The sequence below is a fragment of the Pteronotus mesoamericanus genome, unplaced genomic scaffold (genome assembly GCF_021234165.1).
Source record: "Pteronotus mesoamericanus isolate MK-2021 breed Mesoamerican mustached bat unplaced genomic scaffold, CSHL_Meso_final contig_116, whole genome shotgun sequence".
In the NCBI taxonomy this organism is placed as follows: Eukaryota; Metazoa; Chordata; class Mammalia; order Chiroptera; family Mormoopidae; genus Pteronotus; species Pteronotus mesoamericanus.
In genome coordinates this window covers 29100849-29172937 of record NW_026555027.1, presented here as the reverse complement: position 1 = coordinate 29172937, position 72089 = coordinate 29100849, and the positions used below count along the sequence as shown (strand labels likewise).

General features: G+C 35.1%; 1 protein-coding gene across 1 annotated transcript; it reads left to right on the top strand.

The window, feature by feature from the left end:
* The first annotated feature begins 47530 nt into the window (after positions 1–47530).
* On the top strand, positions 47531–55318 carry SLITRK3 (SLIT and NTRK like family member 3). The gene is made up of 2 exons (XM_054576916.1): positions 47531–47659; positions 52275–55318. Exon 2 carries the CDS (start codon positions 52293–52295, stop codon positions 55233–55235), a length of 2943 nt encoding a protein of 980 aa, XP_054432891.1. The 5' UTR covers positions 47531–47659; positions 52275–52292; the 3' UTR covers positions 55236–55318.
* The last annotated feature ends 16771 nt before the right edge of the window (positions 55319–72089 follow it).

The window sequence follows — 72089 nt, the reverse complement described above, 5'->3', positions numbered from 1 at the left end:
AAGAACAGTGACTAAACTTTTACAAATTCCTAGGATACTACTACAGGTATTTAAGGTAAGGTGGAAAAAAGATTAAAAATAAAGGGAAGCATAAATATATTAAGAAAATAGAATCCAAACCAAAAACATTCAATACAAAAATAGTTTATATTAATAAAATGTAGATACTACCAAATATATGTTACAGTAATAATCATAAACTTTTGCCATGTATTATTAAATGTATTTTCAATATTTATAATTATAAGAAAAAAATCCATAAATCAAATTTTAATTATAAGTTGTACTGGAAACTAATACATGTATGACTCTCAGGAAAAAATTATAATTATATAAAAATTTAAGTGTTAAAACTAACAAACTTGATATGTGTGAACATGACATTTTGTACCTAATATAGAGAAATACACTTCTTTTTCAGATAGTCATGCTAGCTTTACCAAAAAATAAAAGGAACTTTTTTTTTAAGATAACTTTACAAAAAAAAAAGGGAGGGGGCTTTTTTTAAGATAATTTAAAACTATTCCACAAAGGAAAAAAAAGTGATAGTAAAAATATGGTCTCACCAAAATAAAAATGCAACTAAAATTAACAAAATTCTTCAATAAATTAGTTAATAGAAATTAACAAAAGAAGCACAACCATTAATTTACAAAATATTAGAATACTCTTAATGTTTTAAATAAAAAAACAAAACAAATTACAGAACATCTGGAAATCATAGACTTCAAGCACAATCTATCTTACAGAAATATCTCAATACCTCAATAGACAATAAAAATAACACACCTTAAAAATCTATGATTCCATTCAAAACAACACTTAACTGAAAAATTTTAATCTTAAATATTTATCATGCAAATAAAGGTTGAATAAGTGAAATAAAAAGTTTATCTCAATAAACTAGAGGAATAAACAAGAGCCTAAAGACTGTAAAAATATAATAAAAATAAAGCAACAGTAATCATCTAAGATAACAAGGACAAATTAAAGCAATAAAATCTAGGTGGACTTTAAAATATATCAATAAAAGAGAAAACTTTTTAGTGCTTCTCAAAAAAATAGTATAAAAAAACTACATTAGGGATAGGAAAAGTATATAAGTATCTTTAAATGTTAGAAAAGTCTATGTAAAACTTTAAGCTAATAACCTTGAAATTTTACATCATCATATGACTTCTTATAATATTCTGTCTACCAAACTTGATGAAAATGTAAGAATAGCTGAATAAAATTAAAAAGTTTAGATAAAACTGAAAAGTAGTCAAGGACCTCCTACCTTTAAATAAAACAAGTTCAGACCTATTCCTAATATTATATGTGATATTATATTGTTACATTATATTATCCACAAATGATAAATACATAAATATGATGTGAGAGTCTAGGATAATGACCAAGTTCAAAATGAACATTTCTTAACCAGCAAATTGATATCCTGGAAAAATGGGACTAACATACAATATGCTTCATTGCATATTGGTATTCATTTTTGAAGGACATCTTTAAATATGCATATTCTTTGCCCCCCCCTCAAAGAAAACCTACCTTACAGAAATACACTTATACCTTATTACATATACAAGGTATATTATTCACAGAATTTTTGGTACGAATGAAAAACTGAAAAATACTACATGTCCAATAATGAATGGTTAAATGAAATATGGTATGTTCATCTTAGGGAATACTTCATATTTTAAAAAGTAAGATCCCATCTATATAAAATCAAAACCATAAAATATATTTTAAATACAAATTTTTGTGGCATTAAATTTTGGTGCTAGGATTCATCTGTGTAGTATATAGAATCTTCTTTATCTTTAATTCAAATTAAGTTTGACCCTGAGCCCACAAAACAGACTCCTTAAAGTAAGAACAGGAGACGTACATCAAAAGAGGATTTACACGTATTATTTTATAATGCTTAATGTATTCATTCATTTATTTTTTAATAGTAAGCATCTATTTTCATTTTACTTTAGTCTTAAAATATTTTTTAAAGGTGTAAAGAAAAACAGTAAATGTAGTTTTCAATTTTTTTCATCTCTTATGTTTCTTTTTTCTTTTTCTTTTTCTAATTAATTAATTTATTTGTTTCAAATACATTTGTCTCTGTCTACCCCCCACCACTTTCCCTTACTCCCTCCTCCCTCGACTCTTCCCCTTTGGTTTTGTCCATGAGTCCTTGTTATATGTTCCTTGACTTTTTGCTAGCAATAATGTTATTATCCTGTTTTAGTGCCTATTAGCTGCTCTAGTTCAATTATTTTGGCACTGTGTTAGTAGATATACAAAATGAAATAAAGTTCAGTAATGGTTAGTAAAATGATGCAAACAGTTTAGGAGAAGTGATGAAATGAACAATATCACTAAGCTGCTGAAAATGTGCTGAGATTCACCAAGTCCTACACAAAAGAAAGCAAACAAACACGACTTCATTACACAGTTGACTAAGCTCTGCAACTGACAGGCAATCCTCATTGCCTTGTGACATCCAAACTCTCATTAGTAATTTCAGGCCAGCAGAGGAGACAATGAAATTGAAAGCATGCTGCCAAGGTGAAGTTTTAGGAGTTACGATTCTGAATTCATTAAAAATCATGTAAGATTAACAGATGACAATCAGATTTAAAACTCTCTTTACATAAGCAGTTAGGGGGCTCTAGTCCTGAATTCAAATAGCTAAAACATACTTTTTTAAATGAGACAAAAAAGCACAGAAGAAAGAAATTGTCAAATCCAATTTATATTTTTAGACCGTACTTTGTATAAAAAATAATAAATGAATAATAACTATATCTATAATTATCCTTTACTTCGCCTTAAATTTGACCTTAAGAATCATATTAACACTTCCTGGGTTTGAGATGTACAAACAAAAACTATACATTTACCAGCACATATAATATAATATGTTAGTAACATCTTTAATTACCTGAAATGTAATTCAAAATCCAAATCTGTGTATTATCATGAAGTAATAACCCCCTCAACAAGAAAGACAAATCATAGGTCATATTTCTAATCTTTTAGTAGGAAGAGAGAGCCTTGAAAAACCAAACAGTTGGCTCTGCAAAGGCTTCTGAAGTAACTTTTTTTTAATCACAGAGAACCACTGCCTATCAATAGTAAATTACAGTGAAAGGATTCATAGAGCTTAATCTACTAGATTAAGCTGAAAACCAGTTTGCAAGGCTCTCTTTGTCTAAATAGGAGTGGTGTAGTGATAGTTTAGAGGCATTACTAGGATTTCTAAAATCTGTTGTCAGCTTTTAAAATTGTAGTTAATATTTCTGTTTCTGTTACTAATTTCATCATGATCACATTTAGAGCTTTCTTTCTGAAAAATATTTTTTTTAATTTTTCACTATGTGATGCATAACATAAAGTTCTTTGACATTATCCTCCTTTATATAGCCTTAGGCAGACTTTTCATTGTCTGCTTTTAAAAATTCTAACTAAACCACAATTTTTTCTTGGACATTTTAAGGGGTTATTTGTACAGTATAAGAATTATAAAAGTTCTGTAATAAAGTAAAAATAAAGAAGTACATTCTGTAAATAAAGAAGAAATAGTAATTTTAATAACTAAGGAAAATTTAAATTATACTAGTGAAATTATACTATTAATATTCTCAATAAATAAGTGATCAAAAGCCATAAGATAAAATATATATCTTAGCCATTTAACTTTAAATTTAGAATATTTAACTTGTAAATTTATTTTTAAAACAATGTATTTTTAAAATATGTGCAATTTTACATATTACTTAGGTATACCAAGTAGCCAAACTCTAAAAATAAGAATCACTGGAAAATTTTTTTTAAGAAAATAGAGAAAATGAAAAGGCCTAGAAGTTGAACCTTATAATATTAAAATAAAGAGTGAAGTCCAGTGAGATTAAACAATTTGTCCCAAATTACACTGCTCAAACAGGGGAAGCCAGCTCTAGAACTCAAGAACTGCTGACCATCAGTCCATTTTTTTCTTCATTCTTTTGAGCTATCATTTTCAATTAAATGTTAACAGACCATTGAATATCTTATAAAGTAAGCTGTGTTTATCATTGTTAGTAATCTCATAAATATTCAGTAAAGAGAAACAAATTATAAGTTTATCAGATATTCTGGACTATCATAAACCATATCATATCACAGAAATGCATAAATAAGATAGACAGATACAGCATTACTTTAACCTTGAGTTTAAAGGTAAATTTCATATTACAGAAGTCTTACATTTCTTATTTTGATTGGCCATCATTAAATATTCATTTTTATTTACTCACTTGGTCTTCTTCAGATAGATGGCATTATTCACCAGTCTTAAAATACAACTATATCTTGAATCAACTTAAATTTACCCATTCTGTTAAAATAAATGCTTAACTCTGGAACTCCAAAGAAACTGTGACCCTAAACTAAAGATAAATATGCACTATGGCAGTTAGTCTGTTTTCTCACTTATGAAATGTACCATTTACCATGGATGAGTTAAGACCAAGAACCCTCAAACTCACTTACTCACTAAGGAACTATAATAAGGAACTATTCAGCAAATCGCATTTCTCTCATCCCATTTTATAGGTCATCTCTTTTCAAGCCCAGTTCCTACTAAACTTCTTAGTCACAAAGGTCTATCGCAGGTACCATCCTTTGAATCATTGATATAAGGTGATTTTTCTCTCCAGAGTCAAGGCAAAATAAACACTTTAGTGTAGTGAAAGTGCTGACTCAGAGCAATAAATGTTTTAGCACTGGGCTCTTCACTAACAATGAAAAGTGTGTCTCTGTACGTTGTATACAAATAAATAAATAAATAAATAAATAAATAAATAAATAAATCAGTGATTCTCAAGTAAATAGCTCCCTCCACTGGCCCAACCACTGTTGTATAGTCTGAAGTCTAAAGTCACTTGAGTTCCCCTGCTACTGAGTTTGCATACGAACCACAGAAGCTAGAGTGGCTTGAGAATTCAGAAACACTGTATTCAAAGGTGAGTCAGCCAGCAGCTAAGAGGTGGCAAGCCCTGTAAAGTAGTACTAAGATCTCAACAGAAATTTAGTGAGATGAAGAAATACATATTAACACCTATAACAACCAGAAAATTCAGGGAGAACAAGACTGGAGATTGGAAAACACACTCTACAAGGTAGCTTGTAGTTATGTTAGGATATGATGATAACAAAGGGAGGAACAGAGATCATTAAACTGCCACCAAGACAGTGGCTCTGGCTCGGGTTTTGTTTAGCAGATTGGGTATTAAAGTTTAAGTACTGAACTGAGTCGCTTAATCAGAGTAGAGATGGATCATTCCATTTTACTTCTTTACATGTTTCTCAAAAAAAATTCATTCTTTCATAAAACTGTTTTCAATTTGAGGGGTATTCGTTATCAATTTACCTGGGGGGCCTATGTTCCTGCTCATTTTAAAATCTTTGCTTTACAAATGAGTAAGTTCAAAAAGGTGCACTGGCTTACTAAAAATGGCCTCACCTAAGCCCTAGCCGGATCCTGTCTCTGGCACTCCTCGTAGGAGAACAGCGCTTCACGGAGTGTGGTCCCCGGACTATCAGCAGCAGCAGCATCACTTGGGACTTGATAAAAATGCAAACGTTAGGCCCCACTTTCCACCTATAAATTAGAAACCAGGATGAAAAACAGTCCTCTGCGTTTTAACAAGCCCTCTAGATGGCTACGACATATGTTAAAGTTTGAAAGATTTATTCTGAGAAGTGTCCTCAAAGTTTTAGAGTTAATTATTAACACGTATGACAATAAGAAATTTCAGCAATTGTTTATGAACTAAATTTTAGCATGTAAAATCTATGTTTGAGTTATGTTCAGATTGATTGTCTTCTGTTGATCAAAAGTGGACAAAATGTCATCACCCACGATGACTGTATCCCTTCCAATATCTTATTCTACCTTGGCCAAAAATAATTATTCACTGTTCAGGTTCACTCAAGTCACAATTAATTCCTGTGTGATTTTTTGTTGTTATTGTTTTCCCTCCTAGAAATCAGCTAAGTCCCAAATCAAACTGACTTTTCCCTATTACTGTAGGAATATTTCTACCGAAGCAACTTTAAGACTTCACTTGCTCAATTGTAATAACAGACTTTCATTATTAGATTTTATATATTTGAGGTACCAAAATTGTTTTATTAGTCTTTGTGTATTATCCTTCTGAGCAAGCAAAGTATTATCTAGTACAGAGGTAGCATTTAATACATATTTGTTAAATGAGTGATTATATTATGGAAGCTTATCTGGTCTTCATGGTATTAAGAGTTTTATAACTACATGCTTTATGAAGAATTCTAGTCAATATCATTTAGGTTATTCTTTGCTGCACTTAAAAAGCTGAAAAATTACTTATGTCTGGGTCCTTCTTATATCCTACCTAAAGGTTCTAACTTAATTGTTTTGGAATGAAGTCAGGGTATCAGGATTTTTAAAAATTCCCCAAGTGATTCTAATATGAATTCAAAGCTGAGAATCACTGACCTAGAATGATCTCCAAGTCAGTATCAAGAGTTGCATTGAAATAACAGAAATCAAGCTATATCACCAACTTTACAGTAAATGTACTGTGTAGACCTGGTTTAGGTCTACTGATATGGCTTACTAAGTTTATCTATCAACTCTATGCAATAAAAAAAAAAGATGTTTAGAAAATTAGAGATTTCAGTGTTTAAAAAAGAATAATAAAGGGCAGACATTTCTAAAACTGAGAATACACACTAATTGCTTCAAATGTCTTACGTAAATCCTTCTCCAAGTCCACAGCTGACAGATTGAAGAATGATTCTTATAGATAAAAATCCCACAAGCCTCCGCCTCAGTCAACGATAGCATTTTGGTATTCCATGCAAGATTTATTTGTTTGACGACAGTTTCTCAGAGCTACAATCTGGTTCTTTAATGAAAATGCTACTATTGGCATATCAATCCTAGTGCCAACAATTTGAAGAGATTTCTAATGTAATGTCAATACATTCTTACTTAGTACCCTTTTTGAAAAGCATCACACTAGTGCTCCCAATGATGTCCTATATTCTAAGGAAAACAGAAAATTGAAAAAGGAAAAGACAAAAACATGAAAGGGAGAGAGAGAAAGCTTTTTTTAAAAAAATTGGGAGATTTCATTTCAAATGTAAATTGTGGCTATTTATAAAACAAAAACTATAATGATTAGCAAAACTGGGTAGCAGCCCTTCCTGGCATGTGAGAAGAAAACCAGAAGCTATGTCTCCAGTGTTATTCTTTATAGGTCTCACATCCCTGAGTTTGCAACAGTTCCTACAAACTTGTCTTAACTCATTTATTAACTGCCTGGCTCTCCTTATCCTATGTTTAGGCGGACCTCAGGTTTCACTCATGAAGGTGTAAGTTCTAAGAAGGAGGACAGAGTAAAGCAAAGAAATGTCTCCCTATTACGTCAAGCTGATGACCTTCCCTTTGTTACAGCCAGTTCTACAAGGCGATCAGGGCAACCTTAGAAGAATTGTACACAGTCCAAGTATTTTAGAAAATGACAAAGGACAACATGACTGGGAGGGAAAACAGAAAAAGAAATATGTGGAGAAAGGAAATTTTAATTTAGAAAAAAAAGTCTGGGTACAGAGATGGTTTTTGAGCTGTAGCTGCCAACATGTCTTATAATTCAGAAGAACTAAATAAATCAGTTTATACATGTACATGAGCACCCACAGTAGAAATTATTTTCTCATAGTGTCATCTTTTCTCTTTGTTCTTGCTTAAGTTTCAGATAATTGACACTTTTCAGTGGCTTTGTTTTATGTATTTTGTCTTTACAATTGTTCTGATGTGGGTGACTACAACTTTTGAAAACTCTTTTTGATACAATCCCAAATATGTCAGATATAAGAATCTAACCATTCTGATTTTGTTTTGAACTGCCCCCAGCTTCACTGACTACGTTTTCATTGACTGACTTTCTTTGATTACTTCCTGTGACAGATATTTACCCCTCACCACTATTTCAGTTGAAATATTCTCTTCAGGTGTTTACATGTCGATGTGTACAAATATCGAATTTAAGCAAGAAAAGAAGAAACTTCTCAGTTTGACAAGAGAAAAAATATCTCTGAGAAATATTTTAATGGCATACCTTTCAAAAGTCTTTCTCTTTTCATTGCTTTCCTCAACACTGACGAAGAATCAAAGGCTGAAACATAATTATGTTCTAGAACTTTAGGATTTAACTTTGCACTCGGTCAGCTTTATTCGGAAGCTGAGACTGCATTTTCTTCATTGTATCACTTAAAACAATTGGATCATAGTGTGTGCTCCATGTAAGTTTAGTTAAGTACTTGAACCCAATGAAAAAGACAACAAAAGGTTTATAATTTACTTATGTAATAAATAATTATGAAGGATTTATTTCCATTGCAAACACTGTTTTAGGCCATGGGGATCAGAGATGAGCAAGATATAAAAAATCCTTACCCACATTTAGTTATCTCACATCATGATATATACTTTTAAGTAATATCAATTATGAAGTTATAAAGTAGATATTTATAAAGTACATATCTGGTTTACATAAGAGGACCCTAACGGGACAGTGTAACTGAACTGAGACAGGGCAAGTGAAGGGCGGATACATATACATGGAGAGGCAGGTGATGGTGTATTATAAGCGGAGGTAAAAAAGGGCAAAGTCTCAGAGACAAGAAAGCATTTGGTGTTTTCAACTGACAGAAAAGATGCCAGTGTGGCTGGAGTAATAGGAATTGAGAATGGAGAGAGAGATTTAAATTTCAAAACATCTCTGTTATTGCTCTACGGAGAAAGGATGGGGAGCAAGTGTGGAAACAGAAAAATATGTAATATGGAAATAGATGATAGCAGTGGTGAATTTGACCTAAGCTGAAATTTGCCCAAATCAATAGTCCTGAAGAGGATAAAATGGCATCCCCAAAACAGAAGAAATCCACTGGCCAGAGGCAGAAACAGGGAAAGTCACACACACGCACAAAAAGTCCCATCTTCCATGAGGAAGACAAAAGATGATGTCTTTTACACCAGTATTTCTCACACTTAATATGCATAGGAGTCTAATGCTGAATTTGTTAAAATGCCGATTCCAGTTCAGGAAGAACGAGATAATGCCCCAAACTCTGCATTTCTAACAAGCCCCTGGATGGCACTGTTGGTCTGCAGACACATGGTGAATAGCAAGGTCTTAAATGCTGACCTAACCAGGGTAAAAATACTGCATGTTAGGAAAAAGAGCAAAACATGAAGGCATTTTGAAAATAAAATCGAATGGTGCTATAACTGGTTTTAAGAATTCTTTACTGCAGTTTCGAGTAGTCAGGCACAAGGGCATGGATAAAATTTATTCCCGTTTATTTAGGCTACTGTTAGAGACTGATCAATTTTTTTCCCTACTATTGTTATGAGTCCTTAAGTCTGAAAGCTTTAAAAGAGAAAGGAGTATCAAAACTACATTGGATACCTACTGGTAGCTCAGTTCCTTTGGGTGGTCTTGTTTGCTGAAATCAACGTATAAAACATTACTGTTGGTATTTCTTTTGACCTCTTGGGTGGATCAAATATTCTATTCTCAAGCATCCTGTAGTGGGGCTTGTGGATTCATAAGATCACTTTCTCTTTAAAAAGTACTTATTTTCTCTTTAAAAAGTACTACCCTGGCTGGTGTGTCTCAGTGGACTGAGTGCCAGCTTGCAAACCAAAAGGTTGTTGGTTTGATTCCTGGTCAGAGCACATGCCTGGGTTGAGGGCCAGGCCCTCAGTTGGGGGTGTGCAAGAAGCAACTGATCAATGTTTCTCTCACACATCAGTGTTTATCTCCCTCTCTTCTTCCCTTCCCCTCTCTCTAAAATAAATAAATAAAATTTTTAAAAAATATTTATTTACCAATGTTGTTGTTGATGTTAAGACATTAACAGTTAAGAAAATATTCTGCAATAATTAAAGATAAACACATCTACTAAAATGTCTTTTCTTTTAAAACGGTTTTACTTTACATATTTTTGTAATGAATAAAGTGACAATGAACCTCAGAAAAATTAAAGATTGAAATTCTGACTTTACAATTTAATTTACTGATTTAGAACTATGTAAGGGATCTTAATATTGAACAATGGACAGTCAGGTCAAGGAATTAGTCACATTAAATTTTAATGTTTACTTTCTATTAATTGAAGATGATGGTCAATTGAAAGATTTCCATTTTCTCCGATGGTATTTTGAGTTTTATAGTATTCATTTCAAAGATCATTCTAAAGTAGATGTAATTTTTTTTATTAACATACTTTTATGCTACTGATATTATTTGGGCGTTTTAAACATTACAGACTTCTGGGTTCCTCTGGGTAAAAATGCCAAAACAATACATTGGAGACGCCCGGATTTTCTATGTTTTTCTAACACCTTTGGGAACGAACTCAGTTAAAAAATAACAACCCCCTATTTTCAGTATTACTGAGGCACACTATTACAGATTTAAATTCAGAACAAATCATAATGAATACTAATGATTAAGGGATTTGCAGCTCTAATAAAAGTACAACATGATTTCTTTTGTCTTTAGACAGTTAAATATGCAATATTAATGTCTTGCACTTCACACCTTTCACCTTCACATAGCCTTAAAAAACTCTCACATCCAAATATTATTTTTGATTGGAAAAATTATAACTCATTGGCTTTGTGAGTTGCAGTTTTTCTATACTACTCATTATTTCTCTCCCGAAATACCCTCAACCTTCTTTCCCTTTTTGTGTCTTTACAAAGCATTCAGTGTTTCACTTTCATCCACATGAATAATGTGCACAAAGTTTCACACACTCAGTTTCAACTCAGAACTTTCTTTCCATTTAATATGTAAGTCAACAAAAATGACCTCTAGTTCATCTGAAAACTTGTCAGAGACTATCAAATGATAAAAAATAATAATAATAATAATCAATTTTAAGTACAACAATGTGGACCATCCCTTGATATCAGTGACCAAAAGTGACATTCCCTCATCAAATTCACCTCATGCCTGTGAACGAACAGGATCTAGCCTCTCAGTTTTCCCATAATTTAGTGACAAGTTGACTGAATAAAAGAGAGGTTAATCTTCTTACTGACAGAGAAAAAAAGGATTTCTTTTCAAGATGATTTTCATACAGCTTTTTAGAAAAAGATGTAAATCTGTGATTTAAATATGGGAGAAATTTAAAAAGTGGGATTGCTTCAACAAAAGAAAGGAAATGGCTTGAGAAGTAGAAGAAATTCAGTATAAAATAGGTAGTCTTGTGACATTTGAAAATGGCATTTGATATCAGAATTTGCATTTTTTTTAATATTGTATACTTTCAAAGAAGTAAATGTCAATTTTGATTGTACTGGATTATACTTAGAAGATGTTTCTAGTTCCCTCAGTGTTGGAATCATCGGCTGCAAGAATTCTTGAGACTTCCCAGATGCACAAAGAAGCACTTGGAAGGCCATTATTAATAAGAATCAAATGGGACACATTTCCTCATTTTCAAATATTAGTTAATGCCTCAAATATCAACTTCTTATAAAAGTATGTAAGTCAGTGTTCTAGGATGGAGGATTATGAAACTCATAAATGGAAAATGGGGGATTCAGCAGGTAATTCGTGTCTGTCTCTCACTGTGCTGTGAAGGGAAGCAGTTTGCCACCCCAAAATATGCCTTTTCGGATGTTCATTCTAATCTGGTTACTAAGGAATAAAAGGCTCAGAAAGAAACTTTGACCTTCCCTCTAACCTCCTGAAAGAAAGTTAGACAGAGGGCCTGCTCCAGGAAGGAAGATATCATGACAAATAACTATAGTTTAATACAAATGTGTGTATGATAGGCAGAGAGAAACCCAGCAAGGACCCTCTGATCGAAGTCCTCTCTGTGTCTCATCGTTCAACATGGCCCAGCAAACATTTGTCTACCAAACATTTGCTTTTTCCATCTTTATGTAAATTACCCTTCAGCTCTTTTACGTCCCAAATCACAACCCCCATTTTTCTTAGCTCCAGAATAGCATATAAACTTCAGCAGACCAAAGGCTCCTTGAGTGTCACATCTTATAGCACCTCCAAACACACATCTGTAAAAATAAACTTGGGTATTTCCTCCTGTTGATCTATCTCACATTAAATTTGATTATTAGCTTAGTTCAAATTTAGGAGGTGGGAAGAAAGTTATGTTTTTGGTGCCCCACCCTTGTTAAATTTCATTAGTGGGCTATTCCTTCTTCTCTCTTTGAAAAAAATCTTATGCAAGTTCTTACAGTTTTCAGCTCACTCTCAAATAACAGAAAGTTATTTTGTGTCACAAAATCCAGTTTATGTTCTGTAATTACAAGTAAACTTCTTGACAGCTGCTCTGGCCAAGATCAAGTAATACTGAAATTACCTTTCCACCTGCTACAAACAACTCAGGAAAAAAATGTAAAACAAAGTTGGTAAGACACTAGACATCAGGCAGTTAAAGACAGTAATATCTGAGAAACAGGAACAATCATAGAGAAAAAAGCTTTAATTCATAAGAACACTACATATAAGGTTAATTTAATTTGGGTCATGATTTCAATGTAAAAATTAAAATAATAAAATTTCTAAAAAATCATAGACAAAAATCTTTGTACCCTTAAATTAGGCAGAGGTATCTTAGATACAACACCAAAACTGGGATCAATAAAATATCAACTTGATCATTTTAACTTTCTCACAAAAACTTCTGTTGTTCAAGGCACTGTTAAAAGAATGAAAAGACAAGCCACTGACACAGAAAAAAATGTTTGTATAAACATATATCTAATAAAGGACTTATGTTAAGAATGCAAAGAGAACTCCCAAAACTCAATAAGAAAACAAGCAACCTAACTTAAAAAGAAGCAAGCTGCCATGACTGGTGTGGCTCTGTGGATTGGGTATCATCTGGAAATCAAAAGGTCTCCAACAAGATTTGCAGTCAGAGCACATGCCTGGGTCTCAGGTCAGGTCCCCGCTTGGGGGAGTGGGAGAGGCAACTGGTGGATGTTTCTCTCCCTCTCTTTCTCTGTGTCTTCCCCCTCTCTAAAAATAAATAAATAAATAAAATTTTCATTAAAAGAAATTGACAAAAGATTTGAACAGACACTTTACCATGGAAGATATACAGGTGGCAAAGTCCTGGAAAAATGCTATGAAAAAGAAGATATATGGATAAAGTCTAGACTCATTCAAAGATGCACAACATTTGTCATTAAGAAAATACAAATTAACACCACAGTGAAATATCACTATAACATATCATAATAAATAACATTTAAAAGACTGGTAATAACAAGTTCTATGAATGAGGTGGAAAAACTAGAATTCTCATACTCTACTAGTAGAAATATGAAATGTTACAAAAAATTTGGAGAACATTTTGGCAGTCTCCTAGAATGTTGAGCATATACCTTCTGTATGATCCAGCAATTCTACTCTTATTGGCCCCAAGAAAGTTAAGAATATATCAATGCAGTAACTTGTACAAGGATGTTCAGGGCACCTTTATTGTTAATAGCCACCCCTCCCAACAGAATAATACAAATAACAATCAAGAAGCAAATGGATACACAGTGTGATATATCCATACAATGAAATGTTGCTTAGCAATAAAAAAGTAAACTGCTGACATATGCAACAACATGGACAAGCCTCAACATAATCATATTGAGTGAAAAAGACTAGATAAAAACAGAGTTAATACAGTATGATTCCATTTATACAAAATTCTAGAAAATGCAAATTAATCTAAAGTGACAAAATCTGAACTGTGGTTTCAAAGAAGCAGGTCATTTTTGAAACATTCTAGTGAGTACAGTGGTAAAGGTGCTAATGATAACCTCAGAAACCATATTTGCATTTTTATAATATTATTAGTGGTAATGTTATTTCTACTATTTTGTGTACAAGTAGATCAAAAAACTTCCTAATTCCATAATCCAGTCTACTTTTGAAATTTAATAACTCTTTCCTGGGCGCTTGTACAAAACTCCATGAAAGAATTAAATAATGTGAACCCTGTTCCCCAGAAACTTACGGTTCTATTATTAAGCAATATTTGCACACAAATAAATTCAAATAGTCTTATAAAAATATAGCTTTGTTGTTTAAAATATGTTTGTGAACTCCAAGTCCATTGACCTATTTCATTGGCTACAGCAGAATTAGGCTTCAAATACTTCAGTAGAACATTATACAAAACCGGGCCATAAAGCTACTGACCAATAACTTTCACACAATACTCTTTAGGACTCCACTGGAGGTTGGAATACACACTCTTTTGGAGGTTGGAATACACGTTATTACTTTCAGAATTCCTACTTGTCTTTTAGGCCTTGTTTACATAGAATCTCTGTTGAAATCATCCCTTAATCCTACAAGTAGAATGAACAAAAATCTGACATTTGCTCTAGTAACACCAGAGAGGTGCCATAATAACATAGGATAAGCACATGTTTGGGGTTGGATTGCTCTTGTTGATTCTTTTTTTAATCTTTATTTTGTAATTTAATTTGTTGGGGTAACATTGGTTAACAAATGTATTCAAATTTCAGTTGCAATTCTACAACATATCATCTATACACTGTATTGTGTATTCACCAGGCCAAGTCAGGTCAAAGAATACAGGTTTCTTCATGGGACAAGAATGGTTAGACCATTCCCTTTGCTACTAGAGTTTTGGTGACTGTTTTGTGTACCATTGTATAATAGATTTTAGTATATAATAACACTCAGTTTTTACTTTTAATAAAAATTTACATACACCGTGCAAGGGACATGAATTAGGTACTGTTAAAGTGATAAGATAGTGTGGGAGGGTGGAGATAACCCTAAGGCTGAGGCTACAGGACACATGTCTGATCTTTGCCAAGACTCAGACACCCGCTAAGACCTAACAAGGCTAATGTTGCTTTTCCCACTCCTGTGCCTTCCTATCCCTGATCAGATAATGAACTCAATGTCCTGGCCACCCACAAGCAGCCTTCAGCAAAGAAGACTAGATGTGTTTCTTTCTATTTTTGTTTATGCAGTTTATAAGTGTCCATAACTTTGTCTGCTATTTAGGTAAGCTATTTATTATCAGTCTCATTTTCCCCATCTATAAAATGTGCATAATAACATTCTTAATCTTGTAGGTTTCTGTGAGGAATAAATGAGGTCAACCACTCAAGACACTCAGCATCCAGTAAGCATTTGCTATACAATGAGCACTGGATTGTTCCCTATCACCACCAAACTTAGTAAACACTCCTTGTAGAGAAAAAAAAATCTTATTTTATCTCTACATCTAGAACTAAAAAGTTAGTTTTTAATCATATGACAACATTGAGTTAGGAGTCAGGGCATGGGAATTCTACTTTGCTTCAATCACTAAATTGTTAAAGGACTTTGATTAGGTCACTTAACCTCTCTAGGTTTGGGGTTCCTCATCTGTAAAATAAATTCTTTCCCTAAGTGGTCTCTGTGGTCTCTTTTCACACTGCCTATAACCCAATACACTATGTTAAGAAAAGATGATATATGAAAAAGATGAGTCTTGCCAATGCAAGGAGCCGGCTTTTCATGAGAGCAGTGGTCTGCAGAGGCCTGGGGTGGAAAAGAGAATTCATGAAACTGAGAAAAGTGAAGATGGCAAGTGGAAGGAAAAAGCATCAAACAGTCTGATGTAAAGCAATGAGCTATAAGGACTTAATTAAGACGGCATGTCAGGATAAAAAATTGTAAGATAGCAGACACATCTATGTTTTAAGACAAAGGAAAATATCTTTTAAAGAGGTTAAAATACATACCTTTCATATCTATTAACTTTCTAAAATTAGTCTAATTATTGTTTTCCTATCATTTTCATCAACTAAGAATTTTTTATTGCCTCTAGAAGTAATTCTTTTCACAATTTTTCTCACTTTGTTTTATCATTTCAGAAAGCCCAATCAACAAGCTGTGAATTTTGCTGTCAACCTAAGAAAGTTAACTTAAAACCAAAGGTGGAAATGAATGCTAAATGTTTTCAATGGCATTTCTTTTGTTCCATAGAACTACAGCACAACCAGAAGTATTTTAATCAATCAGAGTAAAAATAACCCATGATATCCTAGCTTTCTGTATTGCCCTGTACTTTAAACATAATAATATACTTGCCCATCTTAGTTGAACTAAGGATGTTATAATTACTGAGGCACAAGACAGTAAAAGACACTAGAGAGTAAGTCAAAGGAAGGAAAAGCGGGGTCATAGATTTAAAATGAGGATGCACATACACACCATGCTATGGTTGAAAGACAACGGTGTTTTAAGTGAGAGGAAAAATGTAAAAAGTAATTGGTAAGCTTGGAAACTAATGATTTACCATTATAGATGGGTCCAGAATTTCTAACAAAACAAACACTTGGTATATAGTAATACCTTTAAGACAATTCAAACTACTAGGAAATAAATACAAAGGGACATGTTTTAATTATGCTATAACATACGAGGAGGAACCCCCAAAACAGAATTATCTTCTGGAGGGTAGGCCTCTTGTAGGACAGGCTCCCCCAACTAGGTGAGTGTCCTAGGAACCCATCTACGTCAGCATACCAAGTGGTGTTGTTGTGAAAGGCTGCGTTTGACTTGAGTAAATTTTTTTTGAAGACTCTTTCAACACATTTGCCCATTTCATGAGGGGTGATTTACAAGCATACCTGTCCACACCAGGCTGAATATTCAGCAATTTTTGACCAAAACCATCATGAACCCCATGCCCCATCTTCCTTATTCACCCAATCTCACCTGAGTGAGTTTTTTTGTTTCCCCAGATAAAAAAAGTCCTCAAAGGGAAATGTTTCTGATGCAGAAGAGGTGAAAGAAAGAAACAAACAAACAAAAAGACATCAAAATTGATGAGCTTAAAAACTGTGTTGAGCAGTGGAAAAAACACTTTGATAGGTGTATTGCATCAAATGGATAGTATTTTGAAAGTGACTGAAGTTTAAACATGTAAGAATAAATACACAATTTTTAAAAATAAATGTCATTTTTGGGGATCCTCCCTCACACTGTCCCTGAATATCGATGTTCCAAATATTGTCTATGATAATAACATTGCCAGTTTTATATCCAATATAACAGACCCAAGTTACTTTCATATATTATTACATACCCAGAGAGGTAGACAGTAGACAGGCACTTCACATAAATTACATCATTTAGTCCCCATAAAATATCTACAAAATAACATCTCCATTTTATATACAATGAAACTAAGACTCAGAAAAATGAAGCCACTTTCCCAAAGTAACATGATTAATGACATAACAGAGATTTAAACTCAGGCTTGTCATTATTAAATAGAAATTGAAGTTCTTGGAGAGAACAAGAGAAAACATACTAGGGGATAGTTAAAAAGTCCAACTCAGGACACTTTAGGAAGGAGAGAAACAGAAATCATGGGCAATAAAAGAAACCTGACAGGAAAAAAATGCAAATAACAGAAATTTAGAAGAAAAAAATTACATATAAAAAATCAAGGCCCTCTTTGTTATTTCGTATCTAATGCCTGCATCTGATGCTACAAACTCATAGTCCTCAAAGTTTAGCTTTGTCAGAATCACCAGAAGGGCTGATAAAAGAGACTAATAGGCTTCTCCTTAAAAGATTCAGACACAGTGCCTTTGGGAAACAAACCTGAAAATTTCCATTTCAGAAAAATTTCCGGTGATGCTCATCTGCTGGTACGGAGGCCTCACTTTGAAAAATCACAGTGTAATGTAAGCTATTAACTCTGGAATGTCCAGTTAAAATAGGGTACTTGAAAGCTCTATGACATTATGTAAAAAAATAGTGACTTTGCAAAAGAATTAATTCAAAAAACAAGTTTAAAAATAATAAAAGTATAGAGAATGTTAAAAATAATGAAATGCTCAAACTTATATTTCATATCCATTCAACATTGTTCAAAAAGCATTTCTATAATCTATTTATAAGTTGAAATGTTAAGTAGAAAAAAGAATGTGGGAGCATATTGCATAGTTTTTTACATTTAATATATTTTCCTTAAGTACAGTATATTGAGGAATTAAAGAAGAATGGTGGTCATTGATTATTAGGATTCAGGAGAAATACTTTAGATGAGAAAATAAAAATCATTCATCAATGAAACTACAACTGTCACTCATTGGAACCATGTGGGAATATGTTTTCATATACAAAGTTAGATTATACTGCTTGAAAACATATAATCATATAAATCATAAAACTCCTGGTTTAGTGCATGACCATTCAAGGCCAATGTTTAAAAAAAGAGAGCATCAACAAATTTTTAAAAGAAAACAAAATATTAGCTCTCAAACCATAAAATATAAACTAAAAATTAATAACATAAAAGTCTCAATAACTGTAAAAGTCTCAAAATATGTAAAGATTAAACAATGGACATTTAAATAATACACGAGTCAAAAAAGAAATATCAAGAAAAATTTTTAAATATTTTGAATCAAATGAAAATAGAGACACAACTTATGAAAATTTGTGGGATGCAGAGACAAAAGCAGTGCTTACAGTGAAAATTATAGCTTTGAATGCATAGTATTAGGAAAAAGATCTAAAAAATAACAATAAGTTTTCACATTAAGATACTAGAAAAAGTAGAGTGCAGAAAGTGCAAACTAAGCAGAAGGAAAAAAGAATTAGAGCAAAAATCAATACAAATGAAAACAGGAAACCAATAAAGAAAATCAACACAATCAAAAGCTGATTTTTTGAAAAGATAAATAAAATCAATAAAACTCTAAGCAGGCTAAATAGGAAAAAAAGAGTAAAAGCACAAGTTTCTAACATCAGAAATGAGAAGGTGACACCAATACAAATCTCCTGCAAATTAAAAGAATAAAAAAAAAAAACTACGAACAACCATATGCCCACAAATTTGATAACCTAAGTAAAATGGACCGATTAATTAAAAGACACAATCTGTCTTTATTTAAAGGAATTAAATAAATAATTAATATTTTTCCAAAACAGCAAACACTTGGCCCGGAAAGATCCACTGGTGAATCTACCAAACATTGAAGGAAGAAATCATACCAGTTCTTTACAACATATTTTAAAGGATAGAAGCAAATAAAAATGCCTCCACATTATATCAGGCCAGCATTAGCCTAATACCAAAACCATAAAAATAAATTAAAAGGAAAAATAAAACAACTGCAGACCAATATATCTCATGAACATGGATGCAAAAATCCTTAACAGAATATTAAATAATATCCAAGAATGCAGAAAGTAAATACAACCAAATATGATTTAACTGGAGTATACAAGACTAATTCAACTTTTGAAATTAATTGATATAATCTATTATATCAACAAGCTAAAAAAGGAAAAAATCAAATGATCACATTAATAGAAGCAGAAAAAAGTGTTTGATGAAATGTAATATTCACCATTCATATTGAAAACTTTCAGAAAACTAGCAATAGAGGAGAATTCCTTACCTTGAGAAAAAATACCTACAAAAATCCTGTAGCCAGCATCATACTGAATAGTGAGAAACAAAGATTTCCGATGAAATCAGGTATAAAGCAAGGATGTCCCCTCTCACGACTTCTTTTCAACATTGTCCTGTAAGTTCTAACTAATGCAACAAAAAAGCAAAGTAAATAAAGGGTATAGATAATGAGAAAGAAGAAATAAAAATGCTTTTTTTCAGATGACATAGTTGTTTATATACAAAATCCAAAAAAAGAAAAATAGAAATAAAAACCTCTGGAGCTAATTTGCAATTATAAAAAGATTGTAGGATACAAAGTAAATAAAGTCAATCACTTTCTATATACCAACAATAAATAGGTGGAATTTGAAATTTAAAATAAAATATCATTTGTATTAGTAACCCCCAAAAGGAAATACTTATTATGAATCAAACAAAATACGTACATATCTCTATGAGTAAAACTACAAAACCTTAGTGAATTAAATGTAAGAACTAAATAAATGAAGAGGTATTCCATGTTCATGGACAGGAAGGCTCAGTGTTGTCAAAATATCAGGTCTTCCCAACCTGATTTATAGATTAAACACAGTCCCAACCAAAATCCCAGCAAGCTATTTGTGCATATCAACTAACTCATTCTAAGGTTCATAAGAAAAGGCAAAATACTCAGAATAACCTGCACAACATTAAAGAACAAAGTTGGAGGACTAACAGTACTTGACATCAAGACTTACAATATAACTACAGTAATAAAGACAGCGTTGTACTATAATAATGGATATCTATCATTATTTCATTAGAGATGAAGCATTAAAACTTAAAAACTTTTTGTTATGTTGGAAATAATGGATAGAGAAAGGAGACCAGGTAGACCAAGAGTTTTGGCATAGGTGGCTAGGAACGATTGGTGTTCTTAACAGAAAAGACACCTAAAAGAATGTGTGGTCTGTGGTTGGTGTAGGGCTGTGAATCTGGTTAGGTTTTATAAATGTTGAATTTGAGTATATGAAGATAACCAAAAGCGATGGGTAGCGAATGATCAAGAAATGGAGGGCTGAAAAAAGTCAAGACTGATTTAAGAGTCATAAGCACAGAAAATATTTTAGACCACATGAAGTGATACAATAAAAATAAAAATATAAAGAAAGCACAGGAGCAAGCATAAAATCTCTGTGAGTACCTAAAATTAGGAAGCAGAAAGAGTAGGAAATCGAGTGTTGTTTATCACTCAGCAATAATATCAAGATATCTTCTACTTCACCAAGATGACAGAACAGCAGTGTTAGTACCTGATAATTTATAACAATTATTTATTATTTATCTTTTCTTAATAAAAATCATTACTACTTTGCAAATATTGATGGCATGAGATCAATCCACTATTGATGCATAAGATATTTATTCACATTTGTAAGGTAATGTGTGAAGTGTTGGAGAGATGTATATTAATATGATATACTTCAAGGAACTAACCCTGCATAGTACTCAGGCATTCCTATTATATACTTATGAAACACAATACTTATTTAAATTAAAGTAACTATAACTTAAGTTCCTTTCATTAAAAATGTACCTTTGAGTAGGAATTACGTATAAATTTTCATGTCTACAATCTCATTTGATCTTTATAACAATCCTGTTAAAATAAGTAGGTGGGATGTTTTCCCATCTGACAGCTTCTTCTGGCCTATTTGGCCACATCTGTCATCTTTTAAGGTGTAAGCAGGGGCAGGTGTTGATGGGGAGAAAGGTGGTATAACTCCTGCTCTTCTTCCTAGAGGATTTTGAAAACAGGCAGCTTCTTAGGAAGGTCTCTTCTATCATTAAATGTCAGCGCTTTAGGTCATCAAGGATGCAGATTCTATTTTTTAATTTTGTTGATTCAAAGTTATACAATATGGAAGTATATTTTAATATTTATTTTCTTCATATAAAGGTGACAAATTCATTATGAAACATTTAATATTAAAAATAGTAACAAAATATCAAATATGATTACCACTTTAGAGGCAACTACCATTAAGATTCTTTTGTTCTCCATAGATATAACTAAAGCTAAACCTATTAAATATATACATAATCTATATATAGAGATGCCATATTTTGTATTCAAATTTATATGCTCCTTTTATCACTTAATAAAATTATTTCTTCATGTGTCAATAGGTTGTTCCATTCTATAAGTGAAAGATAATTTACTTTACCATTTCTTTTTTATTATTAGTTTTTTTACTTTACCATTTCTTATATGTGGATAATATTTGAAAGTTTTGTTTGGGAAAGGTTGAACATAATGTTTATTTATATGATTCTCATTTTTATAATACTCCATGAAAACAAAAAGGTCTTTAAATAAAAAGTAGCTGGAAGAGCACTGATAAGAAAATCCATAGCACTATTTAATCCCATTAACTCTGGACTTGACCTACGCATGTTTTTATAATGACTTGGATGAATGTGTATGTGGGGTATGCTGATCAAATGTGCAGATGGCATGAAACAGGGAGAAATACTAAACATGCTGGATGACAAAATCATAACCTAAAAGGATCAGGCAGTTTGAAATAATGGGCTAAATGGAAGAAAAACTCACTTTTAAAAGGATAAAAATAAATTTCCATATTTGAGCTAGAAACAAAGCATCACTAATAGATGATACAGAAAGTGATTTAACAGAGAGTTCATGCAAAATAAAAATAACAAAGAAACCATGGCATAATGTGACTGACAAAAAAAACTAATGCAGTTTTGAGATGTTTTAATAAAAATACTATGACAAAACCTAGAAAACTGTAAGCTTGTTTTCCTCTAAACTGAACAGGTCAAACATGGAGTTTGCTCACTTCTCTGCTCTATACCTTAAGAAGAATATTTCAAATGGCTGCCATCTAATAGAAAGTATTCATGTTGCAAAAAAGTCTCAAAATCTAACAAATAAAGGAAAGTTAAAATATTAAGGATATTTATACAATAGTAAATTTTAGAAATTGACTCAATAGCTGAATTAAAATATGTGGAAGGATTTAAGAAAAATAATTTGACTCATTCAACAGGCCTATTTTTTTGTCCCATGAAAGCAAAGTTAAGACCTAAGTAAGTCTGGTACCAATTCCAATGTTGGAGAGAGGAGGTTTCCATACCAACAAATGACTCTTGGAATACCAAGTGGGTTTCCTACAATTCAACTCAATTCTGACACTGCTTATCTGGAGAGAGCATCTGATTCCACAGGTTAAGGATTCAGACCTACAAGACCATTGCCTATTTCAGATGCCAATCACAATCCCAGGTTACCTGTGCTTTTGACACGACTGTCTAAAAACTGGAGGTTCCAATGATCCCTCCAACTCAGGATGCCAATCACAAGCCCAGGTTTTTGCTTGTACTTCTGACAGACTAGCTGTAAATCAGGAATTTCTATAACCTCCACTTTAGTTTCAATTAATTTACTAGAACAGCTCATAGAACTCAAGAAACCAGTGAACTCACTAGATTATTGATTTAATACAAAGAATATTGAAAGATATGAATCAATAGACAGATAAAGAGGTACATAGATTGAGGTCCCAAACAAAGGAGCTTCTCTCTCCTCATGGAGCTTGGAGCCCAGCACAGTCCAAAGGGAAGCGTCCTGGTTCCTCAACCTGGAAGTTCTCCAAACTCCCTCATTCTGGGTTTTTATGGTGGTTTCATTACATAGGCGCCATTGATTAACTCATTGGTGATTGGTGATTGATTTAGCCTCTAGTCACTCTCCCTTCCCCTCCCCTGGAAATCAGGGAGTGCGATTGCAAATTCCAACTCTTTCTTCATGTTTATCTCTCTCAGGTACCAGCTCCCATCCTTAGTCAGTTTCCAAAAGTCACTTGTTATGAATAAGACACCCATTTTACCTCAAGGCTCTGAAGCATTTTCAGGAACTGAGGACAAGAAATAAGATATGACACAAGAGACGCTCCCATTGCTCTTGTAAGTCAAAAAATTCTAAATGATTTGGGAACCGTGAGCCAGGGGCTATGGATGAAGACCAAATACATGAGAAATATATGTGTACCTTGGCCACATGAATGACCAAATATTCCTTGTAAATCACAACATCACAGAAACAAAGCAAAGAGCTACAGAAAGATTAATTTTGACTCAATATGAGAAATCTGGATCAAATGTAACAACATACAACAATAACAGACACATTTAAAAGTATCCAAGAATAATATGGGCTGCCTCAATTTATATGCTGAGTGTAGGAATTTTCAGTCTCTGGAGCTGTTCAAGCAAAAATTACTATGCAAGTTGACATTAAATACCACCGGGGTTAAGGGTGCTGACTCTGCATACAGTCAAAAACTTGTGTGTAAGTTTCAACTCCCCAAAACTTAGTTATCCCTACGTATCTGTGAAAGATTTGTTCCAGAACCACCCCCCACGGATGCCAAAAACCATTGATGCTCAAGTCTCCCATACAAAATGGCATAGATCAATGGATAGAGCCAGCCCTCCACATTCATGGATTCCCAAACACAGTAGAGGTATCTATTGAAAAAAAAATCTGTATGTAAGTGCACCAGTGCATTTCAAACTTATGTTGTTCAAGGTTCAACTACATAATCATCTACATTTTTCCCTGACACAATTTTATCAACACACGTTTCTTAAACTGCCACTATAGATGAGTTTAAATATTGATTTCATGTCTCATCTGTATCCTAAATTCTTATCACAGGATGACAAGAATCTGTCACCACCCTCCTTGCTATTTCTATATCAGCTGTCCTCAGATGATGGTGATTTTTGTCCCTGCCTCAGTGTATACTTGGAACAGTCTGGAGTCATTTTTAGTTGGTACAACTGAGAAGGCTGTTATTTGCATGCAGTGGTAGAAGCCAGAGATATTGCTAAACATCCTACAATGTAAAAGGCAGCTATCCACAACAAACACTTATTCAGCTTCAAATGTTAATAGTATCCAGGTTAAGAAACATGTATATCCAACAGGTAATTAACTAAGCACAACCAACTAAAAACTACAAACTATAAATTCATTATTTCAATTCCACTATCCAGGTTTTCCTTTAAAATCTGAAGTCTCTTCTCAATAAAACTTAGTGGTTACTCTGCATTAAGATTAATGGCATCATTAGCTACCCAATCAAATGACCTAGAAATCTTGAAGTCATCTTTAACTCTTTAGTATCCATTGTCTATTGATATACTTCTAAAATACTTTTCTAAATTGTCCCCTTCCTTCCTATCACTATTGTTACTGACTTAGCTCGGTCTTGCATTTTCTCCCAACAAGACCTTTTTTCTAATTCATCCTTCACATTGTTCCTAGAATTAATTATCTTTCTGAAACACAAAACTAATAGTCCTTTTATGCCATGCATAAACCACAGGTAAGCCTCTTGTGTCCAATGAATAAAAGTTTAAACTTTTATTTAGCATGGAAGATGCTAAACTACCTGGCCCAAAGTCAGTTTCACAATAGTTTCATCCCATGCCATTACTTCCTTTCCTTGGATGCTGGGTTGTAATATTTCTAGTATCTTTTTAGGTACTGGTAGTCCATAAATCTAGTATGTTTTCACTTATAGATGAGAGACAGAAGTGTTAACATTAAATATGTTCCATTGTATTACTATGTTTATATAAACATCTACAGTCTTATTCAGGATGAGTTTTAATTTTGAGTAGACATTCCCAGCGAAAATATATCAAGAACAAAAAAAATGTAAAATGGTTATTTCCTTACTATAGTGATTATAACTGTTTAATTTGTTTGGTAGCCAAAAGAAAGACACTAGAAGCTATTTATGGTTGGCTGTGTGATCTTTTAATAATATTTAGATTTTACAAATAAACACTTCCAAAGATTGGAAATCCAAACTACCATCGTATGTTGTATTCTCTCACTGGAGGAGTGAGAAGATCATTGTCCATGTTACATACAAAGCACTAAAACTTCTTCAGGGAAGGTTACAAACCTAATAGTCCACTGGAGGATAGTAGTAAAAGGAAAACAAATATTTGACTCTTTAATGCATGTAACCTAGATGAAATAATTGTACATAAAACTGATTAAATGTTAAATATGAAACTAAGGGAGATCTCATGAAATACATCTGATTATGCCCTGCACTGAAATATACTAATGGTACACAAATCTCAGAAATCTCTTTCCATAAGGTGGAAAAGAAGTATGTTGTTGGATGCACTGTTTTGTGCACCCAAATCCTTTATATTTGCCTTTGGAATTTGGACTCATTTATACTATAACATACATGTACTCAAACACTGTCCTCCACAGTGTTGGAACCGAAGTCTTACACAGTGCTGGCAGCAGAGAACAAAGTTAGGTGTTCCAGGGAAGCAAGTCTTGGGTTACAGCCAAATCTCCACAAAGCAGAGTTCTCTGAATAATAAAGAGTTGGCTGTGATGGCAAAAGTTTTCTCACAGGTGCAGATGAATGTATATTGGCATGCAAATAAACCCTGTCAGCTGCTTTCCCTGTCCCTCCACCACAGGCTGATTTGCAGTATTCTGATCTTACTGGAGTTCTTCACTCAGAGACCTCTTCGCTCCAAACTGTTCCAGATGTGGGATGGGGCAAAACAAGTACAAAAAAATTGGGGAGTGTATTGATTGTATAGAAATAAAAACAAAATAAAATAAGAGTGGAGCAAGGAATAAATTTCCTTCCACTCTTTCCTGGGCTTATTCTTGCATTTAGCAATGTAATTTGGTGCATTTTATTTCAATTTAATACCCCAAAATGTGCCTTCGTGAACACATTGCTGATATTTTGAGTGGTTATTAATAGACTACTCTATCAGAATGAAGCCACAGACATCAATTAAGATATCTGTGTCATCGCTGTGGTTTTTTGAAGAAAGCATATTTCCTGGAGATTTATTGGCTGAAATTCTTTTATCTCCATCAGTCTTCTGCATTTTACATTTATCTTTGTAACAAATTAGTTTTGATATAATTTAATTTGTTATCAGATCCTAAAAAACCTTTGCACAATAATAATTTTAGAACACTTCGTTCCCTACAGGAAATTTCCATACAAGGAATTTCCCCCTCAATAATACTTTTTTACATAATAAAAACCAAATCAGTAATTGATCTGCTTAAGTAGAATTTTCGACAAAATTAAACAGAGCAATTTCTCAAGCTCTGCAGTTTGCTTATCAGCAGTAAATGAGAGTTAAAAAAATAATATAGCAGAGTAATTTGCAAAGAATCCTTTCCTGATATGTAGCCCAGTAATTATAAAAATGTATATTTTCATATTCTCAGTGCAATGTTTTGTGGATGATCAAATCAGACAAACAGTATCTTTTCCTTACTGATGATGAGGTTTTTTTATGTCTCACAAACTCAATATATTATCTCTTTGGCCTTTCATAATTTTCCCAATTTTCCAGCGCTACACAGGCTAAGGTGACTCTCCACTTCTACCAGAAATAGTTCAACAAAAAATAGTGAATCAATTTGAAAAATATATCTGCAAAACTGGAAAAGATGTATTATTTAAAAATATATGAGTAAATATGAATAATGTCTCTGAAATTGACTTATGAAATCATAAGCATATAGCAAACTAATTTATTGCAAGCGTTATGACTAACTTTAATAAGTGGGTACACATTTGACAAAGCCATCCTACAGTGAAGTCTAACTTCCTGTATGTGAAATATTCATATAATGAGCTCTATCTGACGTTGGCTAGAGGATTCTGTGTAAAAAGTGACAATCAATGAGACCTTAGCAATCGTACCAAATTGAAAAATCCATAAACATTTCAGAATAGAAATGAAAAGAATGAGAAAAACATGAAAATTTGGGTAACTAGAACTGGGTAGTACAAAAACTAAGGTGAAATTATTAAAGATGACATAGTAAAGGAATATAAAATTCAGGTTAAGTATGTCAGCTAAAGGGTAGAAGAAGTCTTTAGTTTTATAAAACATAATTGCTCAGGAACCAGGTGAAACCATCAGCATGGTCATTTAGTCAGGTAATATCCGTTTTGTTCTGTTTTTCTTAGTGTATTCAAAATATTACCTACCATGAGGATTGTTATTGGGATCCAATAGACAGTAAGTGGGTGGTGATGTTATTGTTGCTATTACATACATATATAGCTCAAGGGCAAGGTTTACTCTTGCATTATTTATAAACCCACATAAAGTTTTGCACAAAGCTCTGCAGGTGAATGTTACATGGCTTAAAAACCTTGACATGTATTAGAAAGACAGAGGCTAGCTTAGCTCAGTCTCCACTAAGATCAAGCAAGAAGCTGTGAGCTTGTAGAGCAGCAGAGATTTTGAAAAGTGTTTAAGTAAGAATTTCAAAACATTACCGGTAACTGTACGTGGTGATGGATTAGCAAGGAAAGTTATAACCTAGCTTCTCTGTAAGTACTTTGAAATTGTAGAGATCTCATTTCATCCCAAAAATTACTTCTCAAGCTCTTACTTAGCCCACTAAGATTTTAAGATTGTATGTTAAGGGCCAATTAAAAATTTACAACTATGAAGGAAATGTATAGGTTATATTTAATAAGAAAAAGCCTATTAATAAACTAAGAATGACATTTTTCTCTCAGTTAAATATCTAGCTTCCATTAAGTTTATTATTCAGTAACAGGCCCATAAAATTAATTGGTACAGCTGAAAATATTTTTGTTGCTGACAGTACAGCATGGAATTTAATACCTTTAATGATAATTTTAAATAAATTAATATCAGGCAGTTTACCAATTCCTGAAAAAAACCCCACAGCTTTAGAGAACATCGGTGTTAGATATTAGAAATGTTCTCTTCAGTGTACTCTTTAGAAAGTCACATCTAAAACCTACAATACTGAAAAAATAAAAAAGCCCTAAAACCTTTGGTATTATTTTAAAGAGTTAGTAATAAATGTTTCCAATAGACGACTTTTTGAAAAATTATAAAATGTTTCTGTCAAGTATTTAAAATAAAAATGTGGGTTGAACATTTATTCACTCATAAGCTGTTTCCTGAGGACTCTCTTTGAATGAGGACGCGGCCCTGTCCTCTAGGAGGGTCTTATGTATTAATAGTATGCAAGGTCATTTCATGAACGACTCTCCAGTAAGAAAGGCTGGAAAAATTCCAATGGAAATGCAGAGAAAGGAGGAGCTAGTCTTAAAACATCACACTTAAATAAAGTCAAATCAAAATTCAAATCAGATTTCTTAGTTTAGGTAGTGTATTTGTAATATAATACAGGCATCCAGGAAACCGAGGCTGAAACAAATGAAGTGTCTTGTGGAGGAGCTATGAGCACTGCCAATATGCTCTGTAGACTGCATGGCAGCGTGAAAAATCAAATATAAGCCAGAAGTGACTTATATTGGAATCCTGGCAGGGTCACCAGAGCAGCCTGGTCCAGTCATTCAGCCTCTTCGAGCCCCAGCTAAGCACAGTGAAGTGACGACTGCAATGCTGACCACCGCGGGTCACAGCGTATCACGGCCTCTCAGGGAATAATTAATCCATGTCCATCTGCAGTTGCATTTTCCTTGTTTTTCCTTAAGCATGAACCCATTCTAAAACGCTTCTTTTAGCTCGTTTCCTTCTGAGTAGAAACACATATTCCCCTTTTAACATCTTTATTATTAGATGTTAATTATTTATCTAAATACGATTATTTAGGAGTTACCCATAAGGCATGACATTAAGCTTATTTAAATAGGAAACAATAGGAGAATTTCCAAAAATTGGAAACAATAGGAGAATTTCCAAAATTAAAACAATATTAACCAAAAGCAAAGTTATCAAATAAAGCTGTAATATCACCCCACATTGTAATAATACGCAGCAACTAAAATTTGTAATTCTATTAAAAATGCTAACAATATAATAAAATAATGGGCACAAAATTAGGACATAAATTATACTTATTAAATGATTTCATGTTAAAATATGTGTGTAAATGTATGTATGTATATGAAAATAATTATGAGTAATTGTGTCAAAAGATAGAAAGGTACTATGCCAAAGTATTAATAGTAGTTATCTTTGGGTTAAATAATTATAAATTACTTTTGTTTTTTTCTCTGTAGTTAGTTTGTACACATTTTCTACAAAATTACTTGTACATTTTATAGTGAGAAGTAAACATTGCATACAATAAAATTAAATGTATAAATAAAACAAGAATTTTGCAAATTATTAAAATGGGCCATGTTATCATTTGCTTCTTTTTAATCCTTAGACCCTTAACAAGAATATATTTCTTACAACGGTTCTTTAGTTTCTATTATAGCCAACATTATACAATGCTCAATGAAAGATAAAGGTTCTCTCAGATGACACACATTTGAAATTTTTGTCTGACCATGTTTGGCTTCTGTGGGAATTATACAAATACAATATCTGTAACAGAAGGCTCTGAAGTCAGGGAACAAACTGTTATTAACAGTGTGAGATAATTTCTCATTTACGTGGGACTCAATCTTCCCAGAATAAAATTGCAGTACACCCCATCCCAACGTATAGTACAAATCTGCTCTCCTGGGCACAATTCTGGGTCTTTTACTTTCATTCTTCTTCTCTCTGTAAACTTGGCCACATAATTTAATATTTCTGTGCCTCTATTCTTACATAAAACAGAATTAAAATAAGTATTTTTGAGGATTAACTCAGTGAATACCTAGAAAACCCATATTACCAGTTATTATTTTAACTTTAAAAGTCACATTTAAGAAGGTATACAATTGCTCCACACAGTAAAGACACTGAGCCTGAGGGTTCAGACACTTTTCATCTTATATGTGACATTAACAGTCAAACACACTTTTACTGACAGCAAAGCCCATACATTGTCATTTAACCATCATGAAACAGAAAATATGCATATATCTTCCAAACCAGTTATAAACTAGACACAGATACTGAGCCATTTTGGGCAAGACTCAGCTCTTGCCTTTCGTCTATTGAGTAGGGCAGGCAGGTTTTCAAGTGCTAGGTGTGATGGTAAGGATGATAATGTGAGGCATAAGAGCAGAAGGAACGGTGCTAAGTGCATTTTAGCGAGGTCGAGGAAAGCTACCTGGAGGAAGCAACACTTCAGCAGAGAGCTGAAGAATGATACCCAGTTAACAAGCAAGCTGGTGAGGAACAATAGTCAGCTGGCATTTTCTCCCGGGTGTTCTGTGCTGGAGCTCCGAGGCTGCCAACACTAACTTCACGCAGGTGACAAATGATCTGAGTGCCCACAGCTGCAGCTGCCGCTTCACACCCTCTCCCTCATACTTCCATTGTTAGTGAGCTTGAGACCAGCAAAGTATACATCTTAAGAACCGGGAACTCTGTTAGCCTTGCAACAGAGATACAAGAGAAGTTCGTCATTAACAATACAGCCACAAATCCTTTGTTATTTTCCTCTAGCACTTGTTAAAATAGAAGTTTGCTGCTACTAATTTTCATTTTTATACATTTTGGTGGCATATTATTTTATGCTCCAACATGTACTCATTATAAAAAAAAAAAAAAAACACGATTTTTTTTTCTAGGAACAGCTCTAAAGTATGTCAGTGCTTCTAACATTCCTTAAGGTTAATTCTTGCTGCTAGGAATTCTTCTGATTTGCCCTAACTTTCAGCAGTTCTGACTTCGCAATATTCTACCAGCAGCTACACAACACCCCAGGGACACAGGTATGCCAGAAGGTATCTATTCCAGATGGAAATAGCTTTACCAAGTGAAGGCAAGCTTTGTGCCTCTATAGATACCTCCATATTTCAAATACTATTTTAAAAAAGATGTCTCGTTTCAAACAGTTGATTTGGGAAGAAGGAATTTTCTCTTTCTATATGGTGTGCCAAGTGTAATAATCCCAGTATGCAGAGCCTCTATAAAGACTTCCACTTTGCCCTTTAGAAGTCACTGCTATATGACTGCATCTGCTTATCTGAATTTGTGTGTAAATATAAGAATTTAATCTTTATTGAATTGTCGGCAAACAAACAAACTCCAGTACTCTCTGTCGCTGGCTGTGTCTTTAGTATAATAGAGAGGTTCGAAGGAAGCATAGAATCAGTTTCCTTTCTTTAAGAAGTTTGCAGTGTTGTTGGAAAGGCTAAAAGTCGTGTTACACTGATTCAGTGACACTGACTAGAGAAAGTAATGACATCAGGACACCAGAGGAAGAAGAAAACTTTTCTCTATACTAAGAAAGAGGAGCACAAAATAGAATCCAGTAGTGGAAAATGTCCATTATCTGTGTATATTTTACACTTGCATATTTTTGAATGCCAAATCTTCTTAAAAAATAAAGTTGCCAGTATGTTTTCCAGGACATTTTGTATTTTTCAAAATGACCATTTAAACAAAACCATATGGTTTCCAGGAACAAACTTTTAAAATTATAAGTTTGAGAATCTTGACCAAACTAGCTCTAATAACATGAAGAAAAGTCTATTTCAGTTTGTAGAAGAAACACAAGAGCTTTAAGTCAACCACTAGGGGGAAAACCCTGCAGTACACACTGCAGTATATTTCTCTGAAACTGAATATCCAGCTTTATTGAACAAGATATGCTTCCCCTAATCTATTAGTCTACAGGTCAAGCCGTGCCCACAGTGCTAAGAAGAGGTGAAAGTCTTGGGTCACTGTGTCTTACTATCTCCCTGCACATGGGTTAAGATAAAGTGTTAACAGCAGGTCCAGCATAACAGAGACCAGGACTGGTACAGGAATTTGTCAGACTGTCATTAATGTGAGAAAAAGCCTGACTCTGCGCAGATTAGTTCAAAGTGAAATAAATCTTGCATACTCAGTTTGACTGATGCATATGAACCCCATCAACATATATTTGTAAACTGAGAAAGTATGCCCTTGTATTTTTTAGATGAATCATATAAAAGTAAATTGGGATATATAAACCATCATACGGTTGAAAGATCTCTCTTGGGCAAAAAGGGAAATCTCTAGGTGTTTATCTTTTAATGTTGTTGGTTCAATGACATTGTTTATATGACCTTTTTGTACAACACTATATATACATTTATAACATAGTTGGGTGAGTCACATTTATAATTTCCTTTAAAATGTCTCTTTTGGTTTTGTACCATTGTTTCAAATGAAAATGTTTTTCTTCACTAGTTTCTTTATATGTCTATCACTATCCATGAAAGGCATCGTTTTGCAGGAACCAAGAAGAGGACTACCTATGAATACTGAGCTGGGACCCTAAGCATGCTACCCTAGTCCCCCTCGCCGCCCAGCTATGGGACTAAATAGTTAAGGATCTCTCAAGTGATCACTTTGCACCCCTAGAATTATAAAAGGGATCTAGAGAGTTTGAACTAAGTTGCAGACAACCAAATATTTGGAGCATTCATGTAAGAAGGTAAATATACACTATAGAGTGCAAAGGCATTCCTCAAACTCTTCAACTGTTTCCCTGAATTTACTGGCTTAACATGTGTTATATATCCACATATGTCTACTGGAGAGATATGAAGATGAACTGGTAAATTCTGCCTGAACAATCATGCAGTGTGTAATTATCTTAATAACACTTTTAAAAATGTGAAGGTAAGACTGTTAATGTAAGAGGTTAAAAACAGAGTAAAATTAAACATCAATAGTGGCTATTCTAGGGAAGTTGCTTTGCATTACCTGAGCCATAAGGGAATGGGCTGGAACAACAGTTTCAAAGACTTGGTTTTGAGGAGGTTAATCACTGGTAACTATTAGGAAAACTAAATGTAAGTATTGTCAAACCCTGTCCTGATACCACTCATTCACTTACTTCTATGATAGGTGAATATTTTTCAAGAAATTTCTAGATTCTGTGGATATAATACTGTGAAAGACTTTTGGGTCTTGAAAACAAAATTCTAATATGATAGATACACAAATAATGAAGTAAAAAATCATTGTAAAATTTCATACTGGCTCTCACTATTATGCATAGCACTTAATGTTCCTAAAAGAGTACTGCATATCTATATTGTTGATGGCACTGGGTATGAACTAATGATGAAATCCATAGTTTTCAGCCTGATGTTCAAGGCCATCTCCAATACTGCCACACCTACCTGTATGATATTATCTATTACTGCTCATATCTGAGACCAGTGAAGAAGTCAGTACCCAACATAAACCAAATATCTGACTGATCATTAACATCTTCACCCACCAAAATTACTCTTTCTACCCATACATGAGAGGAGTGTCTCCCAATAGAAAGACCTTACTAAAGTCTCTAAGCCAGATATCTATCCACTTAATGCTATACACCTTGAGCATGTTCCCCTATAACAGCATTTATTTTGATTTGTATTTTACTGTATACTCATATTCATGAATATGTTCATCCCAGTCATTTGACTGGCAACTTTTTGAGGGCAAGGACTGTTGCTAAGTTTTCTTGGTATTTTAGGCTATATTTAGAATACTATATTACATAGCTTCCAGTTCATATTTCTTACATTGAATTGTGTTGTATTTGCTTTCATGAAATAGCAAAACAAAATTCATTATCTGCTTCATGCACACATTTGTTACAAGAGAATGCATAAAAGTTTATAGGTAGTTTAACTTACTGTTAGAATAATAATCCTGAGAAAAACCTGAGCTTCTGTTATTTCCAGTTTAGTTCTGAACTTTTGAATCCTTCAATTTTTGAGTGAGTTTCTAATGTAAACTCCAAGTCAAAACTCTCAAGTTTTCAGAGGTCTTGTGGATTGAAGCTATAGTATCCTCAAGATCAGAGAACCTATATTTTTACATCTATGTATCTTATTTCCATGTAATTAATTAAGCCAATATTTTATATTTAAGTTAAAACTTTCCTCTATAATTTAAAAGCACAGAAAAATAAGTACTGAAGGAAAGTAGAGAAATTTAAATGAACAAAAGTACATTCTTTAAATTCTGAATTTTTTTTTTTTAGCAACAGATGATTTACTACTAAGTTATCTACCTAGGAATACTGTGTGTGGAGGTGCAAAAATCCATCCATATATACCAAAATCACTTTTATAACTGTGTAATAATTCTAGGTTATATATGCATATTATTTTTTACACATACACAACACATTCATATGGCATATTAGACAATACAAAGTGTACATACACAAGACGTTTATTTTTCATCATAGTGTTTGCATAGTTACACAACGTTCTTTCTGGCACACAGATGTAAAAATCATTCATATTTTACAGATGTATTTATGTCTGCACCCACAGGCAAAATGATTTACTATCCAGTCCACAGTAGTTAAATAGTTAAATATGTACACACACACACACAAACACACACAGGCTATTTTTTTTAAAAGTCATATCTGGTAAAACTGCATGGTAATATGATTTAGGTTTACTTCCCTTTTTTCCTCTAACAAAGAAACATTAAAAAAATATTTTGGTGCCATTATCAGATATTTCTTTAGACCATTACTTGAGTCATATTTCTATTTAAACAATGTTCTGGAAAGCCTTTATTATATCATGTTGGAAAAATGAAAGATTGTAACCCCAAGCCTCCATGATTCAAGTGAAAATGAAATGAGTGTACACACAGGCACAATTCAGGACACAGAACGTTTGGTACACAAAGAATGATCAGACGGGTTCCTACCCAGTACAGTTCCATTCAGTAGTTTCTCTTGCTTGTACCAGCTCAGCTCCCCATGATCCATGCCGTTTTTAAATACTACAAAGCAATTTACACTCCAGCTGCCGCCCGCTTAAGCTCTTCCTTTTGCGCTTAGAAATAACGTACTTAGACAGTGAATGACGCCCTGTTGCAGCTGCCACTCCGAGTCCTTCGGCAACCCATCTCTCAGCCGCGCCAGGTTAAACCCTGTGCCTCCAAGCTCCTTCTCACTAGCAGCTGGCAAGTGGTCGGCCGCTGGGCGGAGAGGATGGGCACCAGGGCGCCATCTTCAGGCGCCTAGGGGAAGCTACAGGAAACTTGGAACGACTAGGTAGAACAAGGACAGCACATTCTTTGTTGAGTAAGCGTAGTTTTTACTCACACTTTCCTATGCACATTAAAAAAAAACAAAACAAAAACAAAAAGCCTCATCGTATCGCTTATGAATGTTCTATTTCTTTCATACTTCACAATAAAGTAAAAACTGTGATTTCATGTATGTTCAGATAAGGGTTGGCAAATTAATTATATATTTCTTAACTCCTCTCAAAGGAAAATAACACTGGATTCTATCAGAAGTTTCCAGCTTTTTGGTACTTAACTCCAAGGCAGCTTTCCAAGAAAGAAATCTATGCCTCTGAACTGACACAAAGCATGAGGGTTAAACATGCTCTGTTACTTTTTAAAAAATTACAAACCTTACCTCTGGAAATGTTTAGTGTGTTCCTTGTCAATGCATTGTATTGAGTTGAGTGCAACAAAGAAAATGAGTTTCCATTACAGTTCGTGTGATGAGGTGTTCATATGACTATACTATTTCGACCAAAGCTCTTGGAATTAATTTCCCTCTAAATATTCCCTTAAGCTTCTTTCCCTTAAAGAGGATAATTTGTATACCTGAATGAGCTATAAGCTTAATTAATTGAATAGAGCACTTAAAGGATTATCTACTGTGATATGCATTTAAAAATGTAATTATTTCATGTTTCCTTATTCCCTACAGATAAAGATGAACATGCAGCTGTATCCCTATTCCTCAACCCTATTCTTACTTCCACCAGGCATCAAGATTTGGGATTTCAGTTTTCCCTTAAAATTGAAATTCATCTTTGAAACTATTGAATAAGGGACTCATTACAGTGATCACATATCTATATTTTTTCAGGCAAATGAGGACCAGTGCCCTACTAGATACTCTTTGGGACCCCTTTGGGAAATAGACATTTTTAATAACTTGAATTTTAAATCAGTGTTTGAGAAATTCTGGGAGGATAAACATAGAAAAAGTCTGTTTCATCAGTATTTCATCTCAATTGTTTATTTCCATGTGTATGGTAAGTGAACACATTGTCTTTTCAAACACATACCATTAAAATATTATAAAATAAAGTAAGATTTTTCTTTTCAATAGAAAATGCATGTACCAATATTCAAGCCATAATTATTGTGGCTTTGTAAAGTCTCTGAAAATTTATGTGTTGGTGGGATTAAGAACAATAATAACTCTTCATGTCTCTATACCCTCTACTCTCAGCATTGTGGAGAAAAAAACTTATTAGTTAACTAACTGACTCCTAACTTACAACATATTCTACACCATGTTTAGTGTTGAATGGAACTTCTTAGAAAGGCAAGGCAGTCAAATATACAGTTGAAGATTGTAAGCAGAATGAAAAACATTTGAAAACTTTTAATAATAAAGTAATAAACACTGATCAAACAGATATGTTCAACTTTTACCATGTAAAATTTAATATATGAACATTTAGATATAACAAAAAGATAAATGATGAGATAAAATTTTCCATCCTAAGTGTTTTGGACTTATGATTTTGTAAGTCTAAAATCTCCCTAGATGTTCAAGAATGAGTTTATTGCTTTGGCTTGGTGACTTAGTTGGTTGAACTGTATTCTCATACATCAAAATGTTGCATGGTAAATTTTCAATCAGGGCACACACCTGGGTTGCAATTTCAGCCCCAGGTCTGGGCGTGTACAAGAGGCAGCCAATTGATGTTTTCCTCTAACACTGGTGATTTTTTCTCTCTCTCTCCCTTCTTCTCTCTTATTTCCTCTAAAATCAATAAAACATATCCTCAAGTGAAGATAAAAAACAATGATTTTATTAAAAAGTAAGTAATGCATAAACAGAAAAAAAATCAGGCAATAAAAGTAGTAGACATGTAAATTTTATAGCCAAGGACATTGTATTTATACTCATCAGAACCAACAGCTGAAAAAGGTAGGAGTTTATACTACATACAAAAGAGATGATTGTGTGGCGAGAGCTGGAAGAAATTATTATGGTCATATGGTGTTCCCTAATAGAAGGTCTAAAATTAGTCTTAAGACATTAAGACAAAAGGAAATTTAGGAAAAGAGTAAAACCAAAACTAGGAATATGCTAAGGAAGTTAGGTAAACTGTTTTTATTTCTAAAATTTAGCATGTAAATCTCAAAGAAAGCAAGATGGTCCAAATCAAAGTAACTGAGTAGAGTCAAAAGAACTAAAATAATATGGAGACTTGAAAGATGTTTGGTATAATGAACCAGGGTGAAGAATTTCTGTTCAAATTTTATTGCTACATAACAAATTACCATAACCTTAGTGGAATAGAATAAAGCACATTTATTATCTTACAGTTTTGGTAGGTTAGAAGTATATGCATGCCATAGATGAATTCTCTGCTCAGAGTCTCACAGGTGGCAATCTAGGTATCAATTGAGCTGTGTTCTTATCTGGAGACTTGATTGGGGAAGAAGATGCATCTAAATTCTGTCAGATTATTGGCAGAATTTATTTCCTTGGCTTCTTCAAGGTCACCAGGAGAATGTGTCTTCATACAATGGAGGGTTCCAGTCTCTTTCTTTAAGGACTTTGTACTGATTAATTTAGGCTGACTCAGAATAATTTCCCTTTTGATGAATACAATGTCAACTAATTTGGAAATTTTATTACATTTAGAAAATTCCTTCACCTTTGCCATTTTTCTTGGGTAGAAGCAAGTCACAGTTTCCTCCCAAACTAAAATAAGGTAGAGGGAATTATGCAAAGATGTACATTTTGTAGGTCACCTTGTGATGTGTCTACAACAGAATATCTGGAAAAAATACATGGGGTTTCTTTCTTGCTATTCAAAAGCATAAGGGAGACAGCCTGGGGTGAAGGGCACTTCAAGGACATTTTGTTGCCTCTAGGACCAAGGCAGAGACATGGACATATTTATCAGGAAATGTTGTAGATGCTTAGTTATATCTAACAAAGAAACATAAGCAAGGAAAGTTAGAGAAGTCATTTGATCAAGAAGAGACATGGAGGCGGAAGGTCGATACATTGCCCTGAGGAGGAATGTCATACACTCATGAGCAAGATTAGGGAAAATAAAGAGCATTGCCGTCAATGTGAGTGCAGTGGCTTCATGTACTAGACATGTTTGTGTTGTCTGGCTGCCTGCCCAGAGCCCTTCACACCTAATCATCCATGCTGCGAGGTGGATCAGCCTGATTAGATCTAAAGTATATAACTGACCAAAAAGAATACATCCAGTGACTAGCCAGAAACATATGGTTTTTGTAACCTTACTGGAAAAATAAGCCTGTCCAATTAGATTTTCAGGAATGTGAACTAAAGTAAAAGAGAGAAGTTGCCAGTTGGTAGAGAACACTGCAGCTGAAAGGCCATGTAGCAAATATGAGCTGTGTGCTAGCTGATGCAGAGAAAGCAGCTTAGCAGAAAGAAACAAAAATGGTGCAGACTCAAAAAAAGAGTAGAGTTTAGAGGGAAAATTCACTCAGTTAATTCCCTCCTACTATGTACTGGACACAGTCCTAGGTGCCAGAAATATCACTATGAATAAAATAAAGTTCCTGTTTTCATGAAGCTTATTCTTGCAATGGGAGATAGTAAATGTGCACACGTGTACAAACTATATTTTATTAGGTGACAAAACTGTAGAAATACAAATAAAGAAGGTGATGAAGTTTAAAAGTCATGGGGGAAGTGCTACTTGAGTAGCATGGCCAGGGACGCCTATATGATCATGTGTCTTTGGAATGGAAACCAGAAAGCAGTGAAGGCACCGGCAATGCTGATATTTGTGGAAAGAGCATTCTGGGCAGAGTGCACAGTAGGTGCAAAGGTGCTGTGATATGTGTGTGCTTGGTGAGTCAAAAGAATGGTAAAAGGAGGAAAGATGCCTGAGAGCAAGTGATAGGCCATGAAATCAGATCTAGAGTGAGCAAGATCACATAGAGCTTGTGAACATGTGTCAGAAGGTTAGCTCTTACCTAGAGGGATAGGAAGGCACTAGAGAAACACTGTAACAGCAGACTTATGTTTTTAAGAACCATCCTTCCTGCTGTAGAGAACAGATGGGAAGTGAGGGAGGTGACAGGGAGACCATGTGGACCCTGAGAGAGACAAAGTGTGGCCTAATTTCCAAATATGTTTCCCATGATGTCTGGCTGTACTTGTTTCAGTCCTTGAATTTCCATGAGATAAGAGTGTAAATAATTTTTTCTTTAAAAATCCCTCTTTTCTTAGACTGGATTACCAAAGACTCTAAGGGATATTGAAAGTATTCAAGAACTAGATATTCTGTATTTTTATATATTTTGGCATAAGAGCTAAAAGAAGTAGAATTTTAAAAACATGTTACCTTTTTATAAATGATAGAAAGTTCTTGCATATGGGAAGTTGATGTCAGTCTATTAAATTGCCCACCAGAGTTATTTTTCCAGGGTATTTATTTTAAGCCCATAGAAAAAGGTCAGTTCCTAATGATTATCTAGCTGATCTTTGTGAAATGAGTGTTTCAAAAGTTTTTAACTTAACAAATATTATCATCCAATATCAGTAAAAGGGTATTTACAATATGTAATTCAATTTAATAGCTTATGGATAACTATTTTTGTTATACTACAGAATCCTTGAAACTAGGTATGTTTTGTCTACCCTTTCAGAGACAAAACAATTTAAAGATTTTATAAGAAATCCATTCATGTCCCATTTTGTATCCTCCCAACTCATACACATACAGGGACATCCATGTCTCATTTGTACATATGCAGACATATATGGGCCACTTTTTATGAAATTTCAAATGAAATATTACAAAATCAACCATAAAGTGTTTCAAAACGGGAGGCAGGAAAGTCAGCTAAGACCCTGTCACTGTCTTAATCAGATGACACATTTCATCACTACCCTTCAATGAAAATATCCAACTAAAACAAGAAATAAGATTAGACTTACCAGATTATCCTTTAAAAATGTTAAGGATGCAACATTAAAACACTTGTGAAAATATGCAAATATCTTTGTCTCACGAATATTTTTGGTGACGCTTTCTAGAAGGTACTTGATTTTTTTGGAGGGGATAAATTGATAGCATCATAAGTTTTACATTACTTGAAAATTTTGACATCTTTAAAAAACAATGAATTTAGTTATGCCACCTGTTTATTATTTTTTCATCTTGTTATTTAAGAATATTTGTTAAAAATAACATTTGACATAAACATTTTCACATCCACCTGCGAACTGTGTGTTTTGTTGGCTATCATGGGGAAAAAAAAAAAAGCTCGCACCCATGGAATCATAAATTTACTTTTAGATACTCAAATGTGAAAAAATAAGTAAAATATTTCGTTCATTACTCAAAGGACAGAGTTACAGATATGAGAGTCACTAAACATTAATAGTTCAAGAACATCAAAGCTAAAAGGAAGTTTGTGTCTAAGTATCTCAACAGTGTGATATAAGAAAGGCAGCCAAATTCAAGGAACTTTACTTTTTTGGATTTAAATCACTTTAGGAATTGCTAACCTTCAGGTATATATTTAATGTTTTATAACATTATTCTTCTATCCTTAATATGTAAGATTGTACATAAGATTTTCACTTATTTGTAAATTCCAGCACACAATCATGTTAAAACCTTTTATCCTGACCCAAAGCTGGTGGGGAACTTTTCATCAGACTTTAAATTAGCTTAATTTTAAAATATTCATTTCATATTTACATTCTAAAAAAGCTTTCCAAAATTCAAAGGCAAGCCCTTGCCGTTGTGGCTCAGTGGATTGAGCGCTGGTCTGCGAACCCAAAGGTCACTGGTTCTTATCCCAGTCCGGGCATATGCCTGGGTTGTACACCAGGTCCCCAGCTGGGGCTGTGAGAGAGGCAACTGATCAATGTATCCCTTGTACATCAATGTTTTTCTCCCCCTCTTCCTCCCTCCCTTCCCATCTCTCTATAAGTAAATAAATAAAATGTTTTTTTAAAAATCCAAAGACTAGAAGACATTTGATTTGACTTATAAACATCCACATGTATCATTTAGGCTTTCTGGGCTCTTCAGCTGATGCCATTATGCCATTTCTCCACAATCCTGCTGCAAGTGCTTTGAGATTAGCAGATTAAGATGATAGACATAGAATTTAGAATGTGACCTCAAAATGATTTTCATGAAAAATAGGTAAATTATTTTGAATATTTAAATAATAATTTCAAGCATTTTAATGGCATCTAACATGTTGTCACTGTAGTAGTTACAACAAATTGTATAGTTTCATGTTTTCAGTTATCTGATCTATTTAAATGACTTCGCTAGCTTAAACTCATCTCTTGAATATTGTTTCTGCATTTCTACTTAACTCAGATAAATAGGAAGTTCATTACTTTCTATTTTTAAACAAATCCTGAAGAGATAACTAAAACAAATTAATGGGAAGTAAAAGAAAATGTTTCTTTTTCAGTTTGCTCAAATTTTTTTCTATCAATTAAATTTGTCAAAAATAAAACAGACTTCCCCACTCAAATTGCTCTGAGCTCCACACCATAAACAATTAAAGCTTAGTTTGTATAACAACTTGGCAAAACATAGTGAAGTAGGGATTTGGATACCACATAATTGGTCAGACCAGATAACCTTTCAAGTCCCTCCTAATGCCGAGATTGTATGGTGTTATAAATAAACTCTCTTCTCCTCCTCTGTTTACTTTTAAAAATTCTTTTACCACTAAACCTTATGTGAACCACATCTTTCCATTACACTCCCACCAATAATTTATTTCCTGGTATACAGGATCTGTCCAGAAGGTATCCAGCCATGTAATATGAAAAATAGAAATATTTATTGAAGAAGATACAATAAACATTGTACATAGGGAATGATGCCTCAGTCCCCTTCAAAGTAGGCTCCTTGGAACCGCACACAGTTCTCCCAAGTCACCATCAGCTGCCCTATCTTATTTTCCTCAACCTCATCGACATTCTGATATCTCTCTCCTTTCAAAGGTGATTTTAGTTTGGGGAAAATCTGGAAGTCACAGGTTGCTAAATCTGGGCTGTAGGGGGGCTGAGTCACCTGGGTGATTTGATGATTTGATAAAACTCTGCATCAGAGGTGATGCAAGAGCGGGCACGTTGTCGTGATGAAGCTGCCAATCATCGGTGCCTACAGTTGCGGCCTTTTGAACCATCCAAATAGTTTCTGCAGAGGAATATTCAAGTTTAACACAAAATTTGATGCAGATTATTTGCTCTACTTGCTCAGTCATTTTGAATGCAACAGCCACACAGTACACATGCTCACTCAATCGTGTCTACCATTCACACTGACCAGTACAGTGAAACTGTCATTGTTCGTTCATTCACATTCCAGTCCACTCTTCTTAGCTGCCAGGTTACAAACTGTTCTTGTTATATTAACAATTGCTGGACTTTTTCAGGACAGACTTCATATTATTCAAGAGTTTAATTCATTTCAACAAACATATTTGATTAATTTCTTCCTATTTTTCTCTTTCAAAGCTTTTTGCCCTTTTCAGTAGTTTTAACCTTAAATCTATAATCTATTAATTCCAAATAATTTTACAAAATCTCCTATAAAGGAATAACAACTTTCTAATTCAGATGACAAATACAAATTTGAAAACTTTGTTCATATTGGAAGATTATCTCTGAGAGTCCTAAAATAGCTCCCTTAACTTTTGAGGTTAAAACCCATGTTTACTTTTAGAAAATAAACTGAGGTTTCATTAAGCAGATGCCTATAATGGACTCCTAAACATTTGAGTGAAAGAAGAAAGAAAAGATCAATGCCTAATTGAATATCTTATACCTTTGCCAAATTTGTACCTTGTTAATTACAATAAAAATGTAGGTTTCACCCACAAATCTATGTTGATTCATTAAATTTTATAAGGCACTTGTAAAAACAAAGTTTATCAATTGCTTTGAAACTTTTACAATATGATGTGAAATATTTCAGACATGTTTGTTCCATGGAGGCATAGGGAGATCTATACAAATAAATATTTATGTATATGAAACCCTCAGAATGAATTGCTCAATCCTTTGGATACTTTCAATAAGTGCTTAAAAGTTCCAAAACAAATCTAAACTAAAAACATTTAATTTCTGTTTTATCATACTTTTAATTGCTTATTTTTCTGCAGACTAAATCCTCTTTTATAAAATGGTATATGTAACTATATTTTTAATTTTTTCAATAGTTGTATCAAAGTTAATCAAATGAGGATAAAATTAGCTTTTTGATAATTACCAAACATATTTTGTTGGCCTAAAAAATATTTGGAATGGAGAAAATAAGTAAGACATAAACTTCATGAATGTTTGTTCAATACTTAAAAACAGATGAATACAGTATATAGAAAACTTAAGTATACTGTATATAATCATAAATTACTACAAGATTTGGAACTTTTGGGGGTAAATGCTCCAGTTCTCCACAAATTCGCTAGTACTACTTAACTTAATATTAAATCTTTCAAAAGATACATTTATTTATCTTATTTAAATCAGAGTGGGTAAATGTATGCCAAATAAGAAAAATGCACCTACTCAATTCTCTTTAATACCATTGTCTCTGTCTGGAAAATGACAGTCATTTAAAGAAAATCATGAAATATAATGTCTTTGTAACTAAAAACATATGTCAGTCAGCAGTATAAACAAGTTTTTGTGTTGAACTGAAAATACATTCTGCACATTACTTCTCTGCTTTTCTTTTATACATTATGCACCATCAATAAAAACAATTTTTTATGAGAGTTCTTCTTTTTCACAATGTAAATTACATTTGCTTAAAATAAAACTATGGGGATGTAAATACGTTTGCAGAATGCCCTAAAAAGTCACAACATTGAATCACTCACAAGTCCATCACCATCACTTACCCCATAACATTTGTATCTGGCCAAAAAGATTTGTGTTTGAAATACTCAACACTAACAACCCATCCTAGTGACTTAATCTTCCATAGCTACCCCACTACCATCAGGCCGTACCAACACTGCTCAAAGTAAATGTATTAACATATCCAGAGTTCTCTCTTCAACAAATAACCTTGGAAATCAAATCACATAAAAATAGTGTCCAAAAGTTAAAGAGACTCAGAAATTTTAGGTATGATGTTGCATGATTTCTTCCAGGATAATCGAATATCCTTTAGCTGTGAGGTTCAGGGGCATGTGTGTGATTTCACACTTCCCACACAGAATATGGTGTACTAAGGAGTGATTGTTCTCCAGTAAAACAACTACCTGAAAAGGCCAGAAACATCTCTATGACACATCAATCTACTAATGTAGCTTGGTTTCTCCTAAATCAGACTGATTTGTTATAGGAATGAATCTTTGTTGCAACCTTTCTTGGATTTATACCTCTTTAAATCTCAACGTGGAGACCTGGTGAGTCAAAAACCCAAGATAAATGTCCTTTTTCTATCCATGTCTTCACATATGTAAAATTCACATGGAGGAAATTATTCACAAGAAAATATTGAAGAGAGGTTTGGGATTCATGTCAGTAGATTGTAAAAGTTTTATTTAAAACACATATTGATATCATGGTGTTTTTTTTTATAACTTTCTGGGTCCTCAGGCATGCCTTGTTAATCTAAATAATCTTAAATAACACTGAGTGTTTTGGAGAAAAATATTGAAACTTTATAAACATGTTATTTTAAAAAGAGCAATCTAAAACTCTAAACGCACACTTTAGGCACAGCCAACATAGTTACCATGCTGAATTTAAGGCACGCACACATGCACACACACATATTACAAAATATTCCACTGGCCCCTGGTTTTCACTATGACCAGTCCTATCATTTCCTCTCTTTAAATGAAGTTAATATGGCCTGTAGACCTGCGGTATGTTATATATATAATATAGAGTACCAATGATACAGTATATAGGAAATCTATTAAATAAACGCTAAAATAACACTCCCAAGCCTGTTTCTCAAAGGTTTACATCTATAAATTAGAAGAGCTCTTTGGAAGGGCTGAGTTAGAATTCTTTTGAAAGCTTTTGTAAATAGGGTCGAATTCGTTTTACGTCTACAATTGTAATAGCTATACAACTTGTCTTGTCTTGAACACTTTATTGCATTCACTTCAGGAAGGAATTGCAAGAGATACGCAGATGATTTCCCTGACGACCTCTTATCTAGTTTTGGGAGTTAGTAGGGGACAAACCTTTTTCCAACACAGTCGCTGTTGAAAGGGATCTACTAAAAAAGAACTGCGTTGGTTTACACTGCAGATTGAATGGAGCATTAAATGACTGCGTTAGTATAACTGCAGTGGGGGTAATGGTCGCTTCCAGTGGGTATACATGTTGGAATAATACTTCCACATAGGTGCAGTAATTGTTCCAGTGCCCCTATTTAATTTGTCAAGAAATGGTATCCAGCATCTCTCCAGCAAATGGCCCACACACCTCCCCTCACCCCACAGTTTTATTTTCCTCTCTTAGCAAGTGTAAACAGATAAGGAAATATGTGTACTTTCAGATTGCCACCTATGTATCAGGAGAGTGGGGGACTACTGCAAATCACTTGGAAACAGCTTCTAGGGGGCGGTTAGCGATACTGCCCACCCACCAATACAGCTTAGATGCTCTTAATTTGATCACCCCTTCTGCCCCTCCTCGGGCCTGGACTGTAATTTTCCAAACAGCCACCTCTCATTTGCAAATAAAGTTAAAAATCAATCCAGAGATACAGAATGCTGACTTCCTGTCACTCAATTTTACAGGGTTTCTCTTTGTAGAGCTGCCAGATTGTGACCGATGAGAGAGAGAGAGAGAGAGAGAGAGAGAGAGAGAGAGAGAGAGAGAGAGAGAGAGAGAGAGAGAGAGAGAGAGAGAATCACTTGCTTCCTAAGCAGGGATTTGTCTGCGATGCGCGGCGAGAGGACTGCGGCGACTGATTTACACAGTTGGCGCGGAGGAGGGGCCGGGGGGTGCGGGGGGGACAAGCTGGCGGAGGCTCCGACGCTGAGCTGATCTGGGGGCTCCCGAGCGCCTCTCCCTCCTTGCGCGATTTGGGGGCGGCTGATGGATTTGCATGCGGGTTGCAGCCTGGTGTTTCGTATATTGCCTCCTAATACCCGACCTGGCGCTCCCAGTTCGGGTGCAGACATTGGTAAGTAACGTGTAATCCGATTTTAGTTATTTCCTCTGCCATTAAAGTGTCACTTTTAAAGCAGGTCAGTCTTAAAAGATGCTGCCGGTGCGAGCGTCTCCTTGGCCTGAAACGTTCCGCGGTCCCCTTCCCCGCCCTCCACCCCCCACCCCTTCCCGCTTGAGAAGTGAGGGTGTTTGAATGGTGAGCTGTCAGGGGGCTAACTCTCTGCCAACAGCATCGCTGCACCTTCGTGCTTTGCCTGAGATCCCCCCCCCCCCCCCCCCGCCCGCCACCGAGTCCAAGTCGAATCTGGTGTGTACAGCCATACCGCTGTATTTGTATCCTCTCTTTCTCCCCTTCTTCCCCGCCCCCCACTCCCTTCGCCGTCTGGCCAAAGCGGGGATCTGGGATCTAGTCGCCCCCTTCCTGCATCCTTCCCGCCCCTCCCCACCCTCTTCTTCTCTCATCTTCGCACCACCCAACCCCACTCCCACGGATCCAAGAGCAAAGACACCCGGAAGGCAAGGGCTAGTCCCATCTCGGATCGAAGGAGGCCTCAGCAGGGATTGCGCTGTGAGTGACAACCTTTTAGGAAGCGAAAAAGAGAGAGACCCAGACACCAAGCCAGGGCTCTACGGGACCGCGAAGCTCACCACTGAATCGAGAGCACCGAGATTTTAAATGACAAAAATAATAATAAATTAAAAAAAAAAAAAAAAAGCAGTCTGGGACACTCACTATGCCTGCCTGCCTGCCTGCCACCCAGGGCATATTAAAGCTGTGGTCGTGAGCTCTCTGTCACTAATATCGCCGCGCTAGGTGAGCGCCCCGCTCTCCCATTGGTATGCAGCGACCATTTCCCTGCAAGTCTCAAAGGTGGAAACACTTAGAAGGATTACAAGCGTGATTTGGTGGCCTTTCTAAAAGTTGGCGGCCAGAGGAGGAGAAACTGCAAGGCTACGGCATGATGGATACAATTCAGCCTTCCGGAGAGTTTGCAGCTCCGGCTGGGAAGTCCCTCGGAGCAAACCTCGGAGATCGTGAGCGCCCTGCACTGATAGGTACCACCCCGCCACCTTTTCCTACTTTGCCTAATTGAAACCATTATTTCTTGAATGTAGGCTGTGCATTGTAGAGCACAGAGACTTTGGCTGCGGTGGCCTTTTTACGCTCACAGGTGCTAGGGGTTTTGTTGCATTTTTGAACCGCATCATTTAGCTAGCTGTAAGGACGGTGGTAGAAACAGAGGTACTGGAGACTCACATAACCTCGGACCCCTTTTCTGGGGGAGGAAATCGTAAGTAACTCCATCAAATAGGTCAGGTGGAGGAGCAAAGGGCCCCTCCCCCAGTAGGTCGCTCGCTGGTGTTGTAAAAGATAGAAGAAAAACGGCTTGAGCTTTTAATCATTTTCCATGTCTAAACAGACCTATTGTGCGTTTTGCCTGGCTACAGCCGATTAGAAAACGATCTGTAAAAGGCTCAGAGCTCTTCAGAAAATGAATGATGCAGCATTTTAATTATTGTTCTGGGGTAGAGAGTTTTGCTTCAATATTGGAATATTTATCCTGGATGTGTGGGAATTGTTGGGCTCAGAGACCAGGGGAACGGGAGGGGGAGGTAGGAAACGGGCACATGCGGGAGAAAGGGCTTCTTGTCCTCCCCGTGGACAAACAAATGATGCCGGGCGCTCCCAGCGGGAAGCGGACAAACCCGGAGATTCCGGGCCCTTCATCCCAACTTTTGGAGCTCTATACTGAGATAAGGAAAAGGGCATGGGCAAAATATCCTTTAGGACACGGCCCAAATCAAGAATTTAGGGGGTTGTAGCCCAAGGGAAAACAGAGACTGATTGCAAAGAGGGCCCTTTATTGTCACTAGGAAGCTGAGGGAAGTCTCCTGGTTACCCATGGAATCCATCGCATCATGGTTTGCGATACAATCCGTGAAACAGCCACCGCCTCTGCGCGATGGATACAGAAGGTGGTGTGTGTGTGTGCGCGTGTGTGCGCGCGCGCGTGGGAGGGGGAGGTTGGCAGCTGGTGATGGAGATGAGGTTGCTCTGGTTCTGAGCTCAGGCTGTCGGTGTTGGTCTGAAACCTATCTGAGAAATAGGGTGTGTCTGGAATATTAAGGATGTAGTATGTTGAAGAATCCTGCCCACCTGCTTACTTAATCTCTGATGGCTGCTTCCAGTCTTAGCTATTGTGGAGCGACACTCGTACGGTCATTTTAAATGCAAAGTATCATGCAAACAACTGACGTTAAGGGGGCGTTTTGTTGACTTAGGTGATTCATATTTTTTTTTTTTTTAGGATGGTGAGAGATTGACACATTAACTGTGTTTTTCTTTAAAATTTGGTTTTGTAAAGAGCATTTAAAGGGAAAGCCACCTCTACTGGCTAACTTTGAGCCCTCAGGCAATTGAGGTTCAGTTTAGGTTTTCAACCACCAGAAAGTCCCTTCCTTCCTCTTGAGCTGGTGACAGGTTGGGGTGTGTATGTGTATGGAGGGGAGGTGTCCATCGATGACTCACAGTTCATGCTAAGTGGACTTGTTTTCTGCACACTTGCCCCTCTCCAGTTTCTCTACTAAGATGCATCTTTCCCCCTGGCAGGTGGGGCTGTGGAACTGTCAGCTGAGCCAGTAAAAATACTTCTAAAGGGCTCCTATGAACTATAATTTTGGTGCCCCCTCTATACTGACACATCTTCCCTCAATCATCCTCACCTCATAACTCCCTATCATCCACTTCTCTGAAATAGTTGGAGGATGGATGTATAGATAGATAGATAGATAGATAGATAGATAGATAGATAGAGAGCTAGATATCCCCATCCCAAGAGGTCTTCCCGTGTGGAAGAAAGTGAAATGTGTCATTGTTACCCAAGTGTTCTGCAGGTCCTTCCAGAGCATTGGCTTCTCTCTGGTTTTAAGAAGGTAGAAGCAAGCACATGGCTTTTGAATCCAGGGGAAATACAAGGTTTTGCGCTACAGCACAATAAAAGCATTTCTGGTGCAAAGAGATCGAAGCAAAACTCAGGAGAAACTCTGCTCAAGTCTCTCGCTTGACTGAGCTCCTATTTCGGTCACTGAAGCAGAATTAGCAATATTTAGCTCTTCTGTTTTGGGACCTAAATTTACCTGTATTCCCCTCTTTGAAGAGAAGTATCTTTGCTGTGAAAAAGGATAATTCCAAGAGACAGTTGTACTTTTTAACCCATCTACACCAGGGAAAGGAGCTTTGGGAACGAGGGGAGCAAAGCAGTCAGGTCATAGTTTCCTTGAGAGTTAAGAGAAGAAAAAGAAAAAGGAAAAAATGTCTATACCCTTACTTCCTAGCATCTCCACCTTTCCCACTAAAGGAATGTTTCCCCGTAGGTTGGTCTCCTCTTCCTTCTTTCACTTATTTTGACAGTTCATGTCGACCTCTACACTTTCGTTTTCCCCCAGCTTACACATACACACACAGACACTTTAGTCTGGGCTTCCTAGTGCTCGCCCCGGAACCCATGCTAAACGCGTTCCCCTTCTTGGAGTTCATTTTCGTGACGTGAAAAACCAGGGTTACAGCACACACTGGAAAAATTAAAAAAGCCAGCGCGAGAGAAGTCCGAGATTCTGCTCTGTGAGGAGCCGGCCTTCCTCCCTGCCTTCCTCCGGCCCTTCCTCCCAGTGCCCAATGATGTGCTGCCGGCACCCAAAGAAAGCAGCCTCGGCCGCGGCGGCAGCAGCGACAGCGGAACTGGAAGCCTGCAGCAGCCCCTTCTCTCCCTCCTCTATTGAGGGTGCCAAACGGCCGTTCTGCATCCAAAAGAAGCCCTTTGAAAGGCCCATTGCATTCCCAGCACGTCTCAAGCTCGCTGCCCTTTTTCTCTCTAAGTCTTCCCCCACCACTCCATTTATCCCTCTTTGCTTCAGTGAGAGAGAGGGAGAGAGAATCCTTAAACTCAAGCGCTTCTTCCCCCCCTCCCCGCCCCCCGCAATGTTCAGTTCTTAAAAAAAAAAATCTCTTGCAAAATAGGTAAGTTAAAGACATCTCGAGCCTCGTTTGCCTAAATCTCAGGATCTCCAAAATGTTTAAATAAAAAAAGGTCAAGAAAGAACTTATGCAGATTTTAATATTTTATAAAGGAGACTAACTGATACTGCACTGTAGTCCCATCTGCCTTCTCTCTCTTTTCCTTCATTTAATTGTTTCTAAAAATTGAATACTGCATGCCTGAGGCAATTTCTCTTTGATTTCTCACTAGTTCTCTTTTCCTTACAGCTGTGTACATTATATGCACAGTTAATGTAAAGATTTATTCTTTTCACTCTCCCTAGAAATTATGTCATTATGTTTTAAGTTAGAGGGTGGACTAAATATTTCCTTAATGCATGTCACTAAGTGTGGAGAGAAAATATATGCTAAAAACTCCAGTTTATTTTTATTGATTAAAAACAACTATTCAATTTCTATGGACATTTTGGTGACTCAGAAAGGGCAATCTAATAAAGCTGCATCATTATAATTTATTTATGTATGCATTTTCATATACTGATGACATTAGGTAAGGAAAAAGAGCCACGAGGAAGGCTCTGTATTATTAGAATAGTGCCCTGTATTTGTTTCTTCTGACTAAAAAAAGAATGGTCTCTTGCCTTGAAATGTATTTCATGTAATAGATCATTTATCAGCTGGTGACTATCAAGGTTTCCCCTTTCTTACCTTTAACTACCCAACTGTCCCCTAACCAGCCACCTGCCATTCCAGTTCCAGATTTACACAGGGTTCTCCAGTTGATCTTGAAGGCAGAGGTACACATTCCTAACCAAGCTGTTAATACAGACACTCCGGGCCCCAGCATCCTTTAAATGTCACTATCTTTAGCTCTGACAAGTGCACAGGCTTGTTCTTTAGAAAGGATGGTCACTTCTAAAAGGTTCACAGAGCCCAGTGATACATATAGAAAAATTATTTAATTGAAGGAAATGTTAATAATCTGTGTTTGGGCAAAGGGGTAGGGGGTATAGCGTGTTTCTAAGCATATACTATAATTAAGTGTGATGTAATCATTTCTTAAGAGAAACCTTAAGTTTTCCTGAGATACCAATCATTTTATACATCTCAACATCTGATATTGGGTAATAGGTTCATATGTTATAATACTCTTTAATCTAATAACATAGTTTAATTATGTTAATCTAATTATAGAAACCTATAATTTAAATAACTTCTTTCTTTTCCCCATCAGAGTTCAAATCAGATCTCTAAAGGTCACTTCTGATACCAATGTGAGTTTTAACAGGCAAACAGGTGTAATGACCAAATTATTGCCATTGTAAATGAATCTGCCTATACCTAAAAGGCATCACTATATACCAATTCCCTTGCTTGCTATAAGTGGCAATAAAGACTTATTTATTTATTTATTATTTATTTATTTACTTTTTGTATGGTATGCTCTTTAAGAAGTATAGCAGGATAGCATCATCACATGGTACAATATTTCAGTTTCCTAAGTTTAAAATATATAACAAATTAGACATGATGATAGGTCATTTTGAATCTCAGTTCAACAACCGTTAATTTTTTTTTCAAATTTTTACTCCTAAAAAGCCCCACATGTAGGAGTCAATTAGAACGGTGCATGAGACTAACAGCTAAAAATCTGCATCTTTATTTTTGTTGCAGTTTTGTAATCAACCACGGATGATGAAACCTTCCATAGCTGAGACGCTTCACAGGGGAAGGATGCTGTGGATTATTCTTCTAAGCACAATTGCTCTAGGATGGACTACCCCAATTCCCCTGATAGAGGACTCAGAGGAAATAGATGAGCCTTGTTTTGATCCATGCTACTGTGAAGTTAAAGAAAGCCTCTTTCATATACATTGTGACAGTAAAGGATTTACAAATATTAGTCAGATTACTGAGTTCTGGTCAAGACCTTTTAAACTGTATCTGCAGAGGAATTCGATGAGGAAATTGTACACCAACAGTTTTCTCCATTTGAATAACGCTGTGTCTGTTAACCTTGGGAACAATGCATTGCAGGACATTCAAACAGGAGCTTTCAATGGTCTTAAGATTTTAAAGAGGCTGTATCTACATGAGAACAAACTAGATGTCTTCAGAAATGACACCTTTCTTGGCTTGGAAAGTCTTGAATATCTGCAAGCAGATTATAATGTCATTAAACGTATTGAGAGTGGAGCTTTTCGGAACCTAAGTAAACTGAGGGTTTTGATTTTGAATGATAATCTCATCCCCATGCTTCCAACCAATTTATTTAAAGCTGTCTCCTTAACACATTTGGACCTACGTGGAAACAGGTTAAAAGTTCTTTTTTATCGAGGAATGCTAGACCACATTGGCAGAAGCCTAATGGAGCTCCAGCTGGAAGAAAATCCCTGGAACTGTACATGTGAGATTGTGCAACTAAAGAGTTGGCTGGAACGCATTCCTTACACTGCCCTGGTGGGAGACATCACCTGTGAGACCCCTTTTCACTTTCATGGAAAGGACTTGCGAGAAATCAGGAAGACAGAACTCTGTCCCTTGTTGTCTGACTCTGAGGTGGAGGCCAGTTTGGGGATTCCCCACTTGTCATCCAACAAGGAGAATGCATGGCCAACGAAGCCTTCCTCAATGTTGTCCTCTGTCCATTTTACTGCTTCTTCTGTTGAATACAAGTCTTCAAATAAACAACCCAAGCCCACCAAACAGCCACGAACACCAAGGCCACCCTCCACATCCCAAGCTTTATATCCTGGTCCGAACCAACCTCCCATCGCTCCGTACCAGACCAGACCACCCATTCCCATTATATGCCCTACTGGGTGTACCTGTAATTTGCACATCAATGATCTTGGCTTGACTGTCAACTGCAAAGAGCGGGGATTTAATAATATTTCTGAACTTCTTCCAAGGCCACTGAATGCCAAGAAACTGTACCTGAGTAGCAATCTGATTCAGAAAATATACCGTTCTGATTTTTGGAATTTCTCTTCGCTGGATCTCTTGCATCTCGGGAACAATCGTATTTCCTATGTCCAGGATGGGGCCTTTATCAACCTGCCCAACTTAAAGAGCCTCTTTCTCAATGGCAATGATATTGAGAAACTGACACCAGGCATGTTCCGGGGCCTACAGAGTTTGCACTATTTGTACTTCGAGTTCAATGTCATCCGGGAAATCCAGCCTGCAGCCTTCAGCCTCATGCCCAACTTGAAGCTGCTATTCCTCAATAATAACTTGTTGAGGACTCTACCAACAGACGCCTTTGCAGGCACATCCCTGGCTCGGCTCAACCTGAGGAAAAACTACTTCCTTTACCTTCCTGTGGCTGGTGTTCTAGAACACCTGAATGCCATCGTCCAGATCGACCTCAATGAGAATCCGTGGGACTGTACCTGTGACCTGGTCCCCTTCAAGCAGTGGATTGAAACCATCAGCTCGGTCAGTGTAGTAGGCGATGTGCTTTGCAGGAGCCCTGAGAACCTCACGCACCGGGACGTGCGCACCATTGAACTGGAAGTTCTCTGCCCAGAGATGCTGCACACTGCGCCAGCTGGAGCATCGCCAGCCCAGCCTGGAGATCCTCGCCTTCCTGGGGGCCCGACCAGTGCATCACCTTATGAGTTCTCTCCTCCCGGGGGCCCTGTGCCGCTTTCTGTGTTGATTCTCAGCCTGCTGGTTCTCTTTTTCTCAGCAGTCTTTGTTACCGCAGGTCTCTTTGCCTATGTGCTCCGACGGCGCCGGAAGAAGCTGCCCTTTAGAAGCAAGCGGCAGGAAGGTGTGGACCTTACGGGAATCCAGATGCAATGCCACCGGCTTTTTGAGGATGGTGGAGGAGGTGGAGGTGGAAGTGGAGGCGGTGGCCGACCCAATCTTTCGTCCCCAGAAAAGGCCCCTCCTGTGGGTCATGTCTATGAGTACATCCCCCACCCAGTCACCCAGATGTGCAACAACCCCATCTACAAGCCTCGCGAGGAGGAGGAAGTAGCTGTTGCATCAGCCCAGGAAGCAGGGAGCACAGAGCGTGGGGGTGCTGGGACACAGCCGCCAGGAATGGGGGAGGTTCTCCTAGGAGGTGAGCAGTTTGCCGAGACACCCAAGGAGAACCACAGCAACTACCGGACCTTGCTGGAGAAAGAGAAGGAGTGGGCCCTGGCCGTGTCCAGCTCCCAGCTCAACACCATAGTGACGGCGAATCATCATCACCCTCACCCTCACCACCCAGCAGCTGGTGGAGTTTCGGGGGTGGGGGCAGGACCTGGGGGAGACATGGCTGGGTTCCGCCACCATGAGAAGAATGGTGGGGTGGTGCTGTTTCCTCCCGGGGGAGGCTGTGGTGGTGGCAGTAGGTTACTAGACCGAGAGAGGCCGCAGCCGGCCCCCTGCTCCGTGGGGTTCGTGGACTGTCTCTACGGCACAGTGCCCAAATTAAAGGAGCTGCACGTCCACCCTCCTGGCATGCAATACCCGGACTTACAGCAGGACGCCAGGCTGAAAGAAACCCTTCTCTTCTCGGCTGGAAAGGGCTTCACAAACCACCAAACCCCAAAAAGCGATTACCTCGAGTTAAGGGCCAAACTTCAAACCAAGCCGGATTACCTCGAAGTCCTGGAGAAGACAGCATATAGGTTCTGACTGAAAAGTAAAGATAGAGTAGTGCTTTTTTTTTTTTTTTTTCAAAAGAAAAATGAAAGAAATATATCCCTTGTTCCCTTTACACTTTTCCCAATAAATCCATTCTCACAAACTTCCCTGTCCAGAACAGAACTGAAACCGCATGATAACTAGAGAATACAGATGTATGTGCTCCCCTCTCAGATGTGATCTGGAGGAAGGGCCATACTCAGATCATTAATCAATGAAGTGCCTTCGCAGACTTTTGCCAGCAAATGTTATCATTATTTTTTTTTATACTGAAATTTGAGACATTGACTGTGCCATGTATAAGGTATACTGGGGATCGTTGTATTGATCCTAATTAAGTATAAAATTCAATGTATCTTTTTATTTTCAGTAATTTTTTTTTTTAGTTTAGTTTTGTTTGACAGGGAGCAGAGAAAACAAATTGAATTTTGTGTCTCTCTTTCCTCTTCCCATCATGGCACAGACCCTGTACATGTATTAACAATGCAGTTTGCTGCATGCCTGGAAACTGCAGGATGGGGAGGGAGGGGGCGGGTCTTGCTCGAATGTTCTCACCCACTCTTTTTTCTCTCCCACACATATGCACAGGCAAATCACAAATCCCTGCACACAGGTCCCTAAACCCGCAGCCTCTTGCTTCTGGTGCAGGCGCGCCCGCGCGTGCACACACACACACACACACACACACGCACACACACCCCCCTCCCATTCAAACCAATCTAATTAGTTCGGATTTGATCCATGTGTCTCTTCTCTGTAGCTCCACCTTTCCCTTCACCCCTGGTGTACAGCTCACAACATCTCTCCGACCCCCTAGGAAAAGTCACATTCTAGGCTGGATCCTACGGAAGTCGAGGCCTGGTGGTTTAGTCGCCAGAGGCACACACCTAGGGATGAGCACCCTCTTTGTGACACTTCATCCTGATGCCAAGATTTTTTGGAGAACATCTGCACTTTCTTATATATATATATATATATAAAAAAGCAACTGGGTATATATCACTAACAGCTTTGTAGGAAGCACTTTTAATGTTTTCTCTCACACACAAAGATTCAAAAGAAATGTGCATATATTTATTCTGTAATTTCAGTTATTATAAATTGTAAAGGTAATGTTTAATCATTGTATAGTGATTATGCGTCTGGTATAGCTTTCCTAATAAAACGTTTTTGAAAAAACATAATACATTATATATAGAGGATACAAAGCTTGAAACTTTAACTCCAGCTATGCCATGCCTTTCGTGCTCACATTAAAAAAAACAAAACAATCTTTCCTTTATTCGTTATACAGAAAGCTAGTTTATTAACAAGTCTGATGCACTGTGATGTTGATATATCTTATAACCGCTCCCCAATCCCGTACCAGGATACAATTGGGACATTAAAAAATCTGATTTACATAGTTCAATTCTTTTTTATTGGACCATTAATTAAAAGTTAGTAACCCAGGATGCATCTTTTTTCCTAGGCAGGATACAATTGGGAAAAAAATGAGGTGAATAAGTTGCTAAAAAGTCTAGCAGTAAGAGGAGGTATTTGAGGATCCAGGCAACTTAAGACAGTAAATGATAAAAAGAAAAGAAAAATTGCTATTCTTATATTAAAAACATGTGCACTAAAATTGCACACACATACACTAACCAATCAAAATCTAAGGCCTTGGGGTCAAGTTGACTGTGAGAATTCTGTTATTTGTGAAAGATGTCACATATTTAGCTACTGTTTTTTCCAACCACACACAGGAACTGGCCCCAGTAATGCTAGAACTAAGTCAGAGAAGGTTGAATGAATTTTGCTTTCTTTATAACATTAAAATGATGTTTAAAATTAATCTGACAATAATCCAAGTTATGATCCATATACATGTGAGCGAAACCAAAGAAATCGGATGTTTAAGGTGCCAGTACTTGCTTATGAAAGAAACTGAGCAGATACAGAGCTTTGGGAGGCACTTATTTCATTGGGCCGTTAGAGGGCAGCAGAGCTCCAGGGATTCACAGACCCTGTGTAGCTGCGGAATTGTGCAGTGAGCACGTGTTCTCTACTAGTGTTTCCTAAAGCTGCCCTTAGTAGAAATTATCATTATGTGTTGAATGTAATTCACAAGTCACTGATGCCTTACATCACATTTTTTTTCATAGAAAAAAGACTAGCAGCTTCTAAAGCTGTGTAGTTGATGTAAAACTAAGGCATTGTACTAAAAAAAAAAAAAAAAAAGAAAGAAAAAAACAGCCCTGTGAATGTCGACAATACATTTAATATATCTCTTGTTTAATTATACATGGGTATCAACATAGGTATGCATAAAATAAAAACACGAGTATATCAATATAAAAATGCAAATTTTCAGGGCTACTTTGTATTTGGCACACTGTACTGCAAACTTATGTCCTCTATGATTTGAGGTATATTTTGAAACTACTTCAGATGAAGAAAAGCCCGCAGGCATAATTCACTATTTCTCTACACACAATGTTGAAATGTAGCTCTTCTTATGCAAGAGAATCAGACCCACTATTGAATAGGTGTCATTGTTCTTTTTTTATTTTTCTCCTTTTCACTTTCCCAAAAGTCACCTTTTTCATAGTTATCTTACTTTCCTTATTCTTTTCTTAAACATTTCTCCTTACTTCACTAAAATTCTTTTTCTAAGACACAGTCAGTACTAAACTTTAAGGGTTTTAAAACCTGATTTATGGAGCCCCCTGTAAGCTGGTGATTTATCATGTTCCCATTCTTCTTAATTAAATATTTTGGTGAATAATGCAAAGCATGTGCTTAATAAAAACTCAAAGTGCAAAGCTAGATATTTCTGACAGTAATCATTTTATTAATAAATATACACACATTCATAACATGATAAATTATAAAAATCAGGTTAAAGTGCAATCCCTAATGATCCTGGTGCTTTACACTTTAAAAAAAAAAGACTATTCATACATAAATCATATCAAATTACAATACAACTTGATAATTATACTGTTTATATTTTACTTATTAAAAACAGGAAGTAAAATTTCTTTAGGTAATAATTTTACCCTTGAATGAGAATAAATTTATTTAGTGAAAGTAAATTTATATGAGAATGAAATTTTGTATTAAAGAAGATAAATTTTTTGCATCCATGGAGTTTTCTACCCCTGTCTAGGCCACTTATTTTTGTTGTGCATTAGAATTGCTTAAGTTAACTTTAGTTTATAATACCAGATATATTTTCTTAAAGTACCATGGGTATTGATACAGGTACTATGATTAGAATTTGCTCCATGTTTTTGCTACATTGAAATGCTTATTTTTTAGAAAAGGACATATTACTATTTACTTCATAGTGATGGTCAATTTGACTGAAGCAGACCCAGATCCAGGGGATATTTGTTATTACTAATTGAGATTTTATCATATAGTAATAGTATTTAAAAATAATAAAATGTATTACAATGTCCCTTTAACTATGAGATGGTAAGTGGAACGTGATTAAACATGATATATTAGTCTGATTATATAATAGTTTTAAAATATTATCATATACAGTATTATTTGTGAATGTTTTTATGTTTTTATTTAAAAATTATATCATTTCACATAATGGCAAAACACTAAAAATAATATACAATGTATAAGGATGATAACAACCATATTTTAAATAAAAGTTCAGAGAGAGAGATCACAAGAAAAGTATAACGATTGAGTTTTAAAAGTTTTTGTTCTTACCTAAGAATATTAGTTTTAAACCCTTGATATCTAAAAAGAATATTTGTGTTTAGCATTTGATAATGCAAGTGCAGAAGATAAGGATGTTTCTTTGCTAAAACACATTATTTTGATTCCTTTAGTATAAATTCATTGTTCATACAGCCTTATCCTTTGGCAATTACATTGTTTAAACCAATAGGTATTGCATTTTCAAAAAAATAGCAATGACAAAGGGCACATTAATGAGATGCTTCGCACTGTGTGAGACACATGACTGTAACAAGTCAAGATAATGTGAGAGGAAATGGTAATAAAAGAACACTCCACACTCCATTTTAAGTGGTTTGAGATGGTTTGATTTGAACTTGGACACTTATAACTTATACTTAGCTCAAAATCCTCAACTCTGAAACTTCAGATGAACAGAGCATAAATAGCTATCACTAATTTCACCATACAATTATTCTGTTTAATATACTATAGGCCTTTTAAATGTAATAGGAGCAATAACACAATCGTGTGTGTGTTTATATATACATATATAGTACTATTATATATGTATATACACTGTATATACATGTATATAGTCATACATGCTGGATTATACTTACATGTAAATTAGGCATTTTCTCTCATGTATAACAATTTCAGTTTTATGCATTTATTTTCCTTGCTTCTGTGTAGCCCCTGTCCAAGTGAAGCTGGATGAAATTATGAATCTTCACTTTAGGAATAGTTACATGTAAAAAGTAACACTGTAATTAATATTTCTGAATTTAAAAGTTCTTATATCTTCCCATTTGTTTCATTTTGTTATTTAAGTCATAGAGGAGAAATTTCAGTCAAATTGTGATTTATTTTAAGTCTTTAAAGAAACTAATCTCGTACAAATATGCAACATAAGTCAAATGGAAAACAAGTGCTCCTTTTTCATTTTTCTATTTCTAGAATAAATTTTACAGGTGAAAACAATTTCGGTAGATTTATTAATTTGATAAGACCTTTGTAATTTATCTAGGCATGTACAAAATGTGAAGTCTTGAAGAAAAAGTAAGAGAACTAAAGAAACTAAGACATTCATCATCCTATCTTATGTCTTTTAATATCATCCTTTATTTAAAATGTGTAATAGAAAAAATAATAAACAGAGACGACTATTTTTAGTATGTGTTTACAAAATCTAAGTTGAAGGGAAAATTTTTCAACTCAAGAAACCAGGTAGAAACCAAGGGATGCTAGTTGTGAAGAGGTAATGGTTTGGGTGGCTTCTTTAATTCTGATATTTACTCATGAAAATAACATACATAGTTTTGAGAATATGATTGTTTCCTCCCTATTGAACTTATACACATGACTTTTAACATGTTTTTAAAATTCTAATAGATAATAATATTTGTGGTGAACCTTCAATGATATATAGCCAAAGGGGCATAATAATAAATTTGTGGTTGATTCTCATCTTACAATATCTTTAAACATCAAAACATAGATGAACATTAGTAAGCAGGCTTTCCCCATTACAAACCAGTGAGAGAAAAAAAGGCCTAACAAACCTGATTAAAATTTTTATTATTATTATTTTTACTTCACTTGTTCATAATATGGGTAGTACAGTGAATTGATAGAGGTTGCACTGCATAAGATTGTATCAAAATCAAACAGTTACATCAAAAAGAATTTATTAATAACCAGTAAAACAAATCTGAACACTTTAATTCGACTGCAATAATTATCAGGTTGTTCTTTTGACGGTGAAATTTACCACATTATTAATACTATATTATATATGAATACAGGGCTTTTGTACTTTTGACACATTTTACTCCAAACTTTTAAGTTTAAAGTTTATTTGAATACTGGAAGAATATGTAATGATTTTTGGTAGCATTTAAAACAAGAGCATAACTTTCCTCACCTGGGGGTGGCAAAGTTAGCTTTGAAAAAAATTGCTGAACAAAGATTATGTTTATGTGGATAAATGGAAGGAAGTTTTCTTCTCCCTCTTGGCCCTACTCCTTTACTCTTCCTGCCAGTTCTGCTTCAACTTCTGTTTCTGACTTAGCACCAGATATCCTTGTGATGAAGGGCACATTCACTGAGCTCAAACCAGGGGCCAAGGCAAGACCAGGTATTGATGAGAATCCTTGTATCCAATGAGAAAATGTCCAATTCACTTATCTTTATACTTCCCACACTAAGAAAATAATTCAACATATGTCCCTTCACTGTGAAGTAATTTATAAGTGGTAAAATTTTAAAAAAGTCAGAACCTATAATAGTAAAAATAGAACTATTTCTGGAAATCAAAAGAAAATCAGCAAATGCTTTAAAAATATAGAAACTTTCCTTAAAATCTCAAAGCCTTGTTTTTCCTTCTCTGAAATGCCCTTTGTCTTTTCTGTGGCATTCAAAATGTTTGTGTAGTTAAAATTAAAATGTAACTGTAAAATATTTATATTAAGACCACCTCCTCTTACTGGAATCCACACATTTTCAGTAGTTTTTTTCTTACTTACAGTGTAAACTTTCTGATTATTATGCTGCTATATTATTGCTTGGACTTCTAAATTGTTTTTTTCCTGTGGAATTTTGGTAAAACAATTTATTTTAAATGTTTCCTTTTTTGTTGGCCTGTGGTAACTAACATTTAAAATTTTGTTTTATTAAATTTATTGAGGTGACACTGGTTAACTGGGTTATATAGGTTTCAAGTGTACGTTTATATGATACATGATCTGTATATTGCATTGTGTGCTGACCACCCAAGAAACTTTATAATAAAAACAATTCTGTCAATATTTTACTATTAACCATATACTGTAATAGGATAAGAAACTCTATAAACACTAGAGAGAGAAGTGGAGAGTGTGAGAGGTAGAGAAATATCAATTTATTTTTCTGCCATTTATGCATTTATTAGCTTCTTCTTGTATGTGCCCTGGTGCCCTGACCAGAGATCGAACCCTCAACCTTGGTGTCTTGGGTGACATACTAACCAACTGAACTATCTGGCCAGGGCTTAAACTGGACATTTTATATGTATTAAGTTGAGTTGTTTTTTTTTTCTTCTTGCATTTTTCTTTACCAGGTTTGGATTCAAAAGTGAAATCTGTTATTCCATTTCTAATTAACAGTTCATTAGAGGCTTTACTTTTCTAGCCATAAATAAAAGGGAGGTGGATTAGGAAATGTTAACAGGGATAAATGATCTGTCTGTGAAATAATTAGGTCCGTGAATCTCTCACTTTTCATAAGGAAATCTTCCTCAGCAAGAAGGACAATGAGAAGTGAAGGGGAGGAGGTGAAAATACTCTCCCTTTCTGGAAACCATTTCATGAAGTTTTATTGCAAAGTTTGAACTACACTCATATTAACCTTTGGCATTCTATCTTTGGAAGAGTTTAAATTCCATATTGATTTACTTTATCTTTCAACATGATTCTACACCACTTTAATTACCATCTGTTAACATGGTCACTGGACATGAAAGCAAACCTTAACAGTAACTAAACCAACTATATTTAAATTAAATTCTAATATTTAAAAAAAATCACAAGAATAAATTGAGTTAACAGTGCATATTAAAACATTTACCTTAATTCATGATATATATATATTTAGAATTAATTATGAACCCTTTCTTTCTTTCTTTCTTTCTTTCAATTGGTAACTTTTCTTATACAAATAAGAAAACTTCATTATCACCTACTTATTTTTTGGGCACATTAACATAACTTTGTCTTAGCCTCATACCAGAATTCATTTAAGGACGATAACTTGATTATTAACAATTAAGAAAACTTAACTACTTATCAAAAATTGATTGTAATTTATCTTGTAATATATTCCAGAGATACAACTATTCCAGACCCAAACGTATGTAATTTAAAGCATTTTTTTATTGCCTGCAATATTGTCCTCTTCTGTTTGTATTTATAATTTACCTTTTAACAATGTAAATCATATTGAAATTGCTCCTTAATTTGGGTCATATATATATTTTTTATAAATGTGGACAACTGGTAGCTGAACATTGCTCAAATGAATTCTAGATATATGTTTTATTTACTAACATCTTTATCAAAGAAGTGACAGTTTGTAGAATGCATTGTTGCACAGGTGTAACTTTTAAAAATATTTAATTTCAGGTTCAAAGTTGGGTAAATAGAATGTGAAATACAAAACAATCTATGAAATCTAGTTGCTACAGTTTTATTTGTTAAAGAAACCGGGCTTGAGTTTGACAATAAGTCACTTCATCTCATGTTAATTCAAGCATGGCTACCCAGTTCTGAGATAATATACTCACTACTCCTACTCTATTTCAAAATGTAAGCTAATATTTCTGTAAATTATTTGTCTTATTTTTTAGTTCCTTTTTAAAAATATTTTATTGTTTGTGTTATTACAGTTGCCCCACTTTTTTCCACTTTGCCCCTCCCATCCAACCCCCTCCGCACGTCCATAATCAGCCCCGTCACAGCTGTCCGTGTCCGCGGGCCTTTCACAGACGTTCCTTGACTAATCCCTTCGCCTTCTTTCAGTCAGTCCCCACCTCCTCCTCCCCTTTTGCCACTGTCAGTCTTTTCCCTGATTCTAAGCCTCTGGTTCTATTTTGCTCATTAGTTTATTTTTTTCATTAGATTCTTCTTATAAGTGAGATCATACGGTAATAGTATTTCACAATTGGCTTATTTCACTTAACATAATAGCCTCCAGTTGTATCCATGCTGTCCTGAAAGGTAGGAATTCCTTCTTTCTTTTTATTGTATAGTATTCTATTGTGTAGGTGTACCACGACATTTTTTTTTCTTTTTTTTAATTCACTCATCTATTGATGGGCACTTAGGCTGTTTCCAAATCTTGGCTATTGTAAATAGCACTGCTATAATTACGGGGGTGCATAAGTTCTTCTGAATTGGTGTTTCAGAATTCTTCAGGTATATTCCCAGCAGTAGAATCACTGGTCAAAAGGCAGTTTCATTTTTAGTTTTTTGAGGAAATACCATATTGTTTTCCACAGTGGTTGCACCAGTCTGCATTCCCACCAACAGTGCACTAGGGTTCCTTCCCTTTTCTCCACAACCTGGCCAGCACTTGTTGTTGTTGATTTATTGATGATAGCCATTCTGACAAGTGTGAGGTGGTAACTCATTGTGATTTTAATTCGCATCTCTCTGGTGACTAGTGATGTTGAGAGTTTTTTCACATGTCTATAGGTCATCTGTATGCCATCCTTGGAGAAGTGTCTTTTCATGTTATTTGTCCATTTTTAATTGGATTATTTGTCTTCCTGGTATTGAATTATATAAGTTCTTTACATATTTTGGAGATCAAACCTTTGTCCAATATATTGTTGGCAAATATGTTCTGCCATACAGTTGGTTCCCTTTTCATTTTGATGATGATTTCTTTAGCTGTGCAGAAGTATTTTAACTTGATATAGTAACATTGGTTTATTGTTCCTTTATTTATTTCCCTTGTCCTAGGAGATATTTTGGCAAAAATATTGCAATGCAAGATACCCAAAATTCTACTACCTGTGTTTTTTTCTGGGATTTTTATGGTATCATGACTTATATTTATGTCTGTTATCCATTTTGAGTTTATTATGGTATATGGTGTGAATCATTTGTCTTAGACAAAGGGGAGGGATAGAGACAGTGATTCTGGGCAACTTTTCAGCCAAATACTCTCTGCCCATCCTAATTGCAACATAAACAGTGCCACTTATTTCCACTGCTAGGGGGCATCACAGCATAAAGAAACGTTGCTACAGGAAATGAAGAGAAGAGAAAGAGAAGACAATGTGTAGTCAATTGGGAAGAGCTGCTGAGATAATTCTGATACGCCCACTCATCGGCCCCCACTGTTGGAACTATTGTTCTCAGCAAGCATCTTTAGTGGAGACCAAGCAAATACCTTTATCTTTCAATATATGCAGTTTGCTACTTTCCATGTTTGTACTGTGGTTAAAGTTTTATATTTGGAAACTATAATATTAAACAAAACAAGACATACATACGAGATAGATATTTGATTTAAAATATTTTAATATCTTCTATACCAGCCAAAAGTACCAGATTTCACAGTTAGAGTGACAGGACATGACTAGCTCTATTTTTATATTCCAGTCTCTGATTTTGTTGTGGGGGACGGTGGGGTAAAATTAGAAGATGAATGAAGAATTGAGTGGATGATCTTATGACTGAATACTACAATATTTTACTACCTTGAAAGATCCAAATTTTAATGTACAATAAACACATTTTTACTTAGGTAAAGTGAGACTTTAAAAAAGAAAGAAAAATATCTATGTTTTTATTGAAGTCTGAATCTTGGAAATGCTACTATGATCATATTCTGCTCTATCTTACGAAAGGATATGATAGAGTAATCAATGAAAGTTTAATTGGTGATAAATTTAACCTAATGAGAAACATTAAAGGCAAATACATATAGATCATTATAAACTGCAGACATTTATTTTATTTATTTTCATTAAAACAAGGATAGCCATGTGAAAATTTGAAGCATATTTTGAGTGTCTGAAAATTTGCCACTGTGATGTTAGACCTTGGTTGTCTTTGATATTTGATTTTGTGTAAAATTGCATAATCTCGTTAATGTTATATTATCTTGAAAATATACTTGTGTTTGAACTCTAATTCTATTAGAAAAACTAATCCTAAACTGAATCATTTTCGAATAAATATATTTTAGTGCATTTATCATATAATTCAGTATTTTAGAAGTAATTGTAAAAAGGATTGCAGAATTTCAAACTATTGTCAAAACAAATAAATTTCATGTAGTCCAGTATGTCTTAGAAGATGTAACACAAGTGTATCTTGATAGTCAAAGAGTCAGGGATGTAGAGATAATAAATTCTTCCAACATAAAGGCTTATATAAAATTAAAGTCTAAAATGTTTTATGTTAGGACTATTTAAAATATAGGGATTTTAAAGTAAAATATTCAGATATATAGATATGAATATATTTTACCAACATCCCCCAATAGTTTCATTACTATTTCCATTAATAAAAATGCTATGACTATATATCAAAAAGTTAACATACACCTTACCAAACTATGAACGTGATTTGTATTTTATCTCTTGACACACTGTAAAAATTAGTAAATATTTCAAACTGAATTTTTCTGAATAACCAGTTCTGTAAAAAACATGATGCTGCACTGAGGGCAGACATGGTAATAATAACTCCCAAAGAAAGCCTTCCTATGCCTTAAAAATGTTCACAAAGTGTAAGTTTTATTGGAGCTTTATAGAGTGCTGATACCTAAGAAACATAAAACCTTTTGTACTGTCTCCTAAAATGAACTTTTTTTGTTTCATTATTATAGCTCTGAAATTGCAATATAATCAGGTTTGTTTTAAATAGGTGAGGATCACCTCTCACTATGGTATGTTGATTCTGCTCCTAGTCAATCATATTTCCTTATGGATTATACTCTTATCTTAAAAGACTAGTGTAAAGAACAAGCAAATATTTATTTTAAACATTCAGCAACTACAAATATTTGTTACATCAACAGTACAGGGACTTAGATTTCCTCTGTCCCTGCTATTATCAGGTGCAGCGGTGATTTGATAAGAAAAAAGTACTGCTGCTTGTAATCTCATCATTTTGCCCAAGTTTCTCTAATAAAGCTTCTCTGATTTAATAGAAAGCTAAGCCTAAAGAAGATTCCACATATAACCAGAGATAATAGGTTTAACTACTAAATGCCTTTGTCCCTATGAAAATAGGACTTGGGATGCTAGAGCTCCATTTTGTCATAATTTTAAACTGGTGAGCTACAGTTATACAGCTTGAGAATCCTTGAGTTTTTTTAGATAGTTTCAGTTCTCTACTGCATTCAAGAATGTGAAATGAGGGTACACTTTAAAAGGAAGTCTTCATGTTCTAACCAATGCTTTATGTGAAAGGGGAAAATGAAGTTCCATATTCAGAATGTGGGACACTCCCTTATGACAGTTCTGTTAGTGTTCCCTTTGTGTGTGTGTGTGCTTTCCATTAATTCCTTTTCTTCCCCCCTCAAATACAGTTTGTGTTCAACATTATTTTGTTAGTTTCAGGTGTATAGTATAGTGGGTAGACAATTATTTTTTTTTACAAAGTGTTTCTCCCAATATTTTCACTACCCACCTGGCAACATGCATATATATTACAATATCATGGACTGTATTTCTTGTGATTTACTTTACACCCCTGTGGCTATTTTGCAACTACCAATTAGAACTTCTAACTCCTTCAGCTATTTTACCCATCCCTCCAGTCCCTCCCCTTTGGCAACCATCAGACTGTTCTCTGTATAAATGTCTGTTTCTTTTGAATGCCCATCCCTGGTCGGCCATCATGGTGAAGGCAACTTTAATGACTACAATAATCTCACAAGAAGACCTTTTCTCATACCTTGCGAAAAATTCAAATCATTCATTATCTCAAACCTTTCAAATTGAATTGTAGCTGAAAAACACAACGGAGTCTTTCTCATCCTTCTGGCCTCCTAGTTTGTTTGATATTGATAAGGGTTTCTTGGGATTTTGAATCCCAAGTTTAAACCACAAATGGGATAGAAGCAATATGGGAGAAATTAAATTCTTCCTTATAAATGCTGAATTTATGTAGAGAACCCAAGAGTATAATGCTTAAGAAACAATGAATCCTTCATATATGAGTGAGAATCCCTGCCCAACCAATAATACCTACATAATCTTGGACAGATTGTTTTAATCTTTCTGAACTCTTTAAGCTCTTTCAGTTACATGGTCAGATTTATATTATTAAAAGATCACTCTAGCTGCTGTGAAGAATGGACTGAAGGGAACTAGAACATCAGCTATGAAAAGAGTTAGTTTTTTTTTAATTATCATTTGCAATGATTTTAGATGTATAGAAAAGTTGCAAAGATAGTAAAGAAAGTTCCCTGTTTATCCTTAAATCAGAGTTCCCTAATGTTAACATCTCATATAATGTTAACATTATGCATTGGTAGAAACTAAGAAATTAACATTACATAGTATAATACTATTAGCTAAAATACAGACTGTATTCAAATTCGGGCAGTTTTTACGTTAATGGTCTTTTTCTATAGCAGGGTTCAACTCAGAATGTCATATTGCATTCAGCAGTCTCACTTTTATTTTCTCCAGTTCCAGCCTACATATACTGGATTAGCTAATAGCAGTAAAGATAGAAAGAAGTTGAAGTGAAACATATGCTGAACATAACAATGGGGTATATTACTACATGGATATGAGTCATGAAGCACAGGAAAGAATCATGGATGATTTGCAGTTTTGGCTTGAAGAACTGAGTGAATGGCGGTGACCTTTATGAAGACAGGATGACTCGAGGGTAGGATGGGAACATATTTAGAAGGGAAATCATTAGTTTCATTTAAGACTTGTAAAGACATGGGTATTAGCACTAATGTTTGTAAAACATTTGAATCAATTGCTGCCGCATAATAAGTGTTCAATAAATGATATGGTCACTAGGAGAGGTTTATTATCATTATCATCATCACCATCATCAGCATCATTCTCTTCAGAAAATAATTTTGATATTGCTTAAGATTTCAAAAAATCTTTCTATGAAAGTAACGATAAGAGAGACATTCATGTTTGGATCTACACTTTTTTCTCTGTGAAGTGTTTTCAGAGACCAATCCAATGGGAGAGAAGATTAGAAATGCCAGGACTTATTTGAGGCTGCAGAAAAGTATACATATAACATTCCCATTCTTCTCTATCCTGAATGTGGGTCCTAAATAGAGTCCCTGTAATACAAGGGGCTGTACCATAAGATACCAAGTTGAAAGTGTACTATAAAATTTTGGCAAAAACATAAGGTATAAAGGGCACTAAATGTTAAGAAAATGGGAGAGTTGGTGAGTTTCAGGGAATGGTTAGAGATTAGATTACTAAGGCAAATTGAGATCATAGTGAGTAGGGCTTACATACATACTAAGGATAGTAATTCATCCTAGGAGAGGGAGGATTATATAATTTTGTAATATCAAGAGCCTTATAAGTGGGCAAACTACATCAATGTAATAATGCAATTCTAATGTCAAAAATTTATATAAATGACATGATTTCCTATGTTCAGTTCATTCTTAACCATAGTGCTCTTCAGAGTATTAAGAATGTCTTGAAAATGAGAATGCTAAATTTAGCCAAAAAGTCACTTCTGCTTTTAAAAGAAATATTGAGTAGATTCCTATGCTAGAAAAGGCCTGAGGTTGCTGTAAAGCTTCAATTATTGTGTGCATTACCTCTATCCTCTTAAACCATTCCCTTCAAGTCAGGGAGAGTGAGAAGACTATAAAGTGCCAACAATGGAGAATTACCCTTAATTTCCTATGCAGGATGGTAAAATATCGTAGATTCTACCATAAGTTTTATCCAGAGCAAAATAACAGAAGTTGATTATGGCTGAGCTAGAAATGTGAAGGATCTTCAGCTTAAAAGAGACCAGTATCTATTCATGATACTATGCGATACTTCTGTGTGTGTGTGCGTGTGCTATGCATAGACAAATGGCCTGACATTGCTGGTTATCTGATTTTATAAATGTCAGCATTTATCTAGCCTCTCTGCCAATGATAAGATATTCTGATTGGAATCACATGGTTTATATTCAATCCTTTGGTTGGTTTATTTTACATGTGCCTTGAACAATGAAGGAGGAATAAAAGGGCAGCTTCAATGTGCTGCTGAATGTGAAAATAGGAAATGAGTTGTACATATACTAAAATATTAAAAATTAAGTTATTCTACCATTCATTAGTGGATGGGTACATGTAAGATGAGAGAAGGAAATCAAACAAATGGACAAAATTTATTTCATAATTCTGAATAATCTGTTATACTCTATTAATATTTTACAAGTGCTTATATTACTCTGGATTTCACACATTGCTTAGAATTATTTAATTGTGTTGACTTAGGTGTTGAGGCTTGGATTTTTTATTGAGAATGGCAGAGAAAGTACTGAAGCTGACCTCACTTACCTTTCTGTTCATGACTTTATAGTTACTCTTTCCTATGGGGTTTTATGTACACATTTTATTTATTAGATCTGCTTATATTTTATTCTCTGAGCACATGTACATGCTAAGCAGTAGAGAATGACAAATAAGGTTAAGAGCACTCACCAACAAAAAATATTATTTAGGAAATGAATGTTTTCATTCAGAACTACCACAGTAGAATCCAGGCCATGAATCCCATTAGTAGATTATGTTCTTTAACTGCAGCCCCTGGCAACAGACAAAATGCCAATAAAGACTAACTCCACATAGGATGGTGCTCTGATGTTTAAAATACCCCCACTTCTTCCTCATCCACAGGGTTATTTAATTTTGCTGGCGTTATTTAAGACACTGGTCTTGACTCTCTGCATTGCTTTTCCTGTGAAGACACAACCACAGCAGTGCTTAGTGGAGAATCTACTGTTTTCATAATTTAGATGTTGTTAGAACAGAAACAGGAGAAGAGCCTACAATAATATATGTGCCATTTAAAATATTTTTAGAAGTTGTATGGATAAGTTTCTTCTTCTTTAAAGTAACAGGTATAATTTTTAAAGTCTTGATTTTTGAGTGATTTTGGAATTGCTGTCTGTGAAACTGCTGCCTGATTTTTCTCAGTTACACTGGTCCTATTTCTTAACCAATACATTCCTCCATATTTATATCTTTTATTGTTTTGAGTGAATAATTTAATTTTATCATTCCAAATTTTAAACAGGCAACAAAGATGCAGGAATTTTATGAATAAAATAATATAACATGATGTCTCCTAAATTACATTTAAAATGTGGCTTTTAGATGTATTCTAGGAATGATGCAAAGTTACTTATTAAGAGGTTGGTGGGATAAGACAAGAATGTATAGCACCATATTTTGCACAGAGTTATTGAACATCTACTGCTTCAAGGCACATCATTGTGGATACAAAATTATGTGATCTCAAGGAAATGATAGACTAGTTTGGGGGAGATTTGTGACTTATGCATGCAAAATTATTTCAAGGTATTAAAAACTACTGGTACAGACAGACACACAATAGGAATTCAGAAAGAGTTAAAATTTCTCTTTGACAGAAAGTCAGATGGTACAATATCTAATCTGATATCCGCAACACCCAGGTCAGCCCTGAGCAAAGATCTTTTGAAATGCTGAAGAACGCAGCCTTAGCTTCCTGTTTATAGCTCATTTCCATTTCAGTCTGTGAAAGGACTCAAATCAACAACTAAGAGTGTAGAACAGCGAAGTATGGAAATTATTTGAGGGAAAGAATAACCACAGTTCTACACATAAAAGCCTTACTGCAGATCATGTGAAGACACAGTTATAATTATTCAAACTATAGCAATGTTTTAAAATAGGTTCTGGATTTGGAAAAATGCTGACTTGTTCAAAGAACTACATCTGAAATCATTAAGCACTCTTTTTGCAAGGAAAAAAAAGAATCTCACATCATCATGGTTTAAATTATTCATTTAAGAATATTTTATAGAAGTGAACTCCAGCTCCTTGAATTTGGTTATATTGCAGTCATTATCTCTGGACTGATTCATAATAATTGTTTCCATGCAGCCTTTTATAAATAGTAGAAAAGGACCCACTTACACTGATCAGAAAGAATGGCTGAGAATAGTGTTTGTACAGTTGGAGATCAGGTTGTTCTCGAACCTTCCAGGCTGCTACTGCAGCTCTCAAAACTGTATAATACTCCACTAATTTCAATAAATAATTATGGATCTCTGCAGTAAATCTATAGAAGTCAACAGTATTCTGCATCTTAGAACTGAGAAGGTAAAAATCATAAGTGTAATGCAATCAGTTCATAATGGAAAATATTAGTTATCTGCACAAAACCCCCTGCAGTTAATTCTGTTGAGGAGTTCTTTACATAATCATATTTGGCTAAAATGATTTAGGTGTAGTGTTAAGAGTCCATGACAAGAACAAGATAAAGAGAGGACATTGATTTTATATCCCAAATATTTCTGGAATTATTTCTCTGCATCTGTAAGAAACCATTTTTCAGTCCATCATATTTTATTCCTAAACTACAGCAATCACTAGTTATTCTAACGATATTCATTC

What these genes read in the sequence shown, in the direction of transcription:
- SLITRK3 (XM_054576916.1), top strand. Translation starts at nt 52,293, where the DNA reads ATGATGAAACCTTCCATAGCTGAGACGCTTCACAGGGGAAGGATGCTG.